We start from the raw sequence: 66661 nt of genomic DNA, 5'->3' as shown, positions 1-66661 counted from the left end.
GGTTGGGTTAGCTTATAAAGAAGGAAGATGAGAAGAGGAAAGAGAGAGAGAGAGAAGATATAACGGTTAAAACTAACTTTGGGTAGTTATATTGGAAGTTAGTTTCTCTAAGTACTAACTAACTTTCTTGATTCTTGAATCTAAAGGTAGAATCAAGAATAGAACCCAACTGTTTTTTGAATTTCCCATGTATAAGAGTCTGTTGAATCTTAGGGGGCATATTTATATTTTGATCCCAAAACTTTTTTAATTGAAAATTGGCCCATAATTTTCATCTTCTCTCCACCTTCACAACTTCCGCCCACCAATCACTTCACACACACTCTCTCTCTTACTATCTCGCTTTTGTTGTTTCTCTCCATCTTTCTCGCTTTTGTTGTTTTTTGAGCTTATAGTTTAAGAGTAGGAATAGAAGGAATGGGACCTTAAAATCAATCAATGACCTAGAAGAAGAGAAAAAAAGAGATGGATAAAGATCATATATGTCCACTACCGGACGACATTTTACTACAAATTCTAACCTTACTTCCTACTGAGGAAGCAGTTTTGATGAGTTTCGTGTCGAAGAGATGGAAGTCCTTATGGATTGAACTTCCTCTTCTTGACCTAGATTTTATATCTTTTTCCACAAGATATAATAAGCTAAACTTTCATGACAGAGCACATAATTTTTTTGAGTTAGTTTTTTTTTGTTGAACTTTGAGTTAGTTGAATATGTGTTTTTCCGTAGTGAGATCAAACAATTTCACAAACTTCGACTTAGTTTTTCTGTGGCTTCGAACGTCTATAAACGTCGAACCCCTAGGTTTATTGAATTTGCTATGAAAAGTAATTGTTCAGCACTTGCTTTCACTGCAAAAATCGCGAGTATTGCCGACGGTAAAAAAGTGTCGGGATCATATAAATGTCGTCGGCATAGCAACAATTATTTCGTTCAAGCTGAAGTCGTCTAGGGCTTCTAGATGTACTGCCTTCAGACCTAGTAATAACGATTCCAATACACCTAATTACCGATTTGGAGAAGAAGAAGTAGTCGATTAGGGCTTTTTCCTCTTTGCAAAGAGAGAGGAAGAGAGAGAGAGAGAGTTAAATATAGGGTTTCATAATTTACTGATTACTTGATGTAGTTGATTAGGACTTTTCTCCAATAGAAAGGGAGAGAAATAGAGGAACAACCGTTGTCTAGGGTTTTCTCCTCAACCAAGACTCCAAGAGAGAAAGAGAAGAAAAAATCGAACAGAGAGAAGAAGAGGCGTTTTTTTTTCTTTTTCTTTTTAAGGGATACTACCGACGAGAAGAATAAAGGTCGTCGGCCAGGGTCAACCAGGGTCAACCACTATCGACGAAAATAAAGAAAACCGTCGGCCAGGGTCAACCACTATCGACGCGGACGAAAATGCCGTCGGGATAATATTTCGCGGGAAGAAAAAAAATATGTGCGCCAAATTACCACCGACGGGTTATAGAAAACCGTCGAGCCAAATTTTGGCGGAATTTTTTTTTTATTTTGAGCGCCAATATAGTCCACGAAAAAATAAATATCCCGCCAAACTATTGCCGACGGAGAAAATAAATCCGTCGAGAAACTAATATATGCCGACGAAAACGAAGTGCGTCGGCAAGCTATAAAATACGGACTTTTCCCGGAACGACCTATGCCGACGTCAGTTAGTAAAAACCGTCGGCGGAAGTCCAATACGACCGACGCCTCTGCCTAAAACCGTCGGTGAATATTTTATCGCGACACATTTACATTTGTCCGTCGGTAAGGGCCGTCGGCAATATTCGCGATTTTTGTAGTGTTTAGAAATTAGAAGGGGTTCTTCTCTCGATACCCATCTCCACTTCACTTCCATCTTCGTTCCCAAATGAATCACTCACCCATCTAAAGTTAAACTTTGGCCACTTTATAGTTTATACCCTCCTCTATACATGCTAATTTTGTCTCACTTAAGACTGCAATTTTCACTGATGTAAGACTACCCGGGGACTCAGTTTACCATTTGATCTTGAATTTTCCTTGTCTTGAAGAATTACAACTAATACGTTGTCATATTCCTTGGCGTATTCGTCTCCATCTCCCGAGATCGAAACTCAAGTCCTTCGTGTTGATTCCGTACCATGAGGACGATAGGTGGATTGAAGTTGACATTCCAACTCTTTCACGATTTAAGTTTGCAGGCTTTATTCCTCAACATTTTTCTATCATCAATGGAGAGAATCTGATTGAAGCTACACTTAGCACTATGGATTTTGACTTGCAACAGATGCGACTCCTCGACGTTCTTAAGAATTTCAAGCGTGTCAAGATTTTAACACTTTGTAGCACGTGTTTAGAGGTGCGTTACTCTTTTTTTGACATGTTTGAACCCTCCTAATATTCTACTCTACTTTTTTAGTCGTTTTTAGAGTCTTATGCGGTACGATCTTTATTTTCTGGATCTGACTCGTCTACGTCAGAGTTGTCTGAATCTGAATGGCCCGAGTCTAAATTGTCTGAATCTGAATAGTCTGAGTCTAATTTTTCCTACCCAAGCTCATAATATATTTTTTTGATGAAATAGCTCATAATAGTTGTTTTAAGTTATGTAGATTTTTGATCTAGACTAATTTTGAAATTTTGACTCACATAAATTTATTCATTCTGAATCATATCATTTATGTGAGTTAGGTTAAGTACTATATTACTCTGCTTTGACTAGTTTTATTAGGTAAAAAATGTACTACCAATTTCTTGCATGTTTGAAGTTTAAGAGTAGGGATAGAAGGAATGGAACCTTAAAATCAATAGCCATCAATGACATAGAAGAAGAGAACAAAAAAGAGATGGATAAAAATCATATAAGTCGATTGCCCGACATTTTACTACAAATTCTTACTTTACTTCCTACTGAAGACGCAATTTTGACGAGTTTGGTGTCGAAGAGATGGAAGTCCTTATGGATTGAACTTCCTCTTCTAGACCTAGATTTTATATCCTTCTCCAAAAGATATAATAAGCTAAAATTTGATGATGGAGCACATAATTTTTTATGTTAGTTGAATATGTGTTTTTATGTAGTAAGATTAAACAAATTCACAAACTTCGACTTGGTTTTGCCCAAGTTTGTAGTCATCCAATGGAGAAGTTTATTAGATTTGCTATGGTTAGTAATTTTTCAGCACTTGATATTGAAGGGTTTTTCCCAATATCCATATCCACTTTATTTCTATCTTCTTTGCAAAATGAATCACTGACCGATCTAAAGTTAATGAATGGCAACTTTATATACTCTATATATGCTAATTTTGTCTCACTTAAGACTGCAATTTTTACAAAAGTAAAACTACTCGAGGACTCGCTTTGTCATTTGATCTTGAATTCTCCGTGTCTTGAAGAATTACAACTAATAGGTTGTCATGTTATCTCGTACCTTGATCTCCATCACCCAAGATCGAACCTCAAGTCTTTCGTGTTAGATAATTGCGAAATCAGCAGTAGTGGTGTTAGGTGGCTTGAAATCAACATTCCAACTCTTTCACGATTTAAGTTTGCAGGCGTTTTTCCTGAACATTTTTCTATCATCAATGGAGAGAATCTGATTGAAGTTGCACTTGACTGTATTAGTATTGACTTGAAACAGATACAGATCCTCCGCATTCTCAAGGATCTCCGCATTCTCAAGGATCTTCGTCATGTCAAAATTTTAAAATATATATATATATATATATATATATATATTAGGTATTGTTGGAACCTTTGGCGGTACATTCTATATTGTCTGAATCTGACTCGTCTGAGTCTATAATGTGTGAATTTGAATAATGAGTATGAGTTTTCCGATCAAAATAGTTGTTTTAAGTTATGTAGGTTTTTTTGGCCAAACTTATTTTATGTTTGACTCAAACGTGCTCAAAATCAGCACAAGATAATCATTTTAAGGGCTCGATAAAAGATACTAACATTTTGAAATTTGACTCAAATAAATTCAGATCTGAGTCAGGTTTCACATCTTACCGAACAAATTACTTATTTAGTCATTAATCCTGAAATATGTGCGTACAAGTAGTTCGTAAGTTTATCTGGTAGGATACAAAATTCATAAGCCTGTGGAAGTCGTATAAATGACACAAAATGCATTGTCATGTGATTCTAGAAGTCTTGTCTCGATTGGTTGTTGTTGTCGGGTGAAAGCTAATTGACAAATCACAATTTTGAAGGTTCTAAGTGAAAATGGTATGACGACAATGCCTAGTACATTCAACAACTTGAGGCATTTAACGGTAAACCCATGGTCAGATCATAGCAGAATTCCTTGTCTACCAGGCTTATTAAGGAGTGCTCCTTTTTTCGGGACTCTCTCGATCCATTTTGTTCATGTAAGTATCAATTAAACATGTTAACTGATGGCGGCCATCCAACTAGTGGGCCTCTCGACCAGTTCATTAGTGGGCCTAACGGCCAGGTTACTATAAAATACAAATCTCTTTGATTGCATCTTCTTCTTGTTGTAGAGCTTTAAATAACAGTAAGTGAACCAACTGAGAGAATGAACCTGCAGGTAGACAATAAAACAATAATGGTGGAACAGAGGCACGAGTTGGACTCACTATCTTGAAGACTTCAAACGCCCTTGCTACCGTCGAATTTGATATTGTTTTTGCAGTATGTGAGCGAAGCCTTACGATTCAACTGTTCCTTGTCAAAAACTGAAGAAGCAAACTTCAATTCTAATATTCAATTCCCAGAGCCGGAGCCGGAGCCAGGGTCGGGTAAGGTAAGGTGTGCCTCTAAAAAGTGATGGGTCTTTCCTCCGGAGAGCACTATTGTAATCCCAATGGGCCACACCCCTTACACCCGACTTTCTCCATATAAACTCAAACTAGTTTTCTCTTTGAAAGATGTGGGACAAAACACTTTTGTTTGAAGTTTTCATTTCTATTTTAGTAAAGAGGATGAAAATGTTTTACACTTTGTTCTATAAGTGTTGTTACTATAAAATTGTATTTTGTTTGTTTATGGAAAAAAAGTTCCCTCCGAAAGGGTGGGCTCACTTTATTCCAAAATAAAAGCTAAAGATTATATTTTATTCAAACAAAACTAACAATCCCCCACATGAATAAAATTAGAAGAGATGAATAGTAGAAAAGACTACGAGGCATTGTGTATCAGCGAAGGTGTCGTTATGACTTAAACATTTGCTTTGTGTTGGTTCGTTGGGACTACTAGTCGTTCAGTGAACATGATGTTCTTGAACCGAACTTCTGTTTTGTAGACTCGATTAACAAACCTCACACACAAGTCCTCTAATTTCTGTCAAGATCATTTGGTTGTGCTCGTTACCGGCCATGAGCATATCCTAGTATTCGTGAGTGCTCTAGAGAATAGCCAAATTTTCATAAGAAGCGGCTCCACTTCCACACTCATATAGGTGAGTCCATCAAGGGTGTCCTGTTCCCCCCACTTGGTATACCTAAGCTATAGATCTCATCCGCCACATTGAACATGTACACTTTCTTTGTCATAGGGGTGGATAGGAGTTTTCTCCGTTGAGTTTTCATAATCTATCATCTACAATTTAGTTGTCCTATTGAACCAAAGTAATGGGATCTCCAATTCCAGAGTTGGGTGTCCGTCATAGATGATTTACTCTGATATAGGCTTTATCCCCATCCCCTCGACGTTACATTTACAACATCTCTCGGTAATCCTTTCGTCAAAGGATCTGTCAGGTTTTCCTTAGATCTCACAAAATTTATGGAAATTACTCCATTAGCCAACAATTGCTTAATCGAGTTATGCCTTCGGCGAATATGTCTAGACTTTCCGTTGTAGATGTTGTTTTGAGCTTTAGCTATTACAACTGTGGAATCATAATGAATCAAAATTGAAGGGATTGGTTTAGGCCAATTAGAATGTCATCCAAAGAGCTTCGCAACCATTCAGCTTCTTCAGCAGCTTTATCAAGTGCGATGAATTCATACCCTCATAAATTCCACATATTCTGATTGAATTGAACCTCGGATCTCAAGGATTTTGAAGTTTGTGACAACCAAATGGTAGTGCCATTTTAAAAAGTTTACACATAATAATGATATCAAACTCAATTTCAACCGTGTCACTAAAACGTTGCAGTAAACCCTATAATGTTTCTAGAGGGTGAAGTGGTGGTGTTAGGGGAAGTTAATTTTTATGTATATCACACTTGAAAAACAAATCTCTTTCTCAAAAGAAAATCTTGATCTCCTTCCCAAGATATAATCAAATCCTGATTTTAAATCTAAGGGATTAAGTATGGGCAATCAACTCATTGTTGTTTTCTTTCTTCCCAAAGTTAGGGCTTTTGATAAGTTTATTCATTCCTTTATCAATTCTGTTAGGTTAACTACTATACTCTGATTTCACTAGTTCTGTTAATATGTACCACCAATTTCTTGCATGTTTGAAGGAATGGAACCTTAAGGCGAGAATCCTCATGAAGATAAATAAGACCTCTTGCTATCCCACCTTAGTAGGAGTGTACTTATCAACAAGACCTCATGGGTTGTGAATTATCTTTAAGGATTACATTGTACTAAACCATATACCTTAAGAAACTAGTCTGTGTTATTTGAGAATTTAGTAGAAGAAGACCCATTAAAAATAGCTTCTCTCACAAGATCATTCATTAACCCACCTAATACCTTGAGAATTTATAGAGAAATATGGTTGATTTGAATATCTCAACATACATTCATCATACCATATTATTGCTTTCTTAGAGTTTGGACATCTATAATATTGTGTGATCTCTTTTGATGCTATTTCAACATGTTCTTGACATTTTTCTTCTGTAATGTCACCTCTACACTGAAATGACCCGTAAACGGTATCTGGGCCTCGACCGGCTATGGCTTTTCGATACCCATTCTTGATAATTGTCTTGTTGTTTGATGTAGATAGAGAAGGAAGAAGGAAGTTTATGAGATTGGTTTGATATGTACTGTTAGAAGTGTAATTAGCTCCATAACATGTATGATGATTGTAGATGGGCTGTTAGCTCCATAACATGTGTAATCTTGATCTCCTTCACAAGATATAACCAAATCCTGATTTCAAATCGAAGGGATTAAATATGGGCTTCCGATGTGTAATCAATTGATAGACCTCATTATTGTTTTCTTCTTAAAGTTAGGGTTTTTGACAAGTTTATTCATTCCGAACCATCATTTATGTTAGTTAGGTTAAGTACTGTTACTCTGCTTTGACTAGTTTTATTAGGTAAAAAATGTACTACCAATTTCTTGCATGTTTGAAGTTTAAGAGTAGGGATAGAAGGAATGGAACTCTGATTTCATTATTAGTTTATTTGATTAAAAACTTATACGACACGTCGCGAAGACGACAATGTCATTACATCATGAATTACTATATAAAAGATGACTCGAGAGAGATCACTAGGGATGGGAATGACAATCCTCCGGAGCCCACGAAAGTCTTTGTGCTCCTAAATCATACTGGAACCGGATATCCACCTGCTGAAGTGTTCCAATAATGGTGAAGTCATTCATCTGGCTAGGAAGAATAAGAAGGCAGTAATAGCCTTCCGTACCATCATACTTAAACACAGTATCTGACTTCATTATTAGATCAGCTTCTTCTTCGAAATGGAACGTAACACTCGGGACTTCGGCAGCATAATCTTGAGGTATCTTGAAACATAAATCTATATCATGAAGCCCCGGAATCGGTGTGAGCTTATCACCGAAATGCTCTACTATAGCACTCTTGAAAACTTTGTAAGGTTCCTCAGCAATGGTTGTAAAAGCATATCCGGAATCTATGAAGCACCCTCCACGTCCATCTTCTCCCATATCGAAAGTACCCGGAGGGAAGTTCAACCTCCGGTTACCAACACTAATGTCCAAAAGCTTCAGTCCGTACAAGTCTGGCTCAGAGATCAAGGTTATAAATGGAGTCGATTGAACACTGCCTTGAAACCTAACTTTGTCACCGAATGTTAGGTAACTACGAGCGTCTTTGTGTTTCATTTCATCTACTAGACAGTAAGAGAATTTCTCTGTTTCATCTCTCATTTGAGATATCAATGACACAATACCTCTGCTCATACCCAGAATACCATCTATATCTCCTTCAAATCCGAGATCACTACTTGCTGTAGTACAGCCAAATATTGTATTCAGTAAGGATTCATTGTTATCTCTGGAACTAAGTTTTTCTGTACCGAGGTAACCTAAAGAGTTTCCCTCTAAATACTGAATGTTGTATTTGCATTCTCCGTTGTCGCATGTGTATTTCGGTTTTGTACAACGAGGGTGGTCACATGGAAGAGTTCGGAAAGTGGTGGATTGAGTTGGATCGAAAGTTGGTGTTCGAAATTGAGGAAAACAGTTTGGCTCACAAGCTTTACATTGGGTCCAAATTTTCTTAGTGGGATTGACAAATTTTGTAACAGAATACTTGCTACATCTAGCAATATTCTTAGTGGGATTGACAAAAATATGGATGGATGGTTACTTCCTGAATGATTCAATAATCTTAGTGGGAATCTTCTGAGAGAAGCTTATGTCAATAACGAGTCTTGGTACGTAGTTTTTGTCCTAACACATTGTATATCAAGAGAGCCATTTTACCTAATTATATGTAATTAGAGTATCTCAGTGGATGAAAATAATGAAATCATTCACATATGATTGTTGTTGTGTATCGCACGGGGAACTAGACATCTAAAAAGAAACACGTAGATTTTTGTTAAGATTACTAATAAAAAGAAAAGTTCGCTCTATACAGAAATGGGTCCGTAGAGATAAGATGTTGTAAGCGGAGATAATTAGCTACTTAGTGTCAGAAACTTTTGTAGAGATAAAAGAACAGGACAAAAGTATATTGTTTATTATTCAACAGAGATGAGTTGGTACAATCTAATTTGCTAATTGCTTGGTTGTGAAGAAATAAACTGTGAATAGATGACAATAGGACTTCTCACACTGTGAACCCCATCCGACCATTCCAGTACCGAAGAGGATGTAACATCTGGACCTAATTCTTTCCCAACGACAGTCACAATAAAAGACTTTTTCTCGTTCAAGGAGTTGAATGACAAAACACTAGGGTTGACTGTCACCTTAACCCTCTCATCTGAATATCTGATCGTCGCATTATATGTTGAACTAGCTAAACCAACATTTGTTACAATCCTTGTAAAGTTCAAGTTGACTGCCTCATTTGCTTCAACATGAGCACCCAACGAGGGATAGTTGAGATCCCTTGGCGTTCCTCTGGCACCAGTACTTTCGGGACAAGTACTATTTGTTATGAGTATAACTTTGGCTTTGTCATAACCAAGATCACATAGCATTTTGACATAGTCTTCTGGAAGTGTTTCATAAACAAGACCAGGATTAGCAGCTTTCACAGGATCAATGTGACCAGCACCATAAGCAAATTCACCTTCTTCATTGTTGGTCCTATTCATTGGCCAAGCTAAAAAAAATCAAACAATAGTGAGTAAATATAGACTTCAAGTACCCCACTCATACGAAAGAGGAGGACTTCAATTGATTATACATACCAGTAGTCATAAGAGCAGATTTAATTGCAGAAGGAGACCATTCAGGATGAAAAGTTTTGACGTAAGCTGCTGCTCCCGTTGCATGAGGACACGACATTGACGTCCCGGATAATATACTGTACTTTACCTTTCTTTCATCTCCTTCTACATCCGATGGATTCGCGGAAGGTGAAAACCCAGCCAAAATGTCAACACCAGGGGCAGTTATATCTGGCTGTGGTTAGATTAATTTAATCGTTAAACAAAAATGAAAAAGACAACATTCGATGATACTACATATGTATATATGTGCGTGACGAAATACTTACCTTGATAATATCAGGTAAGTGGACATTCGGCCCACGAGAAGAGAAAGAAACAACTACAGGAGCTTTCGAATCTTTTATAGACTCACTTTTCAAAATAGTTCCTACAGGGTTTCTGCAATCAGTGGAGAAAAGAGATAACATATAAATTAGATGGCCTTCTTTTTGTATTATACATTCATATTCACTTTATCGAATTCAAATGGACTTACTTGTCGGATTGAATATAAGACTTAACATCTACACCACTTTCGTTCCCTAAAAGAGTTGCTGGTAGAGGATAAACCCAAGAAAAATCGCGTTCGTTAGAAATCATGATTGTTCCTAAAGCTTTGTCGAGAGCTTGTTGACCTTTGCTTTCCTTATCACATACAACAATCTTCCCCTGCACTAAGTTTCTGTCTACACAGCCGAATTCACAACTCCTGGATTTTCTCAGTAGTATTTAAAATTAACATAAAATTCTGTTTTATAAATAAAACCAAATTCTTTAGTAAAATAAATTACCGAGCAGCTGCGGCACCACACTTGCTCGAAACTTCTGCCCCATATACAAGTGAAAATTTAGTTCCATTCAAGGTGAAAGAATTAACCCCGGTACCCTAGCCACCACATATGAGCAATTAAATTGAACATTCTTTGTTAACCTAATAGTATTTAAGTAGAATTTCACATATAACTAATAGAAGTTGAGGCTTACCACGACTGTCTTCCCATTTCCTAGCACTACCTTGTCGATTATCCGACGATCTGTACTACTTGCTGCTACACTTAACAACCAAGGTGCAGCACTGCTTACACTTTGTGGTTTTGGACCATCATTACCAGCTGACTGTGACGTGAGAATGCCACTCTTTATGGCATGGAAAGAACCAATGGCAATTGGGTCCACGTCAAAGCCAGTCGACTTAGATAACCCTACAGAGATTGAAATAATGTTGACACCGTCGGCAATTGCATCATCGAACCCAGCTAAGATTTGGGCAGCCGGGCACCTTTTTCTGTAACAGACCTTGTAAACAGCAACTCTTGCTGAGGGTACTGCACCCCTTGCATTTCCCTTGGCCAACTCAAAGAAGCTTGCATCTTTTACGACAGCACCGGCTGCAATTGATGCAGTATGTGTACCATGTCCTACTAGGTCCTTAGCGGATCCCATGCGAAGTTTCTCGGAATAAATTCTTGCACCAATGAGCTTGCTGAAAGTTAATTGAAACAAAATCATTAAGCTATAATTAATTGATTTATACCTAGGGAAACATTACTTGTTTTTACTCGTAGTCTTATTAAAGCGCCAGCCAGCCAGCCGGGTGGACCAAATATTGACTAAAACCCTAAGTGAATGTAGAAAATGTCTAATATTGTAGACTAACGTAGAGCAAGTAGACAAGGGTGTAAAGATAATTACTTGTTGCAGGTGAAATTTCTACCACCTTCACAGACACCCTTCCATTTCTTAGGCGGTGGACCAAATCCATCATCTTTGAAACTCTCCAACTCTGGCCAGATTCCAGTATCTAGTATACCTACAATTGTGTCGCTTTCGACAGTAGGATTACGTTTCACAGTCTCTGATAATCCCATAAAATCCCATGATCTCGTTGTATGAAGTTGAAGCATTCGGTTTGGGAAAATAGACACAATGCCTTCCTTGCCTAGAAAGACAAATATTTACTATTATTATTAACCAGAAATGAAATTTAATCTTCTCCTCTAGCTATAAGTTACCAGAAAGTTTTTGAACTTCTTGTTCTGTGAGCTTTGCTGCAAATCCATTGAAACTCCTTTTATAACTTCGGACAATAGCATCTTCCACCGAGCTATACAATTATTAGTATACAAAACAATCATATCAAGGCCACCAAAATTAGTCTTGTTTTTTTTTTTTTCTGATAGAAAGTCTAATATTGACGAAATGATGTCTCATAATATAACCGATCGACTGAAAAAATCCTCACTTATTTCTAGCCTTAACTAATAAAGTACGTACCTTCCCTCGAGAACTTCTTCAAGAATACTATTGTGGTGAGATGTTGGAGAGTATTCCCTACTAGCTGGAAGGCCACCCATGTACACAATATATACCTTCCTTTCATCAGTAATAGCAGCATCACAAACAATGGTTATAATAGACACAACTAAGAACATAATGAAACTCTTAGAGAATAAAAGAGATGGGCTTAAACAGTTAGACCCCATTCTTGATTCTATATAATGAAATGGATGATGGGGGTATTTGTGTTTATATACACAACTTGAGAATATCCAAGTCAAAGATGTAAAATAAATTGGATTACTGATTGTGCTAGATATAATCTTATGTCTATAGAAACTTGAGGCAGATTTATACTATTTTAATTAATATTCCTAAACTAGATTATTTTGTGAATAGAATATTATCTTTTATAATTTGTTTCTCTAAAATAATAACTTTGAGATATGCAAGATATTGTACTATTTGATTGAGAAGGAGATATTTTTTCCACTTTTTAGTTTCTATACTTCACCAATAAAAATACAAAAAAATAATAATCAAGGCTCTTACTAATATGATTTGAAGATTCCTCAACAAAATATATATATATATATATATATATATATATATATATATGATTTGAAGAATTTTTATAAAGGGCAATTGCGTGCTCACGCCAAAATGTCATACTAATATTGAGGGAACTATTCCAGTTTTATAAGTATAGAAATGTGATAATGCGTCAAAGAATGTAGTCGTAAGAGCGAAGGATCATCTCAGAAGATCAAAGAGAAACAGGGATTCTTTTAGAACATTAAATATGAATTAAGGACTGAAGAGAGAAGTGTTGGTAAGTGTTAGTTTATATAGGCACTCTTTGTGCTTGTATATATGACTCACTCGTGGGCAATGTAATTAGAAGTTAGTTAAGAACATATTAGTTTGTTAAGAGTTAGGTGATCCGTTCATAACTAACTTCACTTTCTCTCTCTAGCTTTTCTCTCTCTCTAAACCTCTCGACTGTGTAATTTCTATAAATAGAAGTATTGTAATGATCTAATCTTCAAGAAAGTAATAAAAATCTTCTTCTGGCTTTCATGGTATTGGAGCCCTGGTGTGTTTTTTTTTAAATCATCGAATTCATGAAAACCCAAATTAGGACTAAAATCAAGCAAGACATTGAATTCAAAATTGAAACTTTTATTATCAACGAATCAGAGATACAATTTTTGACACAGAAAAGAGTTGAAGATTTGTCATCAAGGAATCAAAGAGTTAATCTTTTCACCTGTGGAGAATTCAGGAGCAATTCTCCATCCTCAAACACAAAATATAAACCCTAATTCAGGTCAGTATTCTCACAATGCTAATATTACTAGTCTTATTTCGGCTAGATTGGATGGTTCTAATTTCTTGGTTTGGAAAGATCAAATTGAAAATGCCCTAATTGGGAATGATCTAATTTGCTACATAGATGACACATATACTGAACCCTCTCAACTTATTGTTCTTGATGGAAGAGATGTGGTTAATCCAACCTATCTTCAATGGCCATTAAAGGCACCATTACTCATTCAATAGCTTCAGATATCTTAGGATGGAAAACAGCTAGAGACATTTGAACCTATCTTGAATTAATATATCTTCAAGAATTTGAAGCTAAGAAATCTTCTTTGAAAAAAAGCTTCAAACAATAAAGAAAGGGTCTGCTTCAATCTCGAATACCTAAGCAAGGTAAAGAATCTGGCTGATTCTCTTGTGCAGTAAATGACCGAGTTAGTGATTCTGAATTGTCTAGGATAGTACTTCATGGTCTTGGTAAAGAATACTCCCAGTTTGTCATTACTATCCAAAATAGAGAAGGTTTGAACTTTGCTAAACCGAGGAGTTGACTTATTGACCATGAACATTGGTTAAAAAAGATGATGATAATGAGGCCTATTTTGTGAAGAGATTTCCAAATAATTAAGGGTATGGCAAATCATCATTTTCAAGTCAAAGACTATTAAACCAAAATCAAGTTCTTGATTCTGGTTCAAGATTTCAACAAAAACAAAACTCTCCTCAAGTCAGAAACAATTTCTTTGACTACACTACTGTTCCTTGTGTCATTTGCTATAAATGGGGCCACACATCCAGACAATGTCGAATGAGCTTTAAAGACTTCTCAGACCCATCTTCCTCTTCTACCAAACCTCCACGTAGAAACTTTGCACATTTTCACTTGAAAGAATTAGAAGAAGAGGAGGAAGATGGGGATAAATTTGTAGAATCCCAAGATGTAGAAGAAGAGCAAGCTCATTTTGGAGCTTTGATAGGAAACCATAAGACTAGGGGTGTACACGAGCCGAGCTCTTAACGAGCTGCTCGAGCTCGGCTCGACTATTGCTCGTGCTCGACTCGAATATTAACGAGCCCGAGCTTAACACGAGCTCAAAATCAAGCTCGTTTACATAAACGAGCCGAGCTTGAACATTCTTCAGTGTATCACGAGCTACTCGTCAACAACTCGGTTAACATACTCTTATAATAGTATAGTACATAATTACGTATTAGTATTGAAACTTGTACATGAAATATCAACCATTAAAAAATTATCGGAATATGAATCATTAATCATTATTATTGTATGTGACAAATGATCATTGAAGTATTTTGATGATTTAGAAAGTTTTAATTTGAAGTATTTTGATAATTGAGTTTAAAACAATGCGAGCTCGAGTTCGAGCTCGAGCTCTTTCAAACTTATACGAACCGAGCTTGAACAAGTGGACAATTACTCGAACGAGCTCGAGCTCGACAGTCAAATACACGAACGGAGCTTGAACATCTTACTACTCGGCTCGACTCGACTCGACTCGAGTACACCCTTACACAAGACTACATCTTTATCTACTGAACAGATAAATTTGACTTGTGTCAGTGCCAAACATGATAAATGGATAGTTGACACAGGAGCTACAAGTCAGATGACACACTCAAAGACAAACCTTCATGCTAGTACTCCCTATAATGGTGAAAATGGAGTTATGATTGGTAATGGCCATTGTTTAGATATTAACAATACTGGAAAAGCTACTGTGCTAGGTGGTGAACACTCTTTTCAGCTTAAAAAGGTACTATATGTTCCAACTATTCAAAAGAACCTGCTGTCTATTTCAAAATTCACCAAGGAGAATTTTTGAAGTGTTGAATTCCTACCTTGGGGTTTTCTTATCAGAGACCTATGGTCTAAAGAGGTTCTTGCAGATGAACCTATGACAACCAACTTATACAATATTGACTTCAGTATGAGCATATATCCTGGTTTAAAAGAGGAAAATTTTGAAGAAACATACGCTGCTACTGCTCCAGTTAAGGTTTGGCATAATAGACTTGGGCATCCCTCAAAAGAAATTATTCTAACTTTAGAAAGGGATTAGAAAGTTCAACTTTCATCAAAGGAGTTGAATAACATTTGCTCTTTGATGCACCCGAAAAGGTTGCACACCCAAGCGGAGGTATCAAGTAGTAATCCGACAACGCCGGGATCGATCCAAGGATAGGAAGGTAGTTTGGATATCGAAAGGGTCTCGTTCAAAGGTTTAAGTATCACAACTAACTTAGACTAAGGCGGAAAAGAACTATGATAACTGGGGGGTTTTAATTGAATAAGCAATAAAGAAAACAAACAAAACTAATTAAACGATAAAAGTAAACGGGCGAGAGAGATTCGAGAGAAGATTCGGAGGAACAAGAGTCGGGGAACAACAAATAAGAGAGGTGTCGAAGTCCGAGAATCCAATTTGGTGAACCTACAACTATGTACGGTCCAATCGAATGGATTGATGTAAATCTAGTCTCGATTCCTAAGGTGGACGTTCATAAGCACTACGTATATCCAGAGATAATACTTAGTCAAACAAACTTCCTAAACGATTAAAACCGAATCATCGAAAATGTCGTCTAATCGCCTAACTATGTGAAGTGCATGACAAAACACATGAAAAACGATTGAAACAAGTAACCGAAATAAGAGAACATCAATTTATTATCAAACACATTAAATTATCACATACATAATCACAAATTCATCGCATTTCATCTCATAATCGACACACTAAAGTAAGCTAAACATGGTGAATGAACAATAAATGAAAGGAAAATGATGAGAGAATCCCCCTTTTTCGATGTGGTTCAAGGCTCGGTTCGTCGGAAAATTTGAGTAGTTAAGGTTCAGCCGATCCCCCCTTAGCAAATTTCTGGATTTCCCCTTAACAGAGCATAATGGGTGTCCCTGAGCAAAAATCAGATCTCCCCATAGCGACCACCATCATCTTCTCCATTTATCACAAACCACCATTAAAGCTTCACCAAGCTTTTTCTCTCTAATCAATTTTAACCCACACACCAAATCAAACACATGGGAAGCAACATCATGACATGGGAAGCAACATCATGACATGGGAAGCAAAACCCCTAAGGTTTCCACTCAAGAAAATGGTCGGAAGTTCTTGAGAAATCCGGCTAGAAGATGATGAAATCCGGCCAAGAAAATGGTGGTCCGGCCAAATCTCAAGCATCCCTAGCCACAGCCGCGCGTCCCGTGCATGATCTTGAAGTCCCGAGCTGCTGGAAGCTACTATCCACGACGTCCCTGTTAGAAAGGTTGTGAGTCTTAGACACTCAATTAAAACTAAAGTCGAATATCGAATAACACGAAGATGAACAACTTTGTAGGTAGATTTACACTTAGAGATGAATTACTTACAACTTCTTCTCTCTAAATAAGGAGATAACAATTATGAACAACCTCTCTCTTATTCTGGGAGATATATTATCAACTCTCTCTTTACTTAAGGAAAGACAAGTATTTAGAAGAAACTAAACTCTCTTTCTAATACTAACTCACTTTCTCTTCACTTGACTTGCTTATGAGATGGAATGGATGGGATGATTTTGAATTGAAGTTCTTCATATCCTTTTATAGTGTTGGAGGAGAAACATGGTGTGAACACCTCAACAAATGAGGTGTCTCACCAACTCATGGTATCCTCTTGATAAATTGCCACCTCAAATGGTAAGAGACTTATCACCAAGGTGAGATGTCTCATTTACAATAGGTGGTTCATGTTGTTTGACACCTCACATAGCAGTTGACACCAAGAGCTTGGTTGATGCCACCTAAAGCTTCAAACAAAGTAGCTTTACACCTCATCACCATTTTCAACATTCTCCCACTTAAAGTTACTTTTGTTTGTAACTTCTCCATCCTATCTACTTTGCTCTTATGCTGCTCACGTTTTCTGCTAGGCCGATGGAGGATCGACACCATATAATGTGACTCCCCGTGCTCTAACTAGCACGACCACACCCCGACAATCTACAGAAGAGCCGAAAATTCGGCAGCACCTCCTCTGTAAATCGAACCGGTCGTACCTGTAACCTGTCATGGCTCAACCAACATAAAGAAACAAACCCAAAAACAAGCGGAAGCAAACCACCATGACGTCTACACAAGTCTGCAACTAGCGAACTATATACACCACCTTGCATAGGTTCAAAAACATTCTATATACAACCTATGTATTAGGTATATACATATATATATTGTGTGAGTGTGGAAAATACAAAATATATGTAAAGTTGCCCAAAATCCCAAAAGATCAAAAAGCATGCCGACGTGCAGCCTATCCTTAGCAATCCATTACTAAGAGAGGTATCTATAACCACTGCCACACGCCACAAAAGCACTAGCACCTGCAACTAACACACTGGTAGGGGGTCAGTACTCACCGACATGAGTAATCTGGTAGAGGAGTCCAAAAGCAAACGACGATAAAACCCTTTTTCGCAAGAAAAACATGCACAATACATATATATATCAACCCTACTCTAACATACAACAACACCCATGGTATGCTCCTCAATCAACAGAGAGTTACCCAGAGAACTCTATAGTACTTTGGCTAGTATAGTCCCATACCGGCACTAACCAAGGTACTCAAGTTCTCTCGAGAAAGTGACTTGCCCCTAGGTAGGTAAGCCCCTCTCCCACTAGGCGACTCCGCAGTCATTGAAAAGCCCACCTATAAATATATACGCCTAGTTTAGCTAGATACGTTTTTGATCACCGAGTTCGAATAAGAGAGCCGTCCCCCACTTACCATGGAAGGACCTGAACCTCATTCTCTTCGGTACCCTAGCATGCAACTATTTTATCTGGTTTTGGAAAATTGTTTAGTCTCTCGAAAGTAGAAGTGATATTCTTTTCTTGTGAAAACATCATTCACCCGCATTCTCAGTCGATTCGGAACTCGCCCGTTATGCCCTCAACTGAGATAGACTTTTTAAAACATTATTTATCTTGTCACACAGAAGTGGCACACAACACAGAGTCATATCATAACGTGCAGAGGGATCCCAATCACTAAATCAGTCGGGCGGTCCGAGGTGTGCAGCCTCTGAGCCCCGAGGGTAAGAACAAACAGGCGTACAGTCCAATTGAGCGGTCAAGGGTAGCAAATCCCTGAGCCTCGAGAGTCCAACCTAAACGAGAATCTCGGCCAGCTAGTGGAGCACTACAACTGCCAAGATCCTCATCACTCGTCTCAGTCCACTTCACCAATCACATATAACATACGAACTCTTTATGTTTGTAAAACATCGATTATCAAAATTCATTTCATAGAAGGCAGTTGTAAGATGTAACCATCACATTAGGAAGAAAGGTTCCGACACCAATTTCATAAAAATCAAAGACTAAAATCATGCAGATATGATCTCCTACTCTATTCATAGTGATGCATGCGTATCTCATAGTTCTAGTATGATTCTATATGTATCATATATATATATAAAAGAAATACGAGGGCTCCCCTACCTAGTGGTGCCAAGCTCCGCCCTGGGATACGACGTCTCGAGTAGTATCACGCTTCTCGCGAGTCGGCTCTCCCTCTGACAAGGAAGAACAAGAACAACTTAGATTCTTCTACAAGAATCATGAGAATATAAGATAAAAACCACGAAAAGAAAACAAGAATACATAAACAAACGTGTCAGAGTTCGACTCATCTTGCACTCTCTCGACTTCGGGTGACAAACTACCAACCACTTACTCTAATAATCCTAAACCCAATCCTTAGCAATACTTCCTATTACTCTTAAGTTCCTTAATTTACCCGTTTTATATCCAAGTATTCCTAGTTTGCTTAACTTAATGCGAAGCCGATGAAATGCACATACTATCTCAAATCCTTTCGTTAAGTCTACTTGTCGGGCGTTACTCGTTCCATCACTTATACGGTTGGAAAAATATTCCCATCCCCAAACCTTTAGGCCTTAGCATCTCTAACCATTTCCAAGCGAATAACCTCAAAACGAATAAAATAACCGCAGCAGTGCGTCAATCTTTCCCTAATGCGCACTGTTCACTCTAACAACCATAACTCCCTCATCCGAACTCGAAAATATTACCACCATACCATTCTGGAATCGTATCGAAATGAGCTACAAGTTTGTGGAAGACTATAAAAGCTTTCGAACTACTGATATTGTGCTACCCACTGCTGATGCATACGATACTCAAGACATCTCTATCTTCTTTGCTTCACTGCTAGGACGCATACTTGAAGATAAATTGAAATTAATAAGAAGAGGGGTAGAGATTGACTTACTATCTTGTATATTGAAGCGTCGCAAGATTTTCTTCAAGTAATTTTCTTGAGAAAGCTAAATCTTCCTATTACTTCTGTCTCGGTGAATTTGCATCCCTAGAATCTTGTTTGCTGGTCCCAAGTCCTTCATTTCAAATCCCCTAGCCATTTGAGCCTTCAAATTTCTAATACGATCTTTGTTGGGGCCTGCAACCAACATGTCGTCTACATACAACAGCAAAATTATAAAATCGCCATTACCAAATCTCTTGTTGTAAGTACAAGGATCTGCATTAAGTCTGTTGTATCCTAGGCTCGTAATGAAAGAATGAAATCTCTTATGCCAACATCTCGGAGCCTGTTTGAGACCGTATAGAGATTTGTTCAACCTGCAAACCAAGTTCTCTTTTTCTTCAAAACCTTCTGGTTGGAGCATATAAATTTCTTCTTCAAGTTCTCCATGAAGAAATGCAGTTTTCACATCTAACTCCTCCAAGTACAAGTCATATGTAGCACACATCGCCAGGACTACCCGAACTGTTGTAAGTCGTACAACAGGTGATAATATCTCGTTGAAGTCGATACCCTCTTTCTGAGCAAACCCTTTTACTACTAATCTAGCACGATACCGCTCTACTTGGTCATTGCTATCTCGTTTGATCTTGAAGACCCATTTGTTTCCGATAGCTTTTCTTCCTTGTGGTAGATAAACAAGATCCCATGTATTATTTTTATGGAGAGTTTCTATTTCTTCTTGCATTGGCGCCATCCAGAAGCTTCTTGACCTTTTATAGCCTCATGATAAGTTGAAGGTTCTCCATCTTCCGTTAGCAGACAGTATGCAATATTCCCTTCCATAAAATAATCTGAGTGCCAAGTTGGTTCTCTCCGCTCCCGAGTTGACTGTCGAATTAGTGGAGTTTCAGTCTCATCTTTTTCTTGTTCTTCGTGCTCTAGTTCCGCTTGAGAAGAATTTTGATCTTCTTGTTCATTTCTAACATGAACTGTACTTTGTCTTCTGTACTTTGTCCTTGTGGGCAGTGGGATCCCTAGGCGGTACCCCTTCACACCATCAACATACCCTAAGAAAAAACATCTTCTAGATTTCGAATCTAGCTTTGATGTTTCTTGGGTGTTGTACATCACGTACACTAGACTTCCAAACATATGTAAGCGAGAATAATCAGTTGGTTTACCTGTCCACATTTGCATTGGCGTCTTTAGATCAATTGCGGTTGATGGAGACCGATTGATCACATAGCACGCGGTCTTGACTGCTTCTGCCCAAAAGGATTTGGCCATTCTTGCAGCTCTCAACATTGCTCTTGTTCTTTCTAACAAGGTTCTGTTCATCCGCTCTGCTACTCCATATTGTTGTGGAGTGTACGCCACTGTGAACTGCCTTTTGATGCCTTCTTCTTGATTGGCATCATTTGCGCTTTGGAAATTTTGAAAACTGGAAATTCATCTGCCTTCCTCTTGATTGGAAACACCCAACATCTCTTGGAGTAATCATCAATTAAAGATACAAAGTATCTTGCACCTCCTAGGGATATAACCGGTGATTGCCATACATCAGAGTGAACAAGTTCTAAGATAGTTTTGCTTCTAGCATTTGAACTACTGAACTTCAATCTGTGCTGATTACTAGTAACACAATGCTCACAAAATGGTAAGGAAACATTTTTGAGCCCTGGAAGAAGGTTTTGTTTGACGAGAATCTTCATACCTTGTTCTGATATGTGACCGAGTTTTTTGTGCCAAAGATTTGTTGACTCTTCTATCGAACTTGTTGATGTAACTGAAACTTTTCCCTCTTGTTGTGTTTCTCCTTAAAGCATGTACATATTAGCAGCTATCTTTTCCGCTTTCATGATCACAAGCGCGCCTTTGATCACCTTCATTGTCCCACCTTCAATATGGGTTTTACACCCGAGACTATCTAATTGTCCTAAAGACAATAGATTTTTCTTCAAACCTTTAACATGTCGTACCTCCTAGATAGTGCGAACGGTACCATCATACATCTTCAGTTTGATGCTCCCAATACCAGCAATCTCCACAACATGATCATCTCCCATGTACACAGATCCTCCAGAGGTGGGTCGTATTGATGGAACCATTCTCTCTGAGGGGTCATATGCCATGCGGCTCCTGAATCCATTAGCCAAACTTCAGAAAAATTTCTTCTGCCTTCATGAACTGTTGTTGCCTCGCTGTATAAAATTTCGCCTTCATCTGAGGTACTTGCTACACAACCCTGAGCGTTTGACAACTCAGGACTTTTTCCTTCTTTCTTCTTGAGATTCCAACACTCCCTTTTGTAATGCCCTTTCTTTCCACAATAGTGACACTTCACATTCTTCTTACTCCTTGATTTTGATCTACTTTGCTTCTGACTCCCACTTGAGCCACGTTCCATTGATCGTCCTCTCATCATTGTCAAAGCTTCAACATGTTGTGAGCTTTCTTGTCTATCTTCTTTGTTTTTGCGCCAATTTTCTTCTTCAAGTATTGCAGCAACAATATCATCAAAGTACAGAACTTCTATATTGGTGGTAATATTGATGATGAGTTGATCATATGAATCTGGTAGACTCTGAAGTATCATTTCCCCACGTTCAACCGTGTCCATGTTATGCCCTATTGATGTAAGTTGAGAGAATAAAGTATTAAGGGTGTTGATGTGGTTTGTTACCGTTGTTGACTCCATCATTCTAAGAGTGTAGAGTCTTCTCTTCAAGAAGATTTTGTTGTGTTGTGATTTGGTTTCGTACAACTTTGTTAAAGTATCCCATATTTCTTTTGCTGATGTCTTCTCAGCTACACTTGATAATACTCCATCAGCTAGTGCTAGGTGTAGATTTGCAATAGCATTGCCATCTATCTCGTTCCACTTAGTGTCATCAAGCATATCAACCCGCCTATCTTCAATTGCCGCCAGAAAGTTATCTTTTCTGAAAATTGCCTTCATCTTCAGTTTCCATAATGAGAAATTATTCCCATTGAATTTTTCTATATCGTACTTTGCCGCCATTATTTTGGTGTCTTCTTTCACTAACCAAACCGACAAGAACTGGGCTCTGATACCACTGTTAGAAAGGTTGTGAGTCTCAGACACTCAATTGCAACTAAAGTCGAATATCGAATAACACGAAGATGAACAACTTTGTAGATAGATTTACACTTAGAGATGAATTACTTACAACTTCTTCTCTCTAAATAAGGAGATAACAATTATGAACAACCTCTCTCTTATTCTAGGAGATATACTATCAACTCTCTCTTTACCAAAGGAAAGACAAGTATTTAGAAGAAACTAAACTCTCTTTCTAATACTAACTCACTTTCTCTTCACTTGGCTTGCTTATGAGATGGAATGGATGGGATGAGAATGAGATGATTTTGAATTGAAGTTCTTCATCTCCTTTTATAGTGTTGGAGGAGAAACATGGTGTGGACACCTCAACAAATGAGGTGTCTCACCAACTCATGGTGTCCTCTTGATAAATTGCCACCTCAAATGGTAAGAGACTTATCACCAAGGTGAGATCTCTCATTTATAATAGGTGGTTCATGTTGTTTGACACCTCACATAGTAGTTGACACCAAGAGCTTGGTTGATGCCACCTAAAGCTTCAAACAAAGTAGCTTTACACCTCATCACCATTTTCAACAGTCCCGAGCAGCACTCGTTCGAGCAGCTGCTGTCCGTGTTGCTTCAGCCCGTGCCGTGACTGCTGCTCCTTTCCAACCCGTGAAAGCTGTTGTGCCGTCCCGAGCTATGCGCGCGTCCTGTGGCCAAATCCCGAGCTGCTCGTGTCGGAGAAGCTGCTGCTCGTGCTGGAGCAGCTGCTGTTCGGCCGTTCTCTGTCCCTCTTGTGCCAAGCCAAAGCCTTGGCCGACCTTGTGTGGCCGGCCAAGCTTGGCCGGCTCTCTTCTACCCTTCTTCTCTCTCAAACCAAGCTTCAAGCTCCCAAGAACAAAACCCTAGAACCCTTCTAGCCTCTTTTTTTTTTCTCTCTAACTTGGTTCTTTGATGAAGAAGAAGATGATGAAAAGTTGCCCTTTACTACTAAAACCCTAGGTCAAGACTTTGACTTTGACTCAGACTTGACTTGGATCCATAAAGAGAGGGTGTCAATAAAATCTCTACACCTTCCTTCTTCTTTGGGTTCTTGAACTTGGGCTTAGATGTTGGGCTTTGAATTAGAGACCAAGGGAGTGCCTTCATCTAGTCTCTACAATTGGAACCAAAGAGGGGTGCCTTCAAGGAAAGACCTTGGCTTATATCTTTCACAACTTCCTCGTCCGAACTCAGGATTGACTTCCGTTTTCACTGTTGGACTCGCCATTGACTCTACTTGTTGTTTGACTTCTGATTTTGACCAAAATGACCAAAATACCCCTGGTTCTCTTTTCTTCTCTTTTGCGGCATGAGATGAAAATGTTATAATTTGCTGTTTTTATTCCGAATCACACGCCAAACCCCAAATAAACTACCTAGCAATAAAAACACATAAATAATTAGAAATAAAACCCGAAAAGAACTAACTCATCAAAGTTAAGTGACCTAAATGTAGCATTTTCACGCCACATCACTCTTCATGTCAATTAGGAAAAGTTAGAAACTCCTTTTTCGTTCATCAACAAGTATCTCTTCTGAACCACTCTAATTGATTCACTGTGACATATGGGGACCAACCCCTGTCACAACTAAGTCAGGTATCAAATATTACATCATATTCATGGATGACTTTAGTAGATTTTTTTAGATTTACCCTATGAAAAAAGATCAGACAACGTGCAATGCTTTCAACACTTTCAAAGACACTATAAAAGGTTGATGTCTCCCCGTAAAGAGTTTCCAAAGTGATGGAGCATTAAAACTAGCTAAAGGAGATTTTCAAGCTCACTTAAGCAAATGTAGTATTCTTTTTAGAAGTTCCTGTCACTACACTCCAAAACAAAATGGTAGGGCAGAAAGAAAGAATAAACATACTACCTCTTTGAGCAATACCTTGTTATTTCAAGCTTCCACGCCCAAACAATTTTGGTACCATGCTTATTCTACTCCCACCTACCTCAGCAACATGACACCAAGTAAGGTGTTATCCTATAAGACTCCTTATGAAGTTTTGTTTCATAAAAGTCCACATTATGATATGATTAAATTCTTTGGCTCATTATGTTATCTTTATCTTGGTGATACTAAGAGTGATAAGCTAAGTCCAAAATAAGTCAAGTGTGTTTTCATTGGCTATAGTCAAATTCATAAAGGATATAGGTGGTTGGACTTAGTGTCTCACAAGGAATATGTCTCTAGGCATGTAATATTTGATGAATCTTCATTTCCCTTTGCTGAGGATAGAAATTTGTCTGCATCACTAGTACAAGAGCCCACTACTTCCGGCACCATTATCTCTAGTACAAGAGCCCACTACTCCCCACACCATTAGTACAAATTCTTACTTTACTTCCTACTAAGGAGACAGTTGCGACGAGTTTCTTGTCAAAGAGATGGAAATTTGTACGGATTGAACTTTCTATTGTAGACCTAGATTTTATCAACTAAACTCGTTAGAGTGCTTTTGGCTCTGATGTAATAAAGAATTTCTAAGAAGAGAAAAATGATAGAATGACTTGTGTATTTTATCTATTACAATAAAAACTATTTATAATGTTGGGAAACAAAATCCTTACAAAAATACAATATAGCTAAGGTATATTTGTTCTAATAATATATATATTTCTCTAGTTATATATATTATTATAATTCTCTAGCATAAATTTATATACACATATATAAAACTAGACATAATAATATATGTATATATTTATTTCTCTAATATTTGGATATCCATACATAAATAAATATATATTCATATTTTGATTATTATGATTGCTACTTATCTTGATAGGGCACTACGTTATTATGGTACCTACATCATCATAAAAATCATGACGCCCACCGTGGGGCTCGAACCCACGACCACAAGGTTAAGAGCCTTCCGCTCTACCAACTGAGCTAAACGGGCTAGTCGGTTTACTTATTACTCAGTTACTCTTTGTCATCTACGAAAAAGGTGTGTCAAGCAAAGCCCATATATGGTTGAAGGATGCTACACCCTCGTGCATACTTCCGTTGGTGACAAAGAAGAGAGGGTTTCACCTAAAACTCACAAATGATCGGAGACAAAGACAAAGCGAAACATGTCTCGTCTATCAGACTTGCTGCTCCCGAGTCTAACCCAGTAGCCCTAACTATTCGATGAGCCCCAATGAGTTGTTATCCAATGAGCTTGATAGTTTTGGTGGGATTAGTCTGAAAATTAGTACTTCTATTTTGTCAAGTGTCCACCAAAACCTGCCTTTTTATTCACGTAAGCTAAGAGCTTGGGTGCTCGAGTCAGGCAATGTCAATGAAGAAAGTACACTCAGCGAGTCTCCTCGACCTGTACCCATTCCTAGACCCACATCTCGATGGCGCTCGACCTACTCCCACTCCTAGACCCACATCTCGGTGGTTACCACTTACCATCAACTCGTTCAAAGAAAAAAGAGATGGAATGGCTCAGTAAACAAAACCTCCCAATTTGGGTTACAATTTCACCTTTACAGTTGCTTTGAGGTTCAAGATTCCAGTTTCCTATAATGAACTACAATTAAGTTAACCATTTTCGGCCTCTTCCTTCACCATTCCTCCTTAATAAAACTAGAAAAGGCTAACACCTTTTCAATCATCAAAGAAGCCTACCATTTTCGACAAACGAGAGAGAGATAAGTTGTAAGATAAATTATGAAGACCAGCCTGGATGGTGGCTCAACAGACTATCATCTTTGATAATAAATGTACAATTATTATCTAAACTTGGAGGGCTCCTAAGTTTCGAACCTGAGACCTCGAGACAACTATTGAGCTGTAAACTCTTGCCTATATCGTGGGTTATGAACATAACACCTACCTATAAATACTCGAAAGTGATTGTTTAAGGGAAACTAGGGCTCGTGTGTTTCGAACTTTAAGACCTCACCACAACTATTGAAATGCAAACTCTTGTACATTTTTTATAAGTAGACAAGAAGGAAAACTGAGAGCACTATTTAAACCGGATTATGGGATAATAATGTCGAGAAACGAAGGTGTAAGTAAAAGATGCAGAAAATAAAAGAACAAATTTGTATAGTTGTTTTTTTTTTTGAATACTTTGATTAAATTAATGAAGAAAAAAGGAAAATACAGAGAAACACAAGGCTAAAAAGGCCTTGGGGACAGAGGACAAAACGAAATACAAGCACCAGGACCACTCCACTGACCCCTCCCGACACACCAATCCATCCTTTCCAAAGACCACCACGACCGACGGCAAAAAAAGCTACACATTAAAGCGAATCTAAGAAACCATCCCATGACTCAACCATACAATTAAAAGAATACAATTTTGCCCACTTGTACGATCTGCTCCAATGGTAAATAAGGCATTTAGCCGCGAAGAAGATGTACTCTGGTGATCGAGGTTTGTCTCTGAAAATTCCATCGTTTCTAGCACTCCAGACTGCCCATATGATTGCTTTAGGAATAATGTTGAGAATAGCCTTCTTGTGTTTACTACCTTTGATACCTTTCCAAGCCAACATGAGTTCTGTAATGGAACTAGGGGTACACCAGACAATCCCGATACTACTCATGAACCTGTTCCACACACCCCTCGCCGTGTCACAATGAAGGAATATATGCGAGGAGGATTCTTCATCGTTCCCACAAAGACCGCAGCGATTCGGCGAGATGAATCCCCGTTTCCTCAAGTTGTCCATGGTTGGAATCCTCTCCCAAATCACAGCCCATAAGAACACGCTCACCCTCATGGGTGTATTCTTTCTCCAAATATCTCTAAAAACCAGTTTAGACTCCCTTCCCTGGTTTGACAAAAGCGAAAACATCGCACTCACTGATAACTCTACCTTCTCAGGATCCGGATTTGATATCCACACCCTAACGTCTGGATGATTGATGAGGCAGTGTGGTTCTATGTCGTTCAACAGGCTATTTGCCTCCTCCAAATCCCAATCAAAGAGCCCTCTCCTAAAATCCACCCTCCAAACCTTCGAGTTAATGTCAAAGAAATCGCTAACAGTCTCATCCTTCGACTCGGAGAGCAAAAAGAGATTCGAGTAAGCTTCTTTAAGGGATGTGTCCTCAGCCCATATATCACCCCAAAAACTCGTATTCTTTCCGTCCCCGACCTTAATCTTGGACGTGGATTGGAACTTATGCCACCTACTATAAATCCCCCTCCAAACCGAGATCCCATACGCTTTTTTTGGTGGTTTCGACATCCACCCTAACTCCTCTTCCCCATATTTTTCCTTAATGATTTTCCTCCACATAAGGTTCTTTTCCTTACCGAATCTCCATAGCCACTTAGATAATAATGCATCACTCATCCTCCTCAGACTTTTGATTCCCAAGCCCCCTTGAGAGATCGGCCTACAAAGAATCTCCCACGCCACCCAATGAATTCTCTTGTTATCCATCTCACCATCCCAAAAGAAATCCTTGAACTTTCTTTCCAATTCATTACAAATCGAAACCGGAGCCGAGAAGAGAGATAAGAAATAAATGGGAAGAGTCGATAAAACTGCCTTAATCAGAGTCAATTTCCCCCCTCTTGACAAAAGTCTTGCCTTCCACGGAGAGAGGCGCCTAGCCACCTTCTTGATGACTGGATCCCAAAGGTGTTTAGATCTATATAAGAACCCCAACGGCAGACCTAATTAGGAAATAGGTAAAGAAGCTTTAACACATCCAAAAGTCGAAGCCAAGTTATCTAACCCCTCCACCCTCCCAACTTCAATCACTTGGCTTTTACCGAAGTTGACCTTAAAACCAGAGGCTGCTTCAAACCATATAAGAGTGTCTTTTAGCTTGCGGATCTGGTTGATGTCTTCTTTGATGAAAAATAGAGTGTCGTCCGCAAATTGGAGATGGGTAATAGGCGTTTCATTATCAGAAACCCTGAAACCATCAAACCAACGAATCTCTTACCCTCTTTTAACCATACAACTAAGAACTTCCGCCACGAGCAGGAATAAGAGAGGCGACAGTGGGTCTCCTTGACGGATCCCCCTGGAGTTCATGAACACCAAAGAAGTGGTACCGTTGATCAAAGCCGAGAAAGAAACCGATGAGATGCAATTAAAAATCCATGTTCTCCATTTATACTTGAAACCCATCTTAGTCATGATGTCGTAAAGGAAATCCCAACTAATTTTGTCATAAGCTTTCTCCAAATCAACCTTTACCATAATACCCGAGGACTTAGATTTCATCTTGGAGTCCAGCATTCATTAGCAATCAAAACCCCGTCGAGAATTTGTCTATCACTAATAAAAGCCCCTTGATTAGGAGATATGATGGATTCCAGAACCGTCTTAAGTCGATTCGCCAAAACCTTGGAAATGATCTTATACAGTCGCCCCACTAAGCTTATCGGCCTGTAGTCATTCAATGATTCTGTAATATCCTTCTTAGGGATAAGCACGAGGAACGATTGATTTAATCTCCAATCTAAACTACCCGAGAGCCAGAAATCTGAAAATACCTTCATAAAGTCACTCCCAATAATACTCCAGCATTTGTCGTAAAATTTGATGGAGAAACCGTCCGGCCCCGGAGCTTTATCTTTGGCCAAGTCTTTGATTGCGAGAAGGACTTCCTCTTCCGAGAATGCCCCCTCCAGAGTCTCAGCTTGAAGATCCGAAATCGAATGCAAGTTTAGACTACCCACTCCAGGTCTCCACATAGCCGGCTCCTTGTAAATATTTGCAAAGTGCTCGACCACCCTACTTTTGATCTGCTTGTCCTCCATGATAAGCTCATCGCCTACTCTCAAAGCTGCTATCCGATTCGACCTCTTTCTACAATTTATAATGCCATGGAAGAACTTCGAATTTCTGTCTCCTGCCTCAAGCCAATTGATTCTCGATTTTTGTCTCAAACTAATTTCCTGCAGATTAAGAATTTTCTCCAGCTCCGCTCTCATACCTGCGCGATGAAAGAATTAGTATAGAAATGAAACTCATTTTCTTCTCTAATAAACCTTTTCCTTCTCCTTCAGCTTTCTTCTCAACCTTTTCCTTCTCCTTCAGCTTTCTTCTCAACCTTTCTCTGTTTGCCAGAAATCAAATTCAACAAACCCAATGTCAATGAATACTCATCTATTCTAAATAGTACAATTTCTTACCTTACTTGAGATGGAGGTAGAGATGGTGTTGAAGATGTAGATGGAGATCCGGGTGGAGATGGAGATTGAGAAATGGGATCCCCTCGAGATGATGATGATGATGAAGATGCAAGACTCAAACTTGCAAGAGTCAAACTTGTGAGAAGTCCTACAAGATTTTGGGTTGCTTCCTGAAAACCAACAAACTTAAACAAAACCAATGTCATTAAATCTTTCATAATTTCTTACCTTATTAGAGTCACCATCTTTAGTAATGGTGTTAATAGGTGAAGATGAAGATACATATGGTAGTGAAATGGATTTTCCAGGAGATGATGAAGCACCCAAGAATTTAGCTTTTTCTTTTCCTGATGGGGTAGTGGAAGTTTGAACTGATGTAGAAACTGAGGCGGTTGTATTGTTGGTGGTGGTGGTGGAGGGATTAGTCTCCATATTTCCTGATAGTCCAGGAATCGAGCTTTCCAAAAGTTGTTGGATTTGTTCATAAAGTCCATGAGGGTAGAAATCTTCCTCTGGGTCATTTACCAAATCAACCATGGCAGTTTCTGGAATTAAAATGGTACTGGAAGTTTGAACTGGGGTAGAAATTGGAGGAGAAACAGAGGTGGTTGCATTGCTGGTGGTGGTGGCGGCGGAGGAGGGGTTGGTGTCCATGGTGGTGGTGAAGGATTAATATGCATATTATCAGAGGTGGGTGCAGTGGTGGTGGACGGACTTATCTGTCTGAAGGAGCTCCTGAGAGGGGGCTCATTGGTGGTGGTGGTGGTGGTGGAGGTATCAGTCTCCATATTTCTCTCTCTCTCTCTCTCTCTCTCTCTCTCTCTCTCTCTCTCTCTTTAGGAGATATCGGTTGATGAGTAGTAATAAGGCAAGGGAGAGATTGAAGAAGGAGGGTTGGGTTAGCTTATAAAGAAGGAAGATGAGAAGAGGAAAGAGAGAGAGAGAGAGAAGATATAACGGTTAAAACTAACTTTGGGTAGTTATATTGGAAGTTAGTTTCTCTAAGTACTAACTAACTTTCTTGATTCTTGAATCTAAAGGTAGAATCAAGAATAGAACCCAACTGTTTTTTGAATTTCCCATGTATAAGAGTCTGTTGAATCTTAGGGGGCATATTTATATTTTGATCCCAAAACTTTTTTAATTGAAAATTGGCCCATAATTTTCATCTTCTCTCCACCTTCACAACTTCCGCCCACCAATCACTTCACACACACTCTCTCTCTTACTATCTCGCTTTTGTTGTTTCTCTCCATCTTTCTCGCTTTTGTTGTTTTTTGAGCTTATAGTTTAAGAGTAGGAATAGAAGGAATGGGACCTTAAAATCAATCAATGACCTAGAAGAAGAGAAAAAAAGAGATGGATAAAGATCATATATGTCCACTACCGGACGACATTTTACTACAAATTCTAACCTTACTTCCTACTGAGGAAGCAGTTTTGATGAGTTTCGTGTCGAAGAGATGGAAGTCCTTATGGATTGAACTTCCTCTTCTTGACCTAGATTTTATATCTTTTTCCACAAGATATAATAAGCTAAACTTTCATGACAGAGCACATAATTTTTTTGAGTTAGTTTTTTTTTGTTGAACTTTGAGTTAGTTGAATATGTGTTTTTCCGTAGTGAGATCAAACAATTTCACAAACTTCGACTTAGTTTTTCTGTGGCTTCGAACGTCTATAAACGTCGAACCCCTAGGTTTATTGAATTTGCTATGAAAAGTAATTGTTCAGCACTTGCTTTCACTGCAAAAATCGCGAGTATTGCCGACGGTAAAAAAGTGTCGGGATCATATAAATGTCGTCGGCATAGCAACAATTATTTCGTTCAAGCTGAAGTCGTCTAGGGCTTCTAGATGTACTGCCTTCAGACCTAGTAATAACGATTCCAATACACCTAATTACCGATTTGGAGAAGAAGAAGTAGTCGATTAGGGCTTTTTCCTCTTTGCAAAGAGAGAGGAAGAGAGAGAGAGAGAGTTAAATATAGGGTTTCATAATTTACTGATTACTTGATGTAGTTGATTAGGACTTTTCTCCAATAGAAAGGGAGAGAAATAGAGGAACAACCGTTGTCTAGGGTTTTCTCCTCAACCAAGACTCCAAGAGAGAAAGAGAAGAAAAAATCGAACAGAGAGAAGAAGAGGCGTTTTTTTTTCTTTTTCTTTTTAAGGGATACTACCGACGAGAAGAATAAAGGTCGTCGGCCAGGGTCAACCAGGGTCAACCACTATCGACGAAAATAAAGAAAACCGTCGGCCAGGGTCAACCACTATCGACGCGGACGAAAATGCCGTCGGGATAATATTTCGCGGGAAGAAAAAAAATATGTGCGCCAAATTACCACCGACGGGTTATAGAAAACCGTCGAGCCAAATTTTGGCGGAATTTTTTTTTTATTTTGAGCGCCAATATAGTCCACGAAAAAATAAATATCCCGCCAAACTATTGCCGACGGAGAAAATAAATCCGTCGAGAAACTAATATATGCCGACGAAAACGAAGTGCGTCGGCAAGCTATAAAATACGGACTTTTCCCGGAACGACCTATGCCGACGTCAGTTAGTAAAAACCGTCGGCGGAAGTCCAATACGACCGACGCCTCTGCCTAAAACCGTCGGTGAATATTTTATCGCGACACATTTACATTTGTCCGTCGGTAAGGGCCGTCGGCAATATTCGCGATTTTTGTAGTGTTTAGAAATTAGAAGGGGTTCTTCTCTCGATACCCATCTCCACTTCACTTCCATCTTCGTTCCCAAATGAATCACTCACCCATCTAAAGTTAAACTTTGGCCACTTTATAGTTTATACCCTCCTCTATACATGCTAATTTTGTCTCACTTAAGACTGCAATTTTCACTGATGTAAGACTACCCGGGGACTCAGTTTACCATTTGATCTTGAATTTTCCTTGTCTTGAAGAATTACAACTAATACGTTGTCATATTCCTTGGCGTATTCGTCTCCATCTCCCGAGATCGAAACTCAAGTCCTTCGTGTTGATTCCGTACCATGAGGACGATAGGTGGATTGAAGTTGACATTCCAACTCTTTCACGATTTAAGTTTGCAGGCTTTATTCCTCAACATTTTTCTATCATCAATGGAGAGAATCTGATTGAAGCTACACTTAGCACTATGGATTTTGACTTGCAACAGATGCGACTCCTCGACGTTCTTAAGAATTTCAAGCGTGTCAAGATTTTAACACTTTGTAGCACGTGTTTAGAGGTGCGTTACTCTTTTTTTGACATGTTTGAACCCTCCTAATATTCTACTCTACTTTTTTAGTCGTTTTTAGAGTCTTATGCGGTACGATCTTTATTTTCTGGATCTGACTCGTCTACGTCAGAGTTGTCTGAATCTGAATGGCCCGAGTCTAAATTGTCTGAATCTGAATAGTCTGAGTCTAATTTTTCCTACCCAAGCTCATAATATATTTTTTTGATGAAATAGCTCATAATAGTTGTTTTAAGTTATGTAGATTTTTGATCTAGACTAATTTTGAAATTTTGACTCACATAAATTTATTCATTCTGAATCATATCATTTATGTGAGTTAGGTTAAGTACTATATTACTCTGCTTTGACTAGTTTTATTAGGTAAAAAATGTACTACCAATTTCTTGCATGTTTGAAGTTTAAGAGTAGGGATAGAAGGAATGGAACCTTAAAATCAATAGCCATCAATGACATAGAAGAAGAGAACAAAAAAGAGATGGATAAAAATCATATAAGTCGATTGCCCGACATTTTACTACAAATTCTTACTTTACTTCCTGTTGGAATCGGAGCCAATTTTGGCTCGACCCGACTCGTCAAATTCAGAAACCGAACGCGCCATTGCGTTCGTCTCGTCGAGCTCTTAAATTTAGAGAAAAGAATTACTCGAATCCGATTCCGGATGAATGAGAAATTCGAGTTTGAAGTTTGGGTGAAAAAACGGTTAAGTCAGGGTCTGAAACGTCAAACGGGACAAGTTAGATCAGGGGTCGTTTGAGCGAATACCACGCGCATCCAAATCTGTGGGCACATTTCGGTATTGATCTGACGGTGGGCGTTCCACCCGAGATTTTCACCCAGATCCGACGTCCCAGATTATAACCGACTTCTACAATCAGTTATACTTCCTGTTTGGTCCCTAATTCCGAACAGATATGTCTTTTAACCCAACAGACACTATGCATCCATTCAACTCCTATATAAACCAACCAAATCCACTCCAATTTTCAATCAATTCATTCTCTTCTCTTCTTCTCTTCCCTTCTAACAATTAGAGGTTCTGGTTAGCCTAGAATATCTAATTAAAGAAGTATTTTCTAGAGGTTCTGGATTGACTAGAATATCTAGAAAAGGAAGAAAGAAGTTCTTCATAGGTCGTCTAGAACATCAATTCAATTCATTCTCTTCTTCTCTTCCCTTCTAACAATTAGAGGTTCTGGTTAGCCTAGAATATCTAATTAAAGAAGTATTTTCTAGAGGTTCTGGATAGACTAGAATATCTGGAAAAGGAAGAAAGAAGTCTCGAGTGAAATCTGAATTTCCAAAGCATCTAGAAGATCATCCGCATCAGTCAAAGAGCTCATAATACTGACAAAGGTTCGCCCGCTTTCAGAATATAGAAGTACCATCTTAAAATTCTGAAAGGTTAGTCGTTGTATCCCGAAGGCATTCACCCTAACGTTTGGTACTGTTACGGGGGTGTAAAATGTCTTAAGGAAAGAGAATTTATTCTTGCCTCGACTACATTAAACACCTATCTCGGTTAGCCCGAAAGAAGGAATATTGACTTATCTTTATTCTTTAATAGTTTATCTCTCTATAAAGTTAGAGAAAGGAAACTCTGTCCGAATCAAGCCAAGACAGAGAGAAATCGACTTATCGATTAATAACCAGAGAAGAACAATCTTAAGACATTTTATATAGCGATTATTTCTCTGGTTATAAGATATTAATTTGGCTTACTTTCTGTGTGTTTCAGAAAAGGAAATGGCACGAACAAGAACCACCCTACGGGTTCTTCAGCCTAACACCACATACGTGGAAAACCCAGAGATGTTCAAGGGAACTGACTTCGCTCTGAAGCAGAAGCGAGGCAAGTCGAGGAAAAGGCAAAGGCCTGTCGAATGCTACAAATGTAGAAAGCGAGGCCACCTAGCCAAAGATTGTCACTCCACATATGACAGTCAAAGGGAAAAAGCCGATAACCAAGCTTTATTAGCAAAAGACACCGAAAATCGGAATCACCGTCTAATGATTACTGAGTTCGAAAAGGCGTTTGATCTACTTCATAAAATGAACCTCTGTGCAGAGGCACATGAAGATAACCTGGTTAACAACCAGAGATGGTGGGTCGATTCTAAGACAAATCATCACGTTTGTAGTGACAAAAGCCTATTCTCTTCCTATACAGAGGTAGCCGAAGGAGAAACCTTATTCAAGGTAAACGGCTTGACCACCCAAGTCAAAGGAAGGGGAAAGATCGTGTTAAAATTCACTTCCGAAATAGAGGTGACTTTGACCGATGTACTCCATGCTCCAGACAATCAAAAGAACTTGATTTCTGGTTCTCTTTTAAGTGAGAACGGGTTCAGACTAATCTTTCTGTCAGATATCGTTATCATATTTAAGAAAATGATGTATATTGGAAAGGGCCACTTATGTGGGGGGTTATTTCAATTAAATGTTACCCATGTAATGCCGAAGGCACCTATTATTAATAAAATTAATAATTATGTGTATATTATTGAGTCCTCCAATATTTGTCACGAAAGATTAGGACATGTGAATAATAAGTCATTAAAGACATTAATGAGCTTGGAGTTAAATTCCGAAACTCGAAATTTACTCAAGACGTACATGTCAAACATGTGTATAGTCAAAAAATGACTAAAACGTTGTTCAAAGTCTTTAGACTTAATTCACAATGAACCCTATAACCTAAGAACGGTTCAAACATAAGGTGGAAAAGGCAATTCATTACCTTTATCGATGACTCCACTTGGTTCTGTTACTTACTAACACGTAAGGATAAAGCAATCGAAAAGATCGAGCTTTATAAAATCAAAGTAGAAACTCAACTTTGTAAAAAGATTGAGGCTTTGAGAAACGACTGAGATGGAGAGTATGAATCTCCCTTCGCCGAGATATACGCCAAGAATGGCATAGTTCATCAAACGGCGACTCTTTTGGTATAATGGAAGCACAGAACATTAGAAGGGATAAAACTCGATCAGTGAAGATTAAAAATCGATGATCAATCTAATCTCGATGAATTTTGTGAAGTATTTCACTAAAATTCTACTACTAGCCAAGAACAGAAATAAGGTTCAACCCATGGTGACCACAAATGTTGACTTAGTTGATGACTCTTAAAATATCTTCTCGATAACAGAGACATCGAAAAACTAAGCGACACCTCGACCACCAAGTATCGACATAAATACTGGGTGTGAAACCGTATATCGAGAATACATAGAGCGATCAATGATGAATACATGATCCTAAAGATTCAATTCGATGACAAATCGAAGATGACAACCGCATAAGTTAGCGGAAAAGTATGTCAAGACAAATGTCAAAACCTAAACGGTTAGACAAGGTCGATGACAGAATGTTCTCATTATACAAATAGCTACGAGACGATAAACTGTTCGAAAGAAATCATCGGTCTGAGATAATGAAAAATTCCGTGAAACACTCTCGAATACAAAGTTGACGAAGAATGCAAAATTCTGAAATTAAACTTGTCTTCGAGAAAGTAAGTTATTTCGTATAACATATTCAGGCGGTAAATAATTCTCTAGAAGGTCCTTAGGCCTGTCTAAGAATTACAAGGAATCCTCAGATATGTTAAATGGAAGGACCTTGGCTGAAAGATCTCAAGATCAGGAGTTATTATAAATAAATCCTTAAAGTCTTTGTAAGGAGGTCCCTAGTTTTGTATCATTACAGAATAGTCCTTATAAATCCTCATAGCAACCTAATCTTCTTGGATAGACAAGAGAATTAAGGTTGATAAGACGTAAAGTTGAATATTACATCATTCGGTCTAGACGTGACTCGAATAGTAAATTCAAGGGTCTTGGTAAGATTTTCAATTCAAGAGTATGAACGAAATCTAGAGACGATAAAGGACAAACTAATGAATGATAACTTTGATGATCATAATCTATCAAACGAGTATATATGATTAAGACATATAACTTAAGAAAGAGTTAAACGAGAAACTCGCCTTGTATTATATCTCAAGGTTTTAATGATCATAAATCATCATGTTATAGAACAAAACTAAAGACACTACACTAAAGAAATTGTGTACTAAAATAGTTTTGTTAAAGAGGAGAATCCAATGGTTACCCTAGAACTGTGGGGGCAGATATTGTTACATATCTGAACAGTACCCTATATGGAATACTATAAAATTCCACCCAAATTGACGAATAAGAGAAAATACTCTTGAAATGTGGGGGGAACCAAAAGGAACCAAAATGCCAATTATAAATGGCATAAAAGTCTCTATATTCTCCTGACGATACAACATCATACAGACGTGAAAAGAGGGAAATTATAGAGTACCTCGGAAACCAGATTTAACCAATAAGAATGTTGGTCAATAAGGTTTAATTGAGTTAAGAACTATAGTTATATTCACTAAGTTGTGACAAGAGTCGGAAATCAAGTGTGTGAATATAAGTGATGACGTAAATGTCCAAATTCACTCAACAAATCTGGGAAAAACACAAATGGAAAGAACTTCTCTTCCTAATCCTAAACTAAGTAACGAGATTCAACCGTGAATCATCTGTTCAAAAGAACAGACAATACTAGTTAGGAATAAGAAAGTGTTTAAGAAGATATGATTCGATGTTTTTCCAGATTGATTCATTACTCATGATTGATAATCTAAAGTGCAAGGTTAGACAGAGAATGGTAGAATAACCACTCAAAAACCACGATAAGCATAACTACTTGAATTTGAACAAATTCAAGAAAGAGTTATCATAGTAACAAATAGTTCTTAGGTATCTGAGCAGACTCGTATTAATTGGTTGTACATATCATAAAAGAAAACGAAGATATGTGGACAACACTCGAATCTCAGATACAAAACAGTGGATATGACAAACCACTAAGGGCTACGATATCACAAAATCCTCAGAGGCAGACGTGCATAGCTGGATCAATAATGTAATCCTAAAGGCCTTGATGGATACATTGTTTTGGAGAAAGCAAAGGAAGTAGGTGAACTTCCTGGAGGATATTTGTTTGTGATTGAAGCCAGTGCACGCAATAAACCTAAGTAGTTGTTGCGTAGGCACTAATACGGTAAGTCTAGAGAATTCAAAATAAATAGACTAGCACCGTAAAGCAATTGCTCTCAAGGAATGCATAAATTAAATTATGCTCAATCCTACGTTACCTGGCGGATCCGTAAAGAACAAGGGTGAACAAGAGAGTTGAAATTGCATCATCAAGGGGAATGTGGCAAAAACGCCTAAAGTAAATGAGTAAAGGCATGGTGAAACCCTACCTAGATGACTGGAGATCCCACGATCTAGGTTCAAAGGGCAACTGAAGCTATATCCTGACTCGACAGTAACACTGTAAGAGATTTCTATCTCTTACCCATTCCTAGGATGATAACAGTGTTGCCTGCATTGAGAGGCTAAGCATTAAGCTTTTAATGAATCCGAAAACTTAGAACTTGATTCTAACGTGAGGTATAGCAGGATACCTTATTACGGATAACCTATATGTGTGTGAATTGATGCCGGTTCCGTGGGAAGGTCGTCTAGGCCGACTTCTCTAAAGCACACATGAATTCGGGAATGTTCAGGGCCGAAATGAACACAACCGAGAACCTAAGTCGGTAAGGGATTAGTTGTGTGATAGCTATTCAGGTTTACAATTTCCAGGACTCAGTTCAAGACGATAAGTTCACTGCCGTCCTTGTAGACCTTGTAGTTATTCACTAGGAAAGGTTCAAAGTCGAAAGACTACCTTCTTCCGATGCAGCGAAGTTCCGCATATGAGCTCTTTTAGTGTCAGTATGTCAGTATAGTATGTTTGTATATAGTAAACCTCGAATTTTCATTCATGTGGGGGATTGTTGGAATCGGAGCCAATTTTGGCTCGACCCGACTCGTCAAATTCAGAAACCGAACGCGCCATTGCGTTCGTCTCGTCGAGCTCTTAAATTTAGAGCAAAGAATTACTCGAATCCGATTCCGGATGAATGAGAAATTCGAGTTTGAAGTTTGGGTGAAAAAACGGTTAAGTCAGGGTCTGAAACGTCAAACGGGACAAGTTAGATCAGGGGTCGTTTGAGCGAATACCACGCGCATCCAAATCTGTGGGCACATTTCGGTATTGATCTGACGGTGGGCGTTCCACCCGAGATTTTCACCCAGATCCGACGTCCCAGATTATAACCGACTTCTACAATCAGTTATACTTCCTGTTTGGTCCCTAATTCCGAACAGATATGTCTTTTAACCCAACAGACACTATGCATCCATTCAACTCCTATATAAACCAACCAAATCCACTCCAATTTTCAATCAATTCATTCTCTTCTCTTCTTCTCTTCCCTTCTAACAATTAGAGGTTCTGGTTAGCCTAGAATATCTAATTAAAGAAGTATTTTCTAGAGGTTCTGGATAGACTAGAATATCTAGAAAAGGAAGAAAGAAGTTCTTCATAGGTCGTCTAGAACATCAATTCAATTCATTCTCTTCTTCTCTTCCCTTCTAACAATTAGAGGTTCTGGTTAGCCTAGAATATCTAATTAAAGAAGTATTTTCTAGAGGTTCTGGATAGACTAGAATATCTGGAAAAGGAAGAAAGAAGTCTCGAGTGAAATCTGAATTTCCAAAGCATCTAGAAGATCATCCGCATCAGTCAAAGAGCTCATAATACTGACAAAGGTTCGCCCGCTTTCAGAATATAGAAGTACCATCTTAAAATTCTGAAAGGTTAGTCGTTGTATCCCGAAGGCATTCACCCTAACGTTTGGTACTGTTACGGGGGTGTAAAATGTCTTAAGGAAAGAGAATTTATTCTTGCCTCGACTACATTAAACACCTATCTCGGTTAGCCCGAAAGAAGGAATATTGACTTATCTTTATTCTTTAATAGTTTATCTCTCTATAAAGTTAGAGAAAGGAAACTCTGTCCGAATCAAGCCAAGACAGAGAGAAATCGACTTATCGATTAATAACCAGAGAAGAACACTTCCTACTGAAGACGCAATTTTGACGAGTTTGGTGTCGAAGAGATGGAAGTCCTTATGGATTGAACTTCCTCTTCTAGACCTAGATTTTATATCCTTCTCCAAAAGATATAATAAGCTAAAATTTGATGATGGAGCACATAATTTTTTATGTTAGTTGAATATGTGTTTTTATGTAGTAAGATTAAACAAATTCACAAACTTCGACTTGGTTTTGCCCAAGTTTGTAGTCATCCAATGGAGAAGTTTATTAGATTTGCTATGGTTAGTAATTTTTCAGCACTTGATATTGAAGGGTTTTTCCCAATATCCATATCCACTTTATTTCTATCTTCTTTGCAAAATGAATCACTGACCGATCTAAAGTTAATGAATGGCAACTTTATATACTCTATATATGCTAATTTTGTCTCACTTAAGACTGCAATTTTTACAAAAGTAAAACTACTCGAGGACTCGCTTTGTCATTTGATCTTGAATTCTCCGTGTCTTGAAGAATTACAACTAATAGGTTGTCATGTTATCTCGTACCTTGATCTCCATCACCCAAGATCGAACCTCAAGTCTTTCGTGTTAGATAATTGCGAAATCAGCAGTAGTGGTGTTAGGTGGCTTGAAATCAACATTCCAACTCTTTCACGATTTAAGTTTGCAGGCGTTTTTCCTGAACATTTTTCTATCATCAATGGAGAGAATCTGATTGAAGTTGCACTTGACTGTATTAGTATTGACTTGAAACAGATACAGATCCTCCGCATTCTCAAGGATCTCCGCATTCTCAAGGATCTTCGTCATGTCAAAATTTTAAAATATATATATATATATATATATATATATATATATATTAGGTATTGTTGGAACCTTTGGCGGTACATTCTATATTGTCTGAATCTGACTCGTCTGAGTCTATAATGTGTGAATTTGAATAATGAGTATGAGTTTTCCGATCAAAATAGTTGTTTTAAGTTATGTAGGTTTTTTTGGCCAAACTTATTTTATGTTTGACTCAAACGTGCTCAAAATCAGCACAAGATAATCATTTTAAGGGCTCGATAAAAGATACTAACATTTTGAAATTTGACTCAAATAAATTCAGATCTGAGTCAGGTTTCACATCTTACCGAACAAATTACTTATTTAGTCATTAATCCTGAAATATGTGCGTACAAGTAGTTCGTAAGTTTATCTGGTAGGATACAAAATTCATAAGCCTGTGGAAGTCGTATAAATGACACAAAATGCATTGTCATGTGATTCTAGAAGTCTTGTCTCGATTGGTTGTTGTTGTCGGGTGAAAGCTAATTGACAAATCACAATTTTGAAGGTTCTAAGTGAAAATGGTATGACGACAATGCCTAGTACATTCAACAACTTGAGGCATTTAACGGTAAACCCATGGTCAGATCATAGCAGAATTCCTTGTCTACCAGGCTTATTAAGGAGTGCTCCTTTTTTCGGGACTCTCTCGATCCATTTTGTTCATGTAAGTATCAATTAAACATGTTAACTGATGGCGGCCATCCAACTAGTGGGCCTCTCGACCAGTTCATTAGTGGGCCTAACGGCCAGGTTACTATAAAATACAAATCTCTTTGATTGCATCTTCTTCTTGTTGTAGAGCTTTAAATAACAGTAAGTGAACCAACTGAGAGAATGAACCTGCAGGTAGACAATAAAACAATAATGGTGGAACAGAGGCACGAGTTGGACTCACTATCTTGAAGACTTCAAACGCCCTTGCTACCGTCGAATTTGATATTGTTTTTGCAGTATGTGAGCGAAGCCTTACGATTCAACTGTTCCTTGTCAAAAACTGAAGAAGCAAACTTCAATTCTAATATTCAATTCCCAGAGCCGGAGCCGGAGCCAGGGTCGGGTAAGGTAAGGTGTGCCTCTAAAAAGTGATGGGTCTTTCCTCCGGAGAGCACTATTGTAATCCCAATGGGCCACACCCCTTACACCCGACTTTCTCCATATAAACTCAAACTAGTTTTCTCTTTGAAAGATGTGGGACAAAACACTTTTGTTTGAAGTTTTCATTTCTATTTTAGTAAAGAGGATGAAAATGTTTTACACTTTGTTCTATAAGTGTTGTTACTATAAAATTGTATTTTGTTTGTTTATGGAAAAAAAGTTCCCTCCGAAAGGGTGGGCTCACTTTATTCCAAAATAAAAGCTAAAGATTATATTTTATTCAAACAAAACTAACAATCCCCCACATGAATAAAATTAGAAGAGATGAATAGTAGAAAAGACTACGAGGCATTGTGTATCAGCGAAGGTGTCGTTATGACTTAAACATTTGCTTTGTGTTGGTTCGTTGGGACTACTAGTCGTTCAGTGAACATGATGTTCTTGAACCGAACTTCTGTTTTGTAGACTCGATTAACAAACCTCACACACAAGTCCTCTAATTTCTGTCAAGATCATTTGGTTGTGCTCGTTACCGGCCATGAGCATATCCTAGTATTCGTGAGTGCTCTAGAGAATAGCCAAATTTTCATAAGAAGCGGCTCCACTTCCACACTCATATAGGTGAGTCCATCAAGGGTGTCCTGTTCCCCCCACTTGGTATACCTAAGCTATAGATCTCATCCGCCACATTGAACATGTACACTTTCTTTGTCATAGGGGTGGATAGGAGTTTTCTCCGTTGAGTTTTCATAATCTATCATCTACAATTTAGTTGTCCTATTGAACCAAAGTAATGGGATCTCCAATTCCAGAGTTGGGTGTCCGTCATAGATGATTTACTCTGATATAGGCTTTATCCCCATCCCCTCGACGTTACATTTACAACATCTCTCGGTAATCCTTTCGTCAAAGGATCTGTCAGGTTTTCCTTAGATCTCACAAAATTTATGGAAATTACTCCATTAGCCAACAATTGCTTAATCGAGTTATGCCTTCGGCGAATATGTCTAGACTTTCCGTTGTAGATGTTGTTTTGAGCTTTAGCTATTACAACTGTGGAATCATAATGAATCAAAATTGAAGGGATTGGTTTAGGCCAATTAGAATGTCATCCAAAGAGCTTCGCAACCATTCAGCTTCTTCAGCAGCTTTATCAAGTGCGATGAATTCATACCCTCATAAATTCCACATATTCTGATTGAATTGAACCTCGGATCTCAAGGATTTTGAAGTTTGTGACAACCAAATGGTAGTGCCATTTTAAAAAGTTTACACATAATAATGATATCAAACTCAATTTCAACCGTGTCACTAAAACGTTGCAGTAAACCCTATAATGTTTCTAGAGGGTGAAGTGGTGGTGTTAGGGGAAGTTAATTTTTATGTATATCACACTTGAAAAACAAATCTCTTTCTCAAAAGAAAATCTTGATCTCCTTCCCAAGATATAATCAAATCCTGATTTTAAATCTAAGGGATTAAGTATGGGCAATCAACTCATTGTTGTTTTCTTTCTTCCCAAAGTTAGGGCTTTTGATAAGTTTATTCATTCCTTTATCAATTCTGTTAGGTTAACTACTATACTCTGATTTCACTAGTTCTGTTAATATGTACCACCAATTTCTTGCATGTTTGAAGGAATGGAACCTTAAGGCGAGAATCCTCATGAAGATAAATAAGACCTCTTGCTATCCCACCTTAGTAGGAGTGTACTTATCAACAAGACCTCATGGGTTGTGAATTATCTTTAAGGATTACATTGTACTAAACCATATACCTTAAGAAACTAGTCTGTGTTATTTGAGAATTTAGTAGAAGAAGACCCATTAAAAATAGCTTCTCTCACAAGATCATTCATTAACCCACCTAATACCTTGAGAATTTATAGAGAAATATGGTTGATTTGAATATCTCAACATACATTCATCATACCATATTATTGCTTTCTTAGAGTTTGGACATCTATAATCTTGTGTGATCTCTTTTGATGCTATTTCAACATGTTCTTGACATTTTTCTTCTGTAATGTCACCTCTACACTGAAATGACCCGTAAACGGTATCTGGGCCTCGACCGGCTATGGCTTTTCGATACCCATTCTTGATAATTGTCTTGTTGTTTGATGTAGATAGAGAAGGAAGAAGGAAGTTTATGAGATTGGTTTGATATGTACTGTTAGAAGTGTAATTAGCTCCATAACATGTATGATGATTGTAGATGGGCTGTTAGCTCCATAACATGTGTAATCTTGATCTCCTTCACAAGATATAACCAAATCCTGATTTCAAATCGAAGGGATTAAATATGGGCTTCCGATGTGTAATCAATTGATAGACCTCATTATTGTTTTCTTCTTAAAGTTAGGGTTTTTGACAAGTTTATTCATTCCGAACCATCATTTATGTTAGTTAGAGCATCTCCAAACGTCCAACCTCTATATTGGCATAATCTCTATATTTTCACTCCTTAAATAGAGTTTCACTCCAAACGCAAAACACTATTCAAGTCTCTATATAGGCATCTTTGTTATTTTATTAGTTTTAAATTTATAACTTATTATTTTTATTACTTATAACTTCTAAAATTTGATAAATTAAATATAATTAATATAGATTACATATAAAAACATTATATTAAAAAATACATATAATATTAGAGATATTACAATGCGTACGTTACTACAAATCTTAGAGATATTACAATGCGTACATTACTACAAACTACGAAAATATAAACTAATATTGTTACGTAACTACTCCCGTAAAATTATTTAGTACTCATGTAAGTCTCCACCTTCGCCTCCACTTCTAGATTCGCCTCCATCTACACCTCCATACCCACCTTCGTCTACACCTCCATACCCACCTCCGTATCCACCACTTCCGTATCTACCAATTTTGTATTTTGTTACGTATTTTATGTTTATTAATAAAATTTTAATTATGGCCATTTATAATTATATAATTAATTAAATAGTATTATTAGTTTACTAGAATACAAAAGTAATAGGACACAAGTGTCAATTCATAAAAGATATTAAGGACTCAAGTATAAATTTTATGACAACCAAGGACCAAAAATCTATTATGTCAAGTCAGCTCTATAATATAAAGAAGTGAATAGTGAGCCTTCACATGTGAAGGCTCACTATTCACCTTTCTCTATATTATAGAGAAGTAGAGGAGCCTTTGGAGCTCCAAAATCTCTATTTATGAAGAAATAGAGCACGTTTGGAGATGCTCTTAGGTTAAGTACTATTACTCTGCTTTGACTAGTTTTATTAGGTAAAAAATGTACTACCAATTTCTTGCATGTTTGAAGTTTAAGAGTAGGGATAGAAGGAATGGAACTCTGATTTCATTATTAGTTTATTTGATTAAAAACTTATACGACACGTCGCGAAGACGACAATGTCATTACATCATGAATTACTATATAAAAGATGACTCGAGAGAGATCACTAGGGATGGGAATGACAATCCTCCGGAGCCCACGAAAGTCTTTGTGCTCCTAAATCATACTGGAACCGGATATCCACCTGCTGAAGTGTTCCAATAATGGTGAAGTCATTCATCTGGCTAGGAAGAATAAGAAGGCAGTAATAGCCTTCCGTACCATCATACTTAAACACAGTATCTGACTTCATTATTAGATCAGCTTCTTCTTCGAAATGGAACGTAACACTCGGGACTTCGGCAGCATAATCTTGAGGTATCTTGAAACATAAATCTATATCATGAAGCCCCGGAATCGGTGTGAGCTTATCACCGAAATGCTCTACTATAGCACTCTTGAAAACTTTGTAAGGTTCCTCAGCAATGGTTGTAAAAGCATATCCGGAATCTATGAAGCACCCTCCACGTCCATCTTCTCCCATATCGAAAGTACCCGGAGGGAAGTTCAACCTCCGGTTACCAACACTAATGTCCAAAAGCTTCAGTCCGTACAAGTCTGGCTCAGAGATCAAGGTTATAAATGGAGTCGATTGAACACTGCCTTGAAACCTAACTTTGTCACCGAATGTTAGGTAACTACGAGCGTCTTTGTGTTTCATTTCATCTACTAGACAGTAAGAGAATTTCTCTGTTTCATCTCTCATTTGAGATATCAATGACACAATACCTCTGCTCATACCCAGAATACCATCTATATCTCCTTCAAATCCGAGATCACTACTTGCTGTAGTACAGCCAAATATTGTATTCAGTAAGGATTCATTGTTATCTCTGGAACTAAGTTTTTCTGTACCGAGGTAACCTAAAGAGTTTCCCTCTAAATACTGAATGTTGTATTTGCATTCTCCGTTGTCGCATGTGTATTTCGGTTTTGTACAACGAGGGTGGTCACATGGAAGAGTTCGGAAAGTGGTGGATTGAGTTGGATCGAAAGTTGGTGTTCGAAATTGAGGAAAACAGTTTGGCTCACAAGCTTTACATTGGGTCCAAATTAGGTCGCTACCGGTGTCTAGTACCAAATAGTAGGGATCAGAAGGTCCGAACTTTAGTTGGACTAAGTACAGAAAACTGCTGGCACTATTAGCAACTGGAGGTTGAATGAGATCATGAGGATGAACAATGGGTACCGTTTGGTTTTTGGTTAACGATGAATAATTTGTAGCTTTAGAATTCAAATATAGAGCCCTGGATTCGGAGAAGAAAACGAGGCGCTTGACTTTTTCGGGGTAAGTGAGGTTACCAGGGTAGAGAGGAGATTCTGGGGAGTCTCTGTGAATGAGTTTTAAGGTAAAACTTTTTGTGGGTATTGAAGCATAGGAGAGAAAGCATAGGAGAAGAAAATAAAACTTTGCTGCTAATGAAGAAGAAACTGATGCCATATTTATAGTGGATGAAATGAATAGTACAATTCTTAGTGGGATCGAAAAAACTAATAATTTGATCGACTTAGTCAATTGAGAAATTTTGTAACAGAAGACTTGCTACATCTAGCAATTATTCTTAGTGGATTGACAAAAAAAGATGGATGGTTACTTCCTGGAAGCTTCATTTTAGTATTCTCAACCTATTCATGCAATTAGAAGAAACCCAATATTAATTGAAGATAATTTTGCAACAGAATATTTGCTACATCTAGCAATATTCTTAGTGGGATTGACAAAAATATGGATGGATGGATGGTTATGTTAATAATTCTTAGTGGGAATCTTCTGAGAGAGAGAAGGTTATGTCAATAACGTGTCTAGGTACGTAGTTTTTTTTTCGAAAACCTATTATGTTCCAGCCTTCCAGTCACTTTAGACCTGTTAAAACTGATCTGGTATGAGAATAATGAAATCAGCTTTGACTTCAAACATGTTCGTAAACCAAAAAAAAAAAAAAAATGATTGTTGTTGTGCAACGCACGGGGGACTAGACATCTAACAGTGCTTTATATGCCGAAAACCTATTAAAACTGATCTAGTATCATACGTAGATTTTTGTTAAGATTATTAATAAAAAAAAAAGTTCGCTCCAGACAGAAATGGGTCCAAAATCATGGGTGGTGAAAATACATTACTACCCAATGTGACAATCTTCACATTCCTTAGAGATAAGATGTTGTAAGCGGAGATAATTAGCTACTTAGAGTCAGAAGCTTTTGTAGAGATGAAAGAATAGGACAAAGTATATTGTTTATTATTCAACAGAAATGATCTACGACAAGCTTTTGCCACGCTGAGTTGGTACAATCTAATTTGCTAATTGCTTGGTTGTGAAGAAATAAACTGTGAATAGATGACAATAGGACTTCTCACACTGTGAACCCCATCCGACCATTCCAGTACCGAAGAGGATGTAACATCTGGACCTAATTCTTTTCCAACGACAGTCACAATAAAAGACTTTTTCTCGTTCAAAGAGTTGAATGACAAAACACTAGGGTTCACTGTCACCTTAACCCTCTCATCTGAATATCTGATCCTCGCATTATATGTTGAACTAGCTAAACCAACATTTGTTACAGTCCTTGTAAAGTTCAAGTTGACTGCCTCATTTGCTTCAACATGAGCACCCAACGAGGGATAGTTGAGATCCCTTGGCGTTCCTCTGGCACCAGTACTTTCGGGACAAGTACTATTTGTTATGAGTATAACTTTGGCTTTGTCATAACCAAGATCACATAGCATTTTGACATAGTCTTCTGGAAGTGTTTCATAAACAAGACCAGGATTGACAGCTTTCACAGGATCAATGTGACCAGCACCATAAGCAAATTCACCTTCTTCATTGTTGGTCCTATTCATTGGCCAAGCTAAAAAAAATCAAACAATAGTGAGTAAATATAGACTTCAAGTACCCCACTCATACGAAAAAAGGAGGACTTCAATTGATTACACTTACCAGTAGTCATAAGAGCAGATTTAATTGCAGAAGGAGACCATTCAGGATGAAAAGTTTTGACGTAAGCTGCTGCTCCCGTTGCATGAGGACACGACATTGACGTCCCGGATAATATACTGTACTTTACCTTTCTTTCATCTCCTTCTACATCCGATGGATTCGCGGAAGGTGAAAACCCAGCCAAAATGTCAACACCAGGGGCAGTTATATCTGGCTGTGGTTAGATTAATTTAATCGTTAAACAAAAATGAAAAAGACAACATTCGATGATACTACATATGTATATATGTGCGTGTAGAATTAACGAAATACTTACCTTGATAATATCAGGTAAGAGGACATTCGGCCCACGAGAAGAGAAAGAAACAACTACAGGAGCTTTCGAATCTTCTATAGACTCACTTTTCAAAATAGTTCCTACAGGGTTTCTGCAATCAGTGGAGAAAAGAGATAACATAGAAATTAGATGGCCTTCTTTTTGTATTATACATTCATATTCACTTTATCGAATTCAAATGGACTTACTTGTCGGTTTGAATATAAGACTTAACATCTACACCACTTTCGTGGCCTAAAAGAGTTGCTGGTAGAGGATAAACCCAAGAAAAATCGCGTTCGTTAGAAATCATGATTGTTCCTAAAGCTTTGTTGAGAGCTTCTCGACCTTTGCTTTCCTTATCACATACAACAATCTTCCCTTTCACTAAGTTTCTGTCTAAACAGCTGAATTCACAACTCCTGGATTTTCTCAGTAGTATTTAAAATTAATACAAAATTCTGTTTTATAACTAAAACTAAATTCTTTAGTAAGAAAATTTACCGAGCAGCTGCAGCGCCACACGTGCTCGAAACTTCTGCCCCATATACAAGTGAAAATTTAGTTCCATTCAAGGTGAAAGAATTAACCCCAGTACCCTAGCCACCATATATGAGCAATTAAAATGAACATTCTTTGTTAACCTAATAGTATTTAAGTAGAATTTCACATATAACTAATAGAAGTTGAGGCTTACCACGACTGTCTTCCCATTTCCTAGCACTACCTTGTCGATTATCCGACGATCTGTACTACTTGCTGCTACACTTAACAACCAAGGTGCAGCACTGCTTACACTTTGTGGTTTTGGACCATCATTACCAGCTGACTGTGAAGTGAGAATGCCACTCTTTATGGCATGGAAAGAACCAATGGCAATTGGGTCCACGTCAAAGCCAGTCGACTTAGATAACCCTATAGAGATTGAAATAATGTCGACACCGTCGGCAATTGCATCATCGAACCCAGCTAAGATGTTGGCAGCTGTGCAACCATTTCTGTAACAGACCTTGTAAACAGCAACTCTTGCAGAGGGTACTGCACCCCTTGCATTTCCCTTGGCCAACTCAAAGAAGCTTGCATCTTTTACGACAGCACCGGCTGCAATTGATGCAGTATGTGTACCATGTCCTACTTCGTCTGTAACGGATCCCAAGAAATATTTCTTGTTATAAACTCTTGCACCGATGAGTTTTCTGAAAGTTAATTGAAACAAAATCAGTAAGCTATAAATAATTGATTTATACCCGTAGTCTTATTAACGCGCCAGCCATCCGGGTGGACCAAATATTGACTAAAACCCTAAGTGAATGTAGAAAATGTCTAATATTTTAGACTAACATAGAGCAAGTAGACAAGGGTGTAAGATAGTTACTTGTTGCAGGTGAAATTTGTACCACCTTCACAGACACCCTTCCATTTCTTAGGCGGTGGACCAAATCCATCATCTTTGAAACTCTCCAACTCTGGCCAGATTCCAGTATCTAGTATACCTACAATTGTGTCGCTTTCGACAGTAGGATTACGTTTCACAGTCTCTGAGAATCCCATAAAATCCCATGATCTCGTTGTATGAAGTTGAAGCATTCGGTTTGGGAAAATAGACACAATGCCTTCCTTGCCTATAAAGACAAATATTTACTATTATTATTAACCAGAAATGAAACTTAATCTTCTCCTCTAGGCATAAGTTACCAGATAGTTTTTGAACTTCTTGTTCTGTGAGCTTTGCTGCAAATCCATTGAAACTCCTTTTATAACTTCGGACAATAGCATCTTCCACCGAGCTATACGATCATTAGTATACAAACAATCATATCAAGCCCACCAAAATTAGTCTTTTTTTCTCATAGAAAGTCTAATATTGACGAAATGATGTCTAGCAATATAACCGATCGACTGAAAAAATCCTCACTTATTTCTAGCCTTAACTAGTAAAGTACGTACCTTCCCTCGAGAACTTCTTCAAGAATACTATTGTGGTGAGATGTTGGAGAGTATTCCCTACTAGCTGGAAGCCCACCCATGTACACAATATATACCTTAACCAACAATAACGCGCGATTAAATAAATACAGAATACGAACAACACAAACTGATTAAGTTTACAGAGATAGAGAAAATGGGAGAACCTTCCTTTCATCAGTAATAGCAGCATCACAAACAATGGTTATAGACACAACTAAGAACATAATGAAACTCTTAGAGAATAAAAGAGATGGGCTTAAACAGTTAGACTCCATTCTTGATTCTATATAATGAAATGGATGATGGGGGTATTTGTGTTTATATACAACTTGAGAATATCCAAGTCAAAGATGTAAAATAAATTGAATTACTGATTGTGCTAGATATAATCTTATGTCTATAGAAACTTGAGGCAGATTTATACTATTTTAATAAATATTCCTAAACTAGATTATTTTGTGAATAGAATATTATCTTTTATAATTTGTTTCTCTAAAATAAGAACTTTAAGATATGCAAGATATTGTACTATTTGATTGAGAAGAAGATTTTTATTTTATTTTTCACTTTTTAGTTTCTTTACTTCACCAATAAAAATACAAAAAAAAAAAACAAGGATTGAAAAACAATAAAAATGGGTTTTATTTAATACTTTATATTCTACAGAAGTGTATTTGGTAAATTGCGTGCTCACGCCAAAGATGTCATAATAATATGTAGGGAACCATTCCAGTTTTATAAGTATAGAAATGTGATAATAGGTCAAAGAATGTAGTGGTATTTTCAACAAAAAAAAAGAATGTAGTGGTAAGAGAGAAGGATCATCTCAGAAGATCAAAGAGAAAGAAGGGTTCGTTTAGAACATTAAAGATGAATTAAGGACTGAAGACTGAAGTGTTGGTTAGTGTTAGTTTACATAGGCACTCTCTGTGCTTGTGTGACTCACTCGTGTGCAATGTAATTAGAAGTTAGTTAAGAACAAATTAGTTTGTTAAGAGTTAGCTAATCTGTTCATAACTAATTTCACATTGTAATTATCTAATCTTCAAGAAAGTAACAAAAATCTTCTTCTATCTTTCATGGTATCGGAGCCCTAGTGTCTTTTTTTTCGAAATCATCGAATCCAGGAAAAACCAAATTGGGACTAAAAGCAAGCAAAACATTGAATTCAAAATTGAAACTTCTGTTATCAACGAATCAGAGATACAATTTTCGACACAGAAAAGAGTTGAAGCTTCTTTCATCAAGGAATCAAAGAGTTAATCTTTTCACCTATGGAGAATTCAGGAGCACTTCTCCATCCTCAAACACAAAATATAAACCCTAATTCAGGTCAGTATTCTCAAAATGCCAATATTACTAGTCTTATTTCGGCTAGATTGGATGGTTCAAATTTCTTGGTCTGGAAAGATCAAATTGAAAATGCCCTAATTGAGAATGATCTAATTTGCTACATAAATGACACATATACTGAACCCTCTCAATTTATTGTTGTTGATGGAAGAGATGTGGTTAATCCAACCTATTTTCAATGGCAGAAAAATCACAATTTTGTTAAATTGTGCATTAAAGGCACCATTACTCATTCAATAGCTTCAGATATCTTAGGATTGAAAACAGCTAGAGACAGTTGGACCTCTCTTGAATTAATATATCTTCAAGAATTTGAAGCTAAGAAATCTTCTTTGAGAAATAAGCTTCAAACAATAAAGAAAGGGTCTGCTTCAATCTCTGAGTACCTAAGCAAGATAAAGAATCTGGTTTATTCTCTTGTGGCAGTAAATGATCGAGTTAGTGATTCTGAATTGTCTAGGGTAGCACTTCATGGTCTTGGTAAAGAATACTATCAGTTTGTCATTACTATCCAAAATAGAGAAGGTGTTTTGAACTTTGCTAAACCTAGGAGTCGACTTATTCACCATCAACATTGGTTAAAGGAGCAGGAAACCAATGATGATAATGAGGCCTATTTTGTGAAGAGATTTCCAAATAAGGGTATGGGAAAATCTTCATTTTCAAGTCAAAGACTATTAAACCAAAATCAAGTTCTTGATTCTGGTTCAAGATTTCAACCAAAACAGAACTCTCCTCAAGTCAGAAACAATTTCTTTGAATACACTATTGTTCCTTGTGTCATTTGCTATAAATGGGGCCACACAACTAGACAATGTCGAATGAGCTTTAAAGACTTCTCAGAACCATCTTCCTCTTCTACCAAACCTCCTCCTAGAAACTCTGCACATTTGCACTTGAAAGAATTAGAAGAAGATGGGGATGAATTTGTAGAATCCCAAGATGTAGAAGAAGAGCAAGCTCATTTTGGAGCTTTGATAGGAAATCACAAGACTACATCTTTATCTACTAAAGAGATACATTTGACTTGTGCCAGTGCCAAACATGATAAATGGATAGCTGACACAGGAGCTACAAGTCATATGACACACTCAAAGACAACCTTTCATGCTAGTACCCCCTATAATGGTGAAAATGGAGTTATGATTGGTAATGGCCATTGTTTAGAAGGACTTTCCTCGATATCCATCTCCACTTTACTTCCATTATCTTTCCGAAATAAATCTGAAAGACAAAGTAATCTTCATTATGAAAGATGATCTCTACTTATAAAGGATTACAAGACAAAAATTTAGAGAGAGAAAGTCAATTAAGCTAACAAACAAACTTAACGACTAAACACCCAACTTAACAAACTAACTAACACCCACACGTGTTAACCACAGCAGACGTCTGAGTGCCCTTAACAATCTCATCACTAATCAAAGCCCACAGAACTTAACCCACAAATACTAGAGAGAAAGAGAGTTGTTAATTCTGTTACTCTTCTTCATCCACTCTCTCAGAAACCGCCTCAAACACATGTTTTGAGAAAGGGAAACATGAGTTTGCTCCTGATGTATGCCAAAGTTGAAGAAACAATTCCCTTGCCTCAAACACATGTTTTGAGGAAGGGATAAACATGAGTTTGCTCCTGATGTATGCCAAAGTTGAAGAAACAATTCCCTTGGTAAAAATATCTGCAAGGTTAGCATCAGATGATACAAACTTGAGCTCTAGAGACTTTTGGATCACCAAATCTCTAATAAAATGAAAATCAATCTCAACATGCTTTGTTCTAGCATGGAGAACTGGGTTTGATGCCAAATACTTAGCTCCCATGTTGTCACAGTACAAAGTAATGGGAAAATGAATTGGAACATGAAGTTCGTTCAAAAGATATGAAGTCCATAGCAACTCAGAGGTAGCTAGAGACAATGCCTTGTACTCAGCTTCTGTAAAAGATCTAGAAACTATGTTCTGCTTCTTTGAATACCAGCAAACCAATGAAGAACCAAAGACAACTCCCCCAGTCTGAATCTGAGTTTTCTAAATCTGACTCGTATGAGCCTAAATTTTCTAAATCTGAGTGATGTTCCATCGACAATGTCAAGAACATCATATGAACGCGAAAGAGGAAGAAATTGAGACTTTCCAAAATATGTAAATTGTAGATGATAATTTGTTTGAGAGATATTGATTAAGAATTGATGGTGAAGAATAATTGAAGGAAGAAGATGAGTAATGCGTCAAGGAATTAGAAGACATATTGATTAACAATAGATGGTTTTCAACAATTTACATACGCGTCGTCACGCTTAGAGAAAGATGCATGTTGGTGGTGTTATTAGAGAAACCTCTGCCTTCAAATTTGCGTTATCTTACAAAAAAATTAACGTTATTTAGATTAGACTCTATGTTGGAAACCAACATTAACGGAAGTAAACTAAACCCATCAAAGTGAAACAGATTTCCTACTGTAATCGATTAAAGATTCATTTATGTCATTTTACTAACAAACGATAAATTATAAAATGACAAATTACCAAGATTGATGAAAAATAGAATGTCAACATGACAGCCCCCAAATTTTAAATCCCCTCACCCATTCTGGCAGTAAGTATGATTTTCTTAATTTTCTTTTAAATTGAAAACAAATGCATTGCAATTTTCAAAAGTAAAAGGAAATAGTGATATCAAACTCTGAACTCAATCTCCTAGGATTGTGTCTAATAACTCCGAAATCAATCTCTTCGCATCGTGTCACTATTGGTCTCAATCTTAGACACGTTGCTGTAAAACGTAGAACGTTAATTTCTAGACGGTCAACATAGAATCTATTAGAGAATTACTCATAAGAAATCTAAATCTCCATCCCAAATGAAAACCAAATCTTTGGTTTCAAATCTAATGGATTTTCTTGGTAAGTTTGTGAATAAATATGGGTAAGGGCACCAATGTATGACCATCTTTCCTTTTCATCTCTATCTCTACTTTCATTTTCTGTTCAAACCAAGCTTGAACATGTAAGTAAATTGCTTCAACTCTTCTCATTAGTTTCCTTTCCTTCAACATTTTGGTTAGTTTAGAATTCAACTTCAAAATCAATCACAAACCCATCATGTATGAGAATGAGAGGAAATCATTTTCTGTATAAACCCTAAACCCTGAAATGTTTTTGTCTAATGGTCCCTGTCTAATCTCAATTCTGTTTGGTTAACTATACTCTGATTCACTAGTTTTAGGTCAAAATTTACCCATCTCTTGCATGTTTAATGTTCGACAGTAGACGTAGAAGGAATAGCGCCTTAAGATCGATTAGTTCCAAAATCAAGATCCTACAAAAACAGAAAAAAAGAGATGGATAATGTAAGGAGAGATGATACAGATCATATAAGTCCATTACCCGACGAAATTTTAGTACAAATTCTTACTTTACTTCCTACTGAGGAGGCAGTTTCGACGAGTTTCTTGTCAAAGCAATGGAAATCCGTATGGATTGAACTTCCTATTCTAGACCTAGATTTTATCTCTTTCTCCAAAAGATATGGTAAGCTACGCTGCTTGGAGGATCGAAAACATCTATTTCTTGAGTTTGTCCAATATGTGCTTTTTCACAGTGAGATCACAAAATTTCACAAACTTCGACTTGGTTTTAACATGTCCGTGTTCGGAGTAGATTCCCATCGAATCCTTCTGTTTATTAAATTTGCTATGGTTAGCAATTGTTCAGCACTTGATTTAGACTTTTCGAATAAAACCGAAGGGTTTTTCCAAAGATTCATCTTCTCTTTACCTTAATCTTCTTTCCGAAATGAATCACTCACCGATCTAAGGTTAACCAACTGCAAGTTTATATCCTCTATGTACGAGGATTTCGTGTCACTTAAGACTGCAATTATGAAGAAAGTAGAACTACCCGAGGACTCAGTTTACCATTTCATCTCGAATTCTCCTTGCCTTGAAGAATTACAACTAATCCGGTGCCATACTCCTAAGCTTTATCTCCATGACCTAAGATCGAAACTCAAGTCATTGGTGTTGGAATGGTGCGACGATGGCAAAGATGATGTTATGTGGATTGAAGTCAACATTCCAACTCTTTCACGATTTAAGTTTGTAGGGTTTTCGCCTGAACATTTCTCTATCATCACTGGAGAGAATCTGATCGAAGCTGAATTTGACATCCGTGATAACGATTTCAAAGATATACAATTCAACGGCATTCTTAAGAATCTTAGTCGTGTCAAGATTTTAACATTATGTTGCGCGTGTATTGAGGTACGTTATTTTTTTGAATTGTCAGCATGCCTCGAACCCTTAACCTCTAAGGGGGAAAACTAAACATCTTACTACAACCAAGGGTTATTGATTGACTATTGAGATATATTTCTCTTTTTTTACATGTTTGAATCTAATATTGTTATAATCTTAGCCAGTGTTCTTTTAATTGTATGATTATGATTCGTCCGAATCTTTCAAATATTAATAGTCTGAGCCCAACTTGTTGTAGTCACGGGCACAACAGTTATTTCATATTATGTTAGCCAATATATATATAGGTTCATAATCCAAACTTATCACACGCTTGACTCAAATATGCCCAAATCAAAACAAGTCGGTCATTTTGACGACTAAGGTAGATAACAAACATTATGAAAACTGATTCAATATAATTCTGATTGCATGTAAATCTTCAATGTAATTCCTTTCTTTTTCTCGACTATGAAGCTTCTAATAGCAAATGGTGTGATACGAATGCCTACTACATTCAACAACTTGAGGCATTTAACGATAAAACCATGTTCAGAATATAGCGCTTCTCTCAATATATATGGCTTATTAAGGAGTGCTCCTTACTTAGAGACTCTCTCGATACATTTTGATCAAGTTCTTGTGAGTATCAATTAAACGTGCGAACTCCTGATTTTCATTTTTTGCCACATTCAATGATTTATCCTTTGAGAAAATTTGATGGTGTTTTGCAGGAGTTGAAGGGTTATATAAAATGGAAAGATGACAATGAGTTTTGGAAACCAGATTTGCTTCCTTCTAATTTTGTAAGTCATCTTAAGAAATCGAGATAAAGGGTTTTTATGGCGAAGCAAACGAAATGGAGCTTGTGAAACTATTGCTAAAAAGTTCATTAAGTTTAGAGAAAATGGTCATATATAAAGAAGGGTATGGAATCAAGACTTGAAATAGTGAAACGACGTGGCGATGAAAACCGACTGAAAATCCTGCAGAGACAACAGAAGAAGAGTATCGAGGATCTATTATCTTTTGCTCGTGACTACAACAAGTTGATTCTAAAGATCCTCAGTAATTCTTGAATAAGACTTAGAGGTCTTTGGACCGTAATGATTCTAAAGATGATTTGAAGCGGATAAGAGTACTGATTCTAAAGATCCTCAGTCACTCCTAACAGATGAAAACTTGTACAAACTTTTGGTTTTAATGTGTAATGAATAAGGTTTTGATGTTTATGCAAACTCTTCTTCTGCAGAATTTGTTTTCCATTTTTCAATTGGTCTAATTTTGAGGCAGATCAAGCCAAATATAGAATTTTCGTCGTACATACAGGAAAGGGTGAGCCAAAATGGGCTGAAGTGGTCAAAGCCAACTGAATCGGCCGAAATCAAACACTTTTCAGGTCCAATAAATTGATCCACGTCAATTTAGTTTGACTTATACTTCATTTTGTAAGCCCCCAAACCCAACAATCTGCAAATATTGAGGTGAGATGTCGTGTCTATTATGCCACGACACGACACTAACACGTCTGTGTCGTTGCTATGAGACGAGGCATAGTCAAACTTTCATCATTTGGTCATGCCACATACCATTTCTTAGCATTGTGTTGGTGTAAACACGATACAACTCGTTGTGAACTACTATCTCTCGGCTCTCTAGCTGAAGTGAAAACTGCAAAATGACTATGGACAGTGAAATTGCAATTTTTTCACACGCATAGCAGATATGTCTCCTTCACTTCTCATAGTTACAACTTTGTGTATGGATAAGTCAGTTGTTTGTTTTATTTCATAGGAAATAATCCGATGACATTTTATGATGAAGATTCAAGCGGATTGCACAATTCTGAATTTTATTTAATGTATCATTTCCTAAATACTCTAGTATGAAAAAGAAATTATAGTAAAAACTGGTATGAGATAATGAGAATGAGAAAATGTATTAGAGTAGCTATCTTTTTTAGTATGAACAAGAAATTCTGGTTAAAATTGTGTGATATGTCTAAAGTTCTTATGAAACTTGTTTGATTTGTTATGCAGCGGGAAATCTATAAATTCAATATATGTTATCTTTTGGTAATACTTTGATTATCAAAAGTGAGAAACAACATGTTAGCACTAAAAAGTCGCGGAAGTTATCGAACCTATCCTAGAAATTGATCCGATTATGAAGATTAATCGAAAAGCTAAGTCAAAATTAAATATGCGAACAGAATTTGACGAGGTTCGGCTTTAAAGCCTACGTCCTCGGGCGAACAAGAAATCTTTATTGAAGGATAGATGAAGACGACTCACACAACCCGCAAGTTCGTCCCAAGATGGTACCGTGTAGTAATAACCTTCTATACTAAATCTTCGACGACCGAGAAATTAAACACCGCTCAAAACTATGAACAAAATCTCTCTCACTTGCTCTCTATCTAACTCCCTGTAGAAAGAGTTGTTGTTGAGTTGTTTGTTGGTTTGTTTATAATTGAACTCAAGACCCCCTATTTATATATTATAATATAAGCCGGTGGGGGAACCAAATTTTGGAAACCAATTCCAATTTTTGGAAACTAAATTGAAACCGCCATCCACATTCCAAACCTCCACAAGCCATGAAACCGCCTATTCAATTTGAAATCAAACCGCCTCTTTTGAATTAGAAACTGCCTCTCACAATTCTCCACCTCGTACACAATTTGATATACTTCAAATTTTGGACGAACACCAGGATACTCCTTGTAAGATATATCTGCTTCATGTAACTTCATCTGACTGCGCTATATGACCATGGCTGCCTACGTACCCTTTTACAGGATCAAGTCTACCGTAGTTCTACCAATCCTTCACATAAAGATTACCTTGTCGCCATTACGCCCTTTTGGGCAACTTAACACGAGCCGATTTGTAGCAATTTCAGGCAATGCTGAAACTTACTACACGTCACCACTTTAGTCAACATGTCCGCGGGATTCTCATCTGTGTGTACCTTCATAAGAGAAACATCACCTTCCTCTATGACATCTCGTACAAAGTGATACCTGACATCGATATGCTTAGTGCGAGCATGATGAACCTGATTCTTCGCCAAGTGGATCGCACTTTGACTATCACACCATACATCCACGCACTCCTGCTTAATCCCTAGATCATCCAGAAGACCCCACAACCACAATGCTTCCTTCACACCCTCGGCCATAGCCATATACTCGGCCTCCGTAGTAGATAACGCAACTGTAGATTGTAACATTGATCGCCAACTAACTGGAGCACCATGTACCCTAAATACATAACCAGTAGTAGATCGTCTTCTATTTAGATCGCCAGCATAATCCGAGTCAACATAACCGCTTACCTGACATGTGTCTCCACCAAAGCACAAACCCGTATCAACGGTACCCTTCAAGTACCTCAAGACCCACTTCACAGCTTCCCAATGTGTCTTCCCCAGGTTTGCCATAAACCTACTAACCACACTGACCGCCTGTGAAATATCTGGACGAGTACACACCATAGCGTACATCAAACTGCCAACTGCACTAGCATACGGTACACGATCCATATGATCCTTCTCCACCGTAGTAATGGGAGATTGTTTTCCCGAGAGCCTGAAATGTGGTGCCAAAGGTGTTGACACCGCCTTTGCATTCTGCACCCAAATCGAGAAACTACTCGTTCGATGTAACCTTTCTGATTCAAGTACAGTTTCTTACTTGACCGCTCTCTCTTAATCTCCATTCCCAGTATTTTCTTTGCAGCGCCCATGTCTTTCATCTCAAACTCTTGACTGAGTTGAGATTTCAACTTATTTATCTCCACCATGCTTCGAGAAGCAATAAGCATGTCATCCACATACAAAAGGAGATAAATAAAGTCACCTTCGCGAAGCTTCTTGATGTATACACAACAATCATAGTCACTTCTGCGAAAATCATGCTTTAGCATGAAAAAATCAAATCGTTTGTACCATTGGCGAGGGGATTGTTTCAATCCGTAAAGAGATTTCCTCAAACGACATACTTGATTTTCTTTGCCCTCAACCTTGTATCCCTCTGGTTGAGCCATATAAATTTCTTCTTTCAAATCTCCGTGCAAGAAGGCGGTTTTAACATCGAGTTGTTCCAGCTCAAGATCCCTGTGAGCAACAATACTCAATAGCACCCGAATAGAAGTATGTTTCACGACCGGTGAGAAAATCTCATTGTAGTCGACCCCTTCTTTCTGTGCATAACCCTTGACCACTAGTCTTGCCTTATACCTTGTACCCTTGATTTCGGAAGAATCCTCTTTCTTCTTGTACACCCATTTACAACCAATAACAGACTTACCTTCGGGCAATGGGACAACCTCCCATGTCTTGTTCTTGTGGAGAGACTCCATCTCTTCTTGCATAGCAACCAACCAACTCTCTCTTTCCTCCGCGGTAATAGCTTGTTTGAAGGTGACCGGCTCGTCGTCTTCCACCGAGAGTGCATATTCAACCACATTTGCTTGCCCGTAATGCCTAAGAGGTTTGTCTGACCCTAACCTCTGTACCGACTTATATAACCGTTTCGGCCTAGTGTGTACCGAAACATCCTGCTGCTGTTGTTGTAAAACTTGTCTACCTTCCCCTTGAACCTCCTCATGATCGGGTTCATCAATTTCCTCATCCTGAGTTTTATCCTGATGCTCCACCTGATCATGATTCCTAGAAACCCGTTGGTCTTCGGCTTCTACTTCCACTACTTGAGCTTTAGTAGACCCAACATCACCACAATTAGGCACCGTAGCTTTCGCCATAGCTACAATAGATGACTCATCAAACACCACATCTCTGCTGATTACAAACTTCTTGTCTTCCGTACACCATAGCCGATAACCCTTGACTCCTGTAGCATATCCTAAGAAAATTGCCTTCTTTGCTCTATTGTCAAGTTTGTTACCTTTAACATGGTAATAGGCCGTACAACCGAAAACCTTAAGTCTCCCGTAATCTGCATGTTCACCTGACCACACCTCGTAAGGTATGCCGCCATCTAAAGAAGAATGTGGATACCTGTTCACAATATAACAAGCTGTAGCAACAGATTCTGCCCACCATTCTACGCCTACTCCCGAATTGGAGCGCATACATCTAGCCTTCTCAAGTAGTGTACGGTTCAATCTCTCTGCGACTCCATTCTGCTCAGGTGTGTTTACTACTGTCCAGTGCCTCACAATGCCTTCCTGATTACAAAACTCCTTGAATGCCCCATCCGTGTACTCGGTCCCATTATCCGACCTTAACGTCTTCAGCTTTCGACCAGTTTTGTTCTCAACCATTGCTTTCCACACCAGGAATGTGTTGAATACCTCATTCTTATGCTTCAGAAAATAAAGCCAGACAAATCTTGAATGATCATCAACGAATGTAACAAAATACCTGGAACCACCCTTGGAAGGTAACTTTGCCGGTCCCCAGACATCGGTATGTACGTAGTCTAATACCTCTTTGCTCCTGTGCTTGCTTGTAGAGAACATCACCCTGTGTGCCTTCCCGAACACACAATGCTCACAAAACTCCATGCAAGGCTTCTTCATGTCCTTCAACAAGCCTTTCCCGCACATCAGAGATAGACAATTTTCTGACATATGCCCAAGGCGCATATGCCAAAGCCTCGTACTAGCCGTTGGATCCCTTCCACTGATTCCTACTGCTACATCTCCAGTAATTGTTGTCCCCAAAAGTTTGTATAAATTACCGTAACGAGTACCTCTCATTACCACCAAAGAACCCTTAACGACTTTTATGGAGCCATTCTCTATAATTATCTTACAGTCGTTCCGCTCCAACACACCAAGGGAAATTAGATTTTTCTGCAAATCGGGTATGTGTCTTACGTCCGTCAATGTTCTCACCACTCCATCGTGCATCTTGATCCGTATTGTTCCGAGTCCCACAGTTTTACATATACTATCATCACCCAGTATAACTGTACCGCCATCTATACTCCTATAGGTAGTAAACCAATCTCCCTATTTGGACAAATATGGTGTGACGCCCCTGAATCAAGCATCCACTTATCGAAGATCTTCTCAGACACCTCTATCACCGAGAAACATTCGTCCGCCTCTTCTGACACATATCCCGCCTCTTGCATCTCTTGTTTCTCCTTGTAGCCTTCGTTCTTTTGCTTCAACTTTCTCTTTGGACAAGCCGCTTTAAAGTGGCCAAGCTCACCACAACTAAAGCACGTTTTCTTGAAAGAGCCTCTAGATTTGGATCTAGATTTCCCGCCCTTTCCCTTTCCCCTTTCATTACTCCTCCCCCTCGTTACAAACAACCCTTGTGCTTGTTCTTTGTCTACTCCACCCGACGCCATACTGCTAGTAGCAACCTTACGAAGGTCATCCGCTAATAGCGAATTTCTCGTCTCTTCCATGCTTAGACTATCACCAACAAGCATCAAAGTTTGAACAAGGTTCTCATAGGATTTAGGCAATGAAAGTAACAATATGAGGGCTTGGTCCTCATCCTCAACCTTAACATCAATATCCTTCAAATCTGAGATAATCCTGTCAAACCTATTCACATATTCCTGAATAGAAGAACCCTCTTCCATTCTACATGTGAATAATTTGGATTTTAAGTAGACCCGATTCGTTAAAGTTTTCGTCATGAAACTGCTTTCTAGCTTTAACCACACACTCGCCGCCGTTGTTTCTCCGTCTACTAGGAACGCCACGTCCCTCTCAAGACACAACATAATGGTAGCCCGTGCTTCGAGATCTAACTCTTCCCAATCCTCATCTGACATATCTCCTGGTTTCTTTCCCGTCAACGTCTTGTGTAATTTTTGCGAGATTAGCAGATTCTTCATCTGCATCCGCCAATAAGAAAAATCGTTTTTCCCATTGAACTTCTCTATCTCATATTTCCCTGATTTGACCGTACCACTTCTCGATCCCATCTTCTCTTCGTTCAATTTCAACAAGGCTCTGGTACCAATTGTTAGAACTAAAAAGTCGCGGAAGCTATCGAACCTATCCTAGAAATTGATCCGATTATGAAGATTAATCGAAAAGCTAAGTCAAAATCAAATATGCGAACAGAATTTAACGAGGTTCGGCTTTAAAGCCTACGTCCTCGGGCGAACAAGAAATCTTTATTGAAGGATAGATGAAGACGACTCACACAACCCGCAAGTTCGTCCCAAGATGGTACCGTATAGTAATAACCTTCTATACTAAATCTTCGACGACCGAGAAATTAAACACCGCTCAAAACTATGAACAAAATCTCTCTCACTTGCTCTCTATCTAACTCTCTCTAGAAAGAGTTGTTGTTGAGTTGTTTGTTGGTTTGTTTATGATTGAACTCAAGACCCCCTATTTATATATTATAATATAAGCCGGTGGGGGAACTAAATTTTGGAAACCAATTCCAATTTTTGGAAACTAAATTGAAACCGCCATCCACATTCCAAACCTCCACAAGCCATGAAACCGCCTATTCAATTTGAAATCAAACCGCCTCTTTTGAATTAGAAACTGCCTCTCACACAACAAAAGCGAGAGAGTGTGTGTGAAGTGATTGGTGGTCGGAAGTTTTGAAGGTGGAGAGAAGATGAAAATTATGGGCCAATTTTCAATTAAAAAAGTTTTGGGATCAAAATATAAATATGCCCCTTAAGATTGAACAGACTCTTATACATGGGAAATTCAAAAAACAGTTGGGTTCTATTCTTGACTCTACTTTTAGATTCCAGAATCAAGAAAGTTAGTTAGTAGTTAGAGAAAGTTAGTTTTAACCGTTATATCTTCTCTCTCTGTTTCCTCTTCTCATCTTCCTTCTTTATAAGCTAACCCAACCCCCCTTCTTCAATCTCTCCCTCCCTTGCCTGATTACTTCCCAACAACCCATTCCTCAAGAGAGAGAGAGAGAGAGAAATATGGAGACTGATCCCACCACCACCACCACCACCACCACCAATGAGCCCCCTCTCAGGAGCTCCTCCGCCAGACAGATAAATCCTTCCACCACCACCACCACTGCACCCAGCTCTGCTAATATGCATATTAGTCCTTCCACCACCACCACCATGGACACCACCCCCTCCTCCGCCGCCACCACCACCACCACCAACAATGCAACCACCTCTGTTTCTCCTCCAATTTCTACCCCAGTTCAAACTTCCAGTACCATTTTAATTCCAGACACTGACTTGCTTGATTCCCTGTTGAATTTCGTAAATAAGCCAGAGGAAGATTTCTCCTTTGAGGCTGGGACGCCCACAACTTCCAGTTATGAAGCATTCCAACAACTTTTCGAAATAGACGATAGCTTGAATCCTGGAATATCAGAAAATATGGAGACTAATAATCCCTCCACCACCGCCGCCAACAATACAACCGCCTCTGCTTTTCCCTCAGTTCAAACTCCCACTACCATTATAATTCCTGAAACTTCCATTGAAAATAATCCAGAGGACCATACTTTTCCTCCCATGACTAGTGAAGAAATCCGAGAAATGCAAGAAACTATAGAAGAAATCCAAAAAGGTAACTTCTTGATTGCATCTTCTTCATCTCCTGGAAAATCTCCATCTCCACCTCCACCTCCATCTCCACCTCCATCTCCAACTGCATCTTCATCTTCATCATCACCTCTTTACACCAATATTGAAGATGGTGACTCTAATAAGGTAAGCAATTATGAAAGATTACTTCTTTAAGTTAATTTGTAGTATTAAACAGAGAAATATGATGATTTAATGACATTGGGTTTGTTTTAATTTTGGTTTTAAGGAAGCAGAGAAAGATGAAGAGCAATCTAGACAAGGAAAAGATAAGAAAAGAAGAATTTGATTTCAATAGGGATGCATGGCATGGGTAATCTTAACTCTTCATCAAATTGATATGAATTTGTTTGCCAAAGATTATCTCAAGTTCAACTTTTGTGGTTAAATTGACAAGATGGAAGAAAGTTTGTAATACAAATTCGTCGAATTGCTTTGCCAATTGACAATAAACAAAAGAGAGAAATGAAGAAATGTATATTTTTTTTTTTTTCACATTCATTCTTCAGTATGTCATAGTTTGGTGTAACTAGTGCTTTCATATGAACAACTCAAATTTGGGCGCTTGAAGTTCATGTTAGGAAAAATAACCTAATCAACTTGTTCAGAAATATAAATATAAACGACGCGAATGTAAAAGCAGAGACACCAAGATTATTTAACGTGGCAAAAAACCCCTCCAAACTAGAAGGTAAAAAACCACGGGACTTAGTCCAGAAATCTTCCACTATAATTAAATAATGGGTTACACAATTCTTCACCAAACCTATGGTGGATAAACCAGTTCTTCAAGATGTGTAGAAACACTCTTGGATAACAACTCTTCCCTAAACAAATAGAGGATTAACCAATTCTTCACCAAACCTATGGTGGATAAACCAAACAAGAAAGGAGATACAAAGATTTCTTACTACTTAGGATTTGAACAAATCCTAGATCACCACAAAGCTTGAAGAAGTTCAACACAAACTAAATTGCTTCACAAGATTAATAATCTTCTTTCCTTCAAACCAATGTTCTTCTCTTTCAATCTCTCTTGAAAGAACCACTTCAGAAATCTCTCGTTCTCTGACCTCTTTCTGTTCTCATCTCTCTGATCTTTATCTCTCTCTATTCTGAGAGGATGTGATCTGAAAGGATCTCCACTATTCCCAACTGGGAGGATACTCTCTGACCTGAAAGTATGATACTCTCTAACCTGAAAGTATGAATCCCTTTCATTCCCTATTTATAATGACAAATAAGGAGGTCTACCAATAGAAATAGGAATTCCTTTTTAGGCTTGAAAAAATCGAAGTTACTATTTTTTTTCTCCAAATAAAGAATAAGGGAAAATCCTATTTCAACTGGGATTCCTTTTTATATAAGGAGGGACCCCAACAGTTCACGCGTCTGTTTTTATGAGATGTGGGCTCTTAGATTTGGGTGGTTCATTTTCCGTTTTTCGAATATATTGTAGCATCTCACATAGAAAAATGAAAGATAAGTTATTGACATATCTGTCACCGGTTCTGTAATGACAATCACTTTCTCACTATGGTGACACTCACTGTCACCAACTTGACTTTTACTAACTAAAAATAGTATTTGTTACACAAGAGAAAAAAAGAGAGTTGGTGTCACAATTGCTAACATTAATCAATACTTGTCTATATATGTTCCAGGAATATTGGATTCGAAATGTGGATGAAACGAGATGATTTTTGGACAAAAAAATATAGCTCTAACTGAGTCTTAACACCCTCAAAGTCGATATGTTGCTCTGATGAAACAAAGTTGGATTGTTATCTTGGTTTTATAATAGTCCTTCTTTATAATTACACAGAATATGAGGGACTAGTATTAAAATTCATCTCAAAACAAAATAAATCTACCTACCACGTCAACCGCTACGCCCGGCAGGGAGTGCAAGCTCACCCGGCCAGGCATAGCATCGTTGTTGATATCTAAATCGTCTCTTTTCTACTTGATTTTTTAGAGGTACTGTATTAGAAAAGTGTTTTCAATGCAAAATTTAAGAAAAATATATTTTGATCATAAAATTATGAATTTATAGTGTCTTGAAGATCT

The 66661-nt window shown here is 37.9% G+C and overlaps 6 protein-coding genes and 1 non-coding gene across 7 annotated transcripts; 3 read left to right on the top strand and 4 right to left on the bottom strand.

Moving 5' to 3' along the window:
* Positions 1-7416: 7416 nt before the first annotated feature.
* Positions 7417-12001, bottom strand: LOC147560414 (subtilisin-like protease SBT4.4). The gene is made up of 10 exons (XM_086659275.1): positions 11847-12001; positions 11585-11676; positions 11265-11511; positions 10557-11055; positions 10364-10458; positions 10069-10281; positions 9860-9971; positions 9552-9765; positions 8938-9463; positions 7417-8443 (listed from the first exon to the last, which is right to left on the bottom strand). Exons 1-10 carry the CDS (start codon positions 11924-11926, stop codon positions 7417-7419), a joined length of 3105 nt encoding a protein of 1034 aa, XP_086515401.1. The 5' UTR covers positions 11927-12001.
* A 13429-nt stretch (positions 12002-25430) lies between these two features.
* TRNAK-CUU (transfer RNA lysine (anticodon CUU)) lies at positions 25431-25503 on the bottom strand. Its single transcript has one exon. It is a non-coding gene; the product is annotated as a tRNA-Lys (tRNA).
* Positions 25504-31068: 5565 nt separating this feature from the next.
* LOC147560412 (F-box/FBD/LRR-repeat protein At5g22700-like) lies at positions 31069-33113 on the top strand. The gene is made up of 3 exons (XM_086659274.1): positions 31069-31280; positions 32582-32942; positions 33003-33113. The coding sequence occupies exons 1-3, from the start codon at positions 31069-31071 to the stop codon at positions 33111-33113; spliced, it is 684 nt and encodes a 227-aa protein (XP_086515400.1).
* A 12081-nt stretch (positions 33114-45194) lies between these two features.
* LOC147560411 (aspartic proteinase CDR1-like) lies at positions 45195-46693 on the bottom strand. The gene has a single exon (XM_086659272.1). It carries the CDS (start codon positions 46691-46693, stop codon positions 45320-45322), a length of 1374 nt encoding a protein of 457 aa, XP_086515398.1. The 3' UTR covers positions 45195-45319.
* Positions 46694-47471: 778 nt separating this feature from the next.
* LOC147560410 (subtilisin-like protease SBT4.13) lies at positions 47472-50874 on the bottom strand. Its single transcript, XM_086658013.1, has 10 exons — positions 50646-50874; positions 50461-50555; positions 50209-50300; positions 49889-50135; positions 49211-49709; positions 49018-49112; positions 48723-48935; positions 48514-48625; positions 48198-48411; positions 47472-48108 (listed from the first exon to the last, which is right to left on the bottom strand). The coding sequence occupies exons 1-10, from the start codon at positions 50754-50756 to the stop codon at positions 47555-47557; spliced, it is 2232 nt and encodes a 743-aa protein (XP_086514139.1). The 5' UTR covers positions 50757-50874; the 3' UTR covers positions 47472-47554.
* An 881-nt stretch (positions 50875-51755) lies between these two features.
* LOC147560409 (uncharacterized) lies at positions 51756-53093 on the top strand. Its single transcript, XM_086659271.1, has one exon. It carries the CDS (start codon positions 51756-51758, stop codon positions 53091-53093), a length of 1338 nt encoding a protein of 445 aa, XP_086515397.1.
* A 2620-nt stretch (positions 53094-55713) lies between these two features.
* LOC147560408 (uncharacterized) lies at positions 55714-57146 on the top strand. Its single transcript, XM_086659270.1, has 4 exons — positions 55714-56094; positions 56545-56709; positions 56802-56873; positions 56970-57146. Exons 1-4 carry the CDS (start codon positions 55714-55716, stop codon positions 57144-57146), a joined length of 795 nt encoding a protein of 264 aa, XP_086515396.1.
* The last annotated feature ends 9515 nt before the right edge of the window (positions 57147-66661 follow it).

The sequence above is a fragment of the Eschscholzia californica genome, unplaced genomic scaffold, assembly GCF_041429995.1.
Source record: "Eschscholzia californica isolate CP2 unplaced genomic scaffold, dmEscCali1.0.p SCAF_2, whole genome shotgun sequence".
Lineage (NCBI taxonomy): Eukaryota > Viridiplantae > Streptophyta > Magnoliopsida > Ranunculales > Papaveraceae > Eschscholzia > Eschscholzia californica.
The sequence above is the reverse complement of the archived record's forward strand: the minus strand, read 5'-3'. Positions and strand labels throughout refer to the sequence as shown.

Excerpts from the sequence above, each read along its gene's own strand:
- LOC147560414 (XM_086659275.1), bottom strand. The coding sequence starts at position 11,926 with ATGGGTGGCCTTCCAGCTAGTAGGGAATACTCTCCAACATCTCACCAC. Across the intron at positions 11,056-11,264 it reads AGAAATTTCACCTGCAACAA|CAAGCTCATTGGTGCAAGAA; the intron begins GTAATTATCTTT and ends ATTAACTTTCAG. Across the intron at positions 10,459-10,556 it reads GAAATGGGAAGACAGTCGTG|GGTACCGGGGTTAATTCTTT; the intron begins GTAAGCCTCAAC and ends TGTGGTGGCTAG.
- LOC147560412 (XM_086659274.1), top strand. The coding sequence starts at position 31,069 with ATGGATAAAGATCATATATGTCCACTACCGGACGACATTTTACTACAA. Across the intron at positions 31,281-32,581 it reads AGAGCACATAATTTTTTTGA|ACTACCCGGGGACTCAGTTT; the intron begins GTTAGTTTTTTT and ends CACTGATGTAAG. Across the intron at positions 32,943-33,002 it reads TTTGTAGCACGTGTTTAGAG|TCGTTTTTAGAGTCTTATGC; the intron begins GTGCGTTACTCT and ends CTACTTTTTTAG.
- LOC147560411 (XM_086659272.1), bottom strand. The coding sequence starts at position 46,693 with ATGGCATCAGTTTCTTCTTCATTAGCAGCAAAGTTTTATTTTCTTCTC.
- LOC147560410 (XM_086658013.1), bottom strand. The coding sequence starts at position 50,756 with ATGGAGTCTAACTGTTTAAGCCCATCTCTTTTATTCTCTAAGAGTTTC. Across the intron at positions 49,710-49,888 it reads ACAAATTTCACCTGCAACAA|AAAACTCATCGGTGCAAGAG; the intron begins GTAACTATCTTA and ends ATTAACTTTCAG. Across the intron at positions 48,109-48,197 it reads ATCTGCTCTTATGACTACTG|CTTGGCCAATGAATAGGACC; the intron begins GTAAGTGTAATC and ends GATTTTTTTTAG.
- LOC147560409 (XM_086659271.1), top strand. The coding sequence starts at position 51,756 with ATGGAGAATTCAGGAGCACTTCTCCATCCTCAAACACAAAATATAAAC.
- LOC147560408 (XM_086659270.1), top strand. The coding sequence starts at position 55,714 with ATGAAGAAAGTAGAACTACCCGAGGACTCAGTTTACCATTTCATCTCG. Across the intron at positions 56,095-56,544 it reads TATGTTGCGCGTGTATTGAG|CTTCTAATAGCAAATGGTGT; the intron begins GTACGTTATTTT and ends TCGACTATGAAG. Across the intron at positions 56,874-56,969 it reads ATTTGCTTCCTTCTAATTTT|AGAAAATGGTCATATATAAA; the intron begins GTAAGTCATCTT and ends CATTAAGTTTAG.